A 72,089-nucleotide genomic window follows, 5' to 3' on the forward strand; every position below is an offset into this window, starting at 1 on the left:
ATTTTTTTTTTAGGCAGTGAAAGTATTTTGTATGACACCACAATGGTAGATACAAGACATCATGCATTTGACAAAACTCATAGAACTTTATAGCAAGAAGAGTGAATCTTAAACCAGGCAAACTAAAAAAAAAAAAAAAAAAAAAAAAAAAAAGAAATTAGGTGAGTGGGACTTCAGATTGAAATGCAGACTATGACAAAAGAATCTAACTGTATTACAAATGCATGTCATAGGCTCACTGAAGGAGGTGGGAGTAAAGGAGCTATCCTAAATAACTAGAATTGAGTGGAGATTATTAAATTAAAGACAAAAGGAATTGTACAGAAGCACTGCACTGCAGGTGCTAAAGTTGTTTCCAATGGAGGTAGTGGCTCACAATTCTAAAACAAGTATATTGAAATTATAAATGGATGGGTGGTTAAAACCATTACTTGCTGATGGTAAGAAAAGTTACAGGCAAGCAAGGGAGGAGGGCTAGAATGAACCGTGTGTTACTAGACTAGAGTTGGAGACATCAGTATGAACTCATGTTTAGTTCAACATACATATAAATAAAAATATTTAGAAAAAATATAGATATATGTATATAGATGAGTTAATATACATTCATTTATTTTCATGTTTTTTAAGGAGTTGTAGAAGCATGGCACCTCAGTAACAACCAGTATACCCAATTTCAGATCTTGGTTTTTAATATTATTCTTCAATAAAAGAAATCAGGACTCCTTGGAGAGTGGCTGTTTCTAATATTGGGCTGGGGTATACAAAATGAGCCTAGACTATCTTGTAGTGCCAGCAAGTAAAGAAGTGCTTAGACGCACACACACACACACACACACACACACACTGCTGATGGCATGTATTTCCAAGGGACACAAAAGATAAAGCTAAATAAGAGTCCTCAATGGCCAAAATTAGAATGATTTGAGCAAGAAAGTAAATAATGTAGTATTGGATTATAACCCAAAGTATAAAATAAATAGCCACAAGTCCATATTTATATACAAATATTGACTAAATATATGGAGGAAAGCATAAATCTTCTGTACAAAAGAATTCCAAATAATTCAATAGTGGCTGCCTTTTAAAAGGTGCAGCATGGAAATGAAGGGAAAAAAGAGTAATTTTACAGTGAACAAAACGGACAAACATTACCTTTATCATGTGATTAAGCTTAGCATCATCAGTGATGTCATATTGACACCATGTACCCTTGATATGATGTGATGAAAATAACACTTTCTCTCTGTGGTTTTCCGACTGAGTCTAATCATGAGAAACAAATATCGTACAAATTCAAAATTGAAGAACAGTCTACAAAAAACTTGACTAGTACTCCTCAAAATTGTCAACGTCATCAGAAACAAGGAAAGTCAGAAATGTCACATAGAGATGAGTCTAAGGAGACATGACAACTAAAGTGTTGTGATATCCTGAAGGGGATACTGGGAAAGAAAAAGGGCATTAGGTCAAAAATAAGGGAACTTAAATGAAGTGTGGATTTTAGTTAATAATATTGATTCACTAGTTGTGACAAATGTACCACAGTAATGTACATATATTGATGTCCAATATAATGTACAATATACATTGTAATGTATAATGTTAATAATTAGAGACACAGGGTGTGGGGTATATAGGAACTATATGTGTGAAAATAATATATATTAGGAAACAATAAATATTAGTTACAGTTGAGATTTTGGGGGGGGTCAATACATAATACCTACTCTTTTCTTAATTTCTGTTGTTTAGAAGGAATTGAAAAATAGACACTCGTATCAGATAAAATATACACAAGTATCAGACCCAGACTTGCTAATATTTCATCCCAGAACTCAACCTTCTCTGTAATAGGTATAACTTATGACTCCTTGTGACCTGGTAGAAATCAGCCCAGAACGAAATTGCTCTGCAGGCAAGCACATAGGAAAAGAAAGTGGATAAGAGGTCAAACCACACACAACTGTTTCATTTCACCTGACACACTAATTAAATGAAGTGTGATCAAAAACTATGGTGAAAGTTTAAATAAAAAAATACAGTAATTTTTAATTGCCATTAATCCCTTTCAAAATGCCCCCTCACACACACACACTTACTTCCAACACACATATCCCATTATTCTTGCCACTTTCTGAAGCAGTTCTGGAAGTCCTCTTTTGTGAATATCTTTAGTTGTGCTGTTGTGGTTGCCTTGATGTCCTGAATCAAATCATAATGTTTACCTTTCACGGTCATTTTGACTTTGGGGAAGAGCCAGAAGTCGCATGATGCCAGATCCAGTGGATAAGGTGGATGATGACACACCGTGATATTTTTATTGGACAAAAATTGCTGTACCAGAAGTGATGTATGACACAGAGCCTTTTTGTTGTGATCAAGAAATATGGTGACTGCTGCTGCTGAGTGCCATACAACAGAAAGGCAGGGATCTTCAATATGAGAGGAGGCATGTTGAACCTTAGTAACAGTGTGTGACACGTTTCAACTTGTTCGGTGCAGTCAGTCAGGTATGAGTTACAGTTGAGTTGAGAGAACATGTGTTTTCAAGTGTGCTATAAATCATCCTCTATCATGACAATGCTCTGTGTAACACATCACTTCTGGTGAGGTAATTTCTGTCAAATAAAAACATTATGGTGTGTCCTCATCCCCCTTATTTCGAGATCTGGTACTATGTGACTTCTGGCTCTTCCCAAAGTCAAAATGATTCAGGACATCAAGGCAACCACAACACTGCAACTAAAGACACTCATGAAAGAGGACTTCCAGAACTGCTACAGAAAGGGCAAGAACAATGGGATAAGTGTGTTCAAAGTGAGGGGGATTAATGGCAATGCGTCTTTTACTGTAATAATTTTTCAATTTAAATATTCACTGTATTGTTTGATCACACCTCATACGTCACAGCCCTTCTTGTGAGGTTGAATAAGTGAGAAATGCAGAAACACCAAGAGTTTTACTCTGTCTAACGTCCTTCTAAGTGGACACATGGAGACTGGGAAATGGATGGTTCTTCCTTACAGTTACAACTAACACCCAAGAGAGCCAAGTTGGTTAAAATAAATCAGATCTACATTGGCATCTCCTAGATCCTTGCTCATACTTGTTCATATACATCACGTCTTATTAACTAAATAGTTAATTCTGAAGGCCAAGGCTTCTTTCTCCAACTCGTGAATAAGTTGCCAAATCATTTTGAGTTTGTGTGATTATTTTAATTCTTTCACACTGACTTTGAAAAAAGATCTAATCAGACTCTTGGAAAGTCACTGAAAATATACTGTGCTCTAATCCCTCTACCTGAGATATGGGGGTTTAATGTTCACCAAGAACAGCTGAATGGAGTTAATGGGTTAAGGAAGAGAAAGCAAAAGATATTGGAAGGAAAATAAGAAAATGTGGTTCTGCATACAATTATAAGAAATAAGTTAATAGTCAATTCAAATCTTCTTAAGAGAAAAAATTTAAGATTCTCTTTTTATTCTGAAAGAACTAGAGATAGTCTATGAACTAAATTTAAACATAAAAATATTTTATTCATCTTTACAAAGATTCTTTATGAGATTTACATTCTGTTCTGCTTCTAAAATTGTTACAATTTTAAACACCTGTAATTTGGATAAAGTAAAAATAATTCAAATGATAATTTTCTAAGAAAGTTAAAAGAAAATAAAACTAAATTTTCTACATAGATAAATAGCAGGTATAGGATATAGGTTATTCTAATACATGAAAATGTATATTTACAATAATTTAGAGGAACAAAAGTAGAACCCAAAACATTACGTATACAAAGAATTTTTTCAGTAGTTTAATACTAAATAACTTTAGTTTTTCAAATACATGGCAAAGATACAAAGAGAGTTCTAGTATACATTTCATTAACATTCCCTTAATTTTTTAACCAGCGTTATTGAGATATACTTGGCATATAACACTGTGTAAATAGAAAATGTACAAAGTGATGATTTGATACACATATGGATACAAAATGTTTGTCACAATTGGTTAGTTAACACATCCTTCATGTCACATAATTATCACTGTTTTTGCTTATGCTGAAAATACGAAAATACTACTTTCATAGCAATTTTCAAGTACACAATAAAATATTGTTAGCTATAGTTACCATGCTGTACATTAGATCCTTGGAACTTATTTTTCTGACAAATGAAACTTTGTACCTTTGACCAACATTTCCCCATTTCAGACCTTGGCAACCACCATTCTATTCTGTTTCAATTAGGTTGATGTTTTTAGATTCCACTTATGAGATTACACAATATTTATCTTTCTCTGTCTGACATATTTCACTTAGCATAATATCTTCTAGGTCCACCCATATTGTTGCAAATGGCAAGAATTCCTTCTTTTTAATGGTTGAATAATACTCCATTGTGTGATATTTGTCATATCCAAAAAATCATTGCCAAGACCACTGTCAAGGAGCTTTTTCCCTATTTTCTTATAGGAGTTTTATGGTTCAAGTCTTACTTTTATGTCCTTAATCTTTTTCAAGTTAATTTCTGTGACTGATGTAAGACAGAGTTCAGTTTTATTCTTCTACCTGTGTTTATCCAGTTTTTCCAGCACCATGTATTAAAGAGAATTTCCCCTTTGAATATTTTTGACTCCGTTGTCAAATATTAGTTAAACATATATGCTGGGTTTATTTCTAGATTCTGATTTCTGTTCCATTTATTTATGTGTCTTTTTATACCAATACTATACTGCTTGGATTACGAAAGCTTTATAATATAGTTAGAACCAGGAAGTGTGTTTCCTCCAGCTTTGTTCTTTCTCAAGATGGCTTTGGCTAGTCAGGGTCTTTTGTGGTTCCATATCAACTTTAGGATAGTTTTTTGTTTTGCTTTGTTTTGTTTTGTTTTCTATTTCTGAGGAAAACGTCATTGGAATTTTGAAAGATATTACATTCAATCTATAGATGGCTTTGGTTAGTATGGACATTTCAACAATATTAACTCCTGTGTTCTGTGAACAAAAGTTCTTTTTCTTGCCTAATTGCTTTGGCTAACATTTCAAAAATTATGTTAAAAAGTTGTGAAGAGTGAGCACTTTTCTTGTTCCTGATCTTAGGGAAAAACTTTCAAACTTTCATTGTTGCATTTGATGTTAGCTGTGGGCTTGTTATATATGAACTTTATTACGTTGAGGTATGCTCTCTTCACATTCTTTTTTGACAGTTTCATTATAAATAAAGTTAAATTTTGTTAAATGGTTTTTTTAAATATTGAGATTATCTTAATATTATCTTTCTTTTGACAATGTGATTACCATATGATTTTACTCTTTGATTAATGTGGTATATCACATTTATTGAATTGTATGTTTTGAACCATCTTTGCATCCTGGGGATAACTCTCACTTGATCATGTTGAGTGATCCTTTTAACATTTTGTTGAACTCAGGTTGTTAATATGGAGTTGATAATTTTGCATTTGTAATCACTAGGAATATTGGTCTATAGTTTTCTATTCTTGCAGTATCCTTATCTAGTTTTAATATTAAGGTAGTACTGGCCTCATAAAATGAGTTTGTGAATGTGCCGTCCTCCTCAATTTTTTGAAAGAGTTTGAGAAGAATTGGTGTTAATTCTGTAAATGTTTGGTAGAATTCACCCATGAAGCCATTTGGTCCTGGATTTTTCTGTGCTGAGTGAGTTATATTATTGATTCAATCTCCTTAATCATTATTAATCTGTTCAGATTTTCTGTTTGATCCACTGCTTATCTCTAGTGTAAAGTTAAAGGAACCTATCAAGTTTGAATCATGAAGAAACAGAAAATCTGAACCAATCAATAATGAATAAGGAGATTGACTCAATAATATAAAACACTCCCAGCATAGCAGTTAAAACACTACCATTTTATAGTATTAAATATTCTAATCCTGGTTGTATACTTACCTTTACCAGTATGTTGTACATTTTCATATGTTTTCAAGTTACTAGTTATGATCTTTCATTTCAGCTTGAAGAATTCCTTTTGAAATTTCTTGTAAGGCAGGTCTAGTGGGGAGGAAATGCCTCAGTTTTTATTTGTTAGTGAATATTTTATCTCATTTTCTCATGGAATGCAAGGTACTGAGAAATTTGCTGATAGCCTTTGGGGTAGTGGGTCCTTGTGTAAGAGTTTCTGTTTTCGTTTCTTGCTGATTTTACAATTCTGTCTTTGTCTTTAGACAGTTTTAATATAAAGTGTCTTGGAGAAAATCATTTTGAATTGAAATTTTGGAGTGACCTAATAGCTTCACAAACTTGAATGTCCAACTCTCCCCCCAGGTTTGGGAAGTTCTCAGTTCTTATTTCTTTAAATCAGCTTTCTACATTTTTCTCTACCTTGTCTCCTATGGGACTATGATAATACATAGTTTCTCTTAATGGTGTCCCATAAGTCCCATAGTCTTTCTTCATTCCTTTTCACTCTTTTTTCTTTTTGCTCCTCTGACTGGATAACTTTAAATGATCTGTCTTTGAACTCATTTATTCTCTCTTTGCTTTAGTACATTCTGCTGCTAAAACTCTGTTCAATTTTTCAGTTCGGTGACTACATTCTTCAGCTCCAAAATTTGTGTTTGGCTCTTTTGTATGTTTTCTATCTTTTAGATAATCTTCTTATTTTGTTTTCCTGTTGTTTTCTTGATTTTATTAAGTTATCTGTGTTGTTTTGTGGCTCTCTGAACATCTTTGGAAAAACTTGTTTGATTCTTTGACAGGCAATCCTGTATCTCCACTTCTTTGTCGTTAGTTACTAGAAGTTTACTGTGTTCATTTGGTGGAATCATTTCCCCCTGATTCTTCATGATCCCTATGGTCTTACATTTGAAGAAAGCTACACCTCTTCCAGATGATACGGACTAACTTCTGTAAGGACAATTCTTCACCTATGAGTGAAGCATGGTGGAAGATTTTATGATTCCAAGTCTAGGGGTGCAGGCACCAAGTGCTGGGGTGTATGGCTGCCATATGTTTGGTGGGGTATGGTGACTCGTTGGCTTGAGAGTTGTTGGGTTCCTCAGGTACCCCTCCAGGTCCATTGGTTGGATACCTGGGCAGTTGATGGTGGTGTGCACACACTTTGCTGCAGGATTCACCTGTAGGTGCCTGTGTAGTGGCAAGGGCTGGTTGCAAACACACACATAGTGGTGGTGACCAGAGCCAGAAGAAAGAGCCAGGGTCAACGGTGGTTGACAGTTGACATACTCTCCTGTGGCTGAAGAGTCTCACCAAGGGCATACTTCAGTGGAGCTGGTGATAGGGCTTGGGCAGAGTCATGTAGGTGTACAGATAGGGAGGCCAGTTACAGGCGAGCCCAGTGGTGCAGACCACTGACCTGAGGTAGTGCCAGACTCTAGCCCACAAACAGTTGTGGGGTCCTCTTGACATGCCTTCTGTGACAGATAGACACACTCCCTGCAGGCATGTATATATAGTGGAGGCCACGATGGCAGTCATGCTTGGGGCATCCAGGTACAAAGCTGGAGGGGCTAACTATAGGTGAACCCAGTGATTTGGAGACAGTGCTGAATCCAGACCCACAGCAGTTGTGGGACATTGGCTAATGGTGTATACTTCCACAACTGCAGGATCTTGCCACAGGTCTGTGCATGACAGTGGAGGCCCTTGGTAGGCATGAGGCCAGTATTATGCACATGCACAGCTGGAGGGACGAGCCCCTAGCTTGTGTACAGCAGTGCGGGTCAAGCACAATAGTCTAGGTTGTCATCTTTGCACTCACACAGCCACAGAGGACTGAGCTGGCTACCAGCACAGGAACTGGACTTGGATAGAGATTCAAGTGGCTGGCACCTGAGAATGCACTCGTACATACCTGTGGGGCAAAGATTAGTGAAATTTGCAAAGCTCCGTGACAGCTATGTTGGCCTTAGGTTTCCTCGGTGATGAATGCTCCCTGTGTTCTTTGCAGAGTTGATCGTTGGGAACTGTGGTCATTTCCACTGCATGGTTGATACTGGCAGTCACTTTTTTTCTTTTTTCTTTTATTTTTAAAATTTATTGGGGTGATAATTGTTAGTAAAATTACATAGATTTCAGGTGTACAATTCTGTATTACATCATCCATAAATCCCATTGTGTGTTCACCACCCAGAGTCAGTTCTCCTTCCATCACCATATGTTTGATCCCCCTTACCCTCATCTCCCACCCCCACCGTTTTCTAGCCATCTCTATTCATCTCAGCTTTACTAGACTTTGGGTGGAGTGAAACTGAAACAGGTCCTTCAAGGAGTCCTCAAAAAGCTGGGGAAGCTGCTCTCCCTTTCCTGATGTGGGGAACTCTTTCTAGTTGGGGAGTTCCCTTTTGCTGCTGAGCAGCACTGGCCTGGGGGATGGGATGATGCAGGAAATATGAAGTCATTTTTCCTGTTTTTTCATGAAGTAATTCTTAATGTTTTGTTCCACTATGTTGCTTAATTTTCTTAAACTGACTCTAGGATGCTCTCAGAGATGTTTTGTTCATAGATAGGCATCTAATTGTTGATCTTTTTTTGGAGGGATAGTAGCTGGGATCTCTTCCTTCACCATTTTGGTGACATCACTCTATCTTAGTGTTAACATCTTACATAATCATGACTCTCTATCAAAACTAAGAAATTAGCATCAGTACATTACTATTAAGCAAACTCCAAAACTTATTTGGATATCCTCAGCTTTCTCACTAATGTCATTTGCAAAATGTTATTAACATGGGTCATTTCTAGCTTCTCCTCTTTCTTGCTCCTCTAATGTTTACATTATGCTTTGCCTACAGCCTTTGTTTCCTCTCCTACTTCTTTCCACGCTCCTGTCACATCATCCCCAGGAGAGTCTTACCAGAGCTAGTCTGGTTCCTAGATTTTGCTGGTGAATTAGAGAATTAACAAGGAAAGACCCAAATATATTTTCAGGGAAGAGGTAAAAGGATAAGATACAGTTCTGGAGACCAAAGGTATTTAAATGGAAAGGGAGAAAAAAGAAAGAAAAAAAGGAAGGAAGAAAGGAAGGAGGGAAGAAAGTAAGTAAGTAAGGAAGGATGGAAGGAAGGAAGGAAATAAGGAAAGAAAGAAGGAAAAAAGGAAGGAAGAAAGAAAGAAAGAGGAAGAAGAGTCAAATAAAATTTATTTCGGGGGGGTATAAAAAATGTCATAGTCCATTGGTTAAGTAAATCAGTCCTGTACTACAATGACAAAGGCTAGATACTTGTGTTGAAAGGTATGTGTTTATTTAACCATTAAATTGTCCATGACCGGCTACTTAGAAGATGTCAAACTTCCATTCAATCCTTTCAGAGATCTATGGGATCAAACGCTAACTTTCTGTTGGCTGCATTTTTACCTTCATCTCCCTTTTTTTTTTTTTACTAAATGCTCACTCCACCTTTTATTAGGCACAACTTTTCTTCAACTGAAACAATTGTCCCTTTGCTCTTGCTTCAGAGGTTTTGGCTAAAGGGAGTTGTATCTTGACAATATTAGCTCCATACCTCTGCATGGTTCTGTTACTTTGTCCTTTACAGATCCACTCCTAATGAAAATCCTTCATCTTATTTAAAACACTTGATTATCATGTTACCATTTAACAGCTGAAAACACACAATGGGAGCAATACGGAGATGTCTGAAAAAGAGGTTGAATTTACATTCCTTAAATTCTCGTACTTCCAAACGAAAGCTGAGGGTCGGGAGCCCTCACAGTCAATGTAGGTGGCTGCTGATAATTAGCGTAGCTCCTAATCGTCAGTGCAGCCAACCTTTCTTGAAGTCAATATCCTTTACAATTTCGAATTTGATATGTGGGTTATTCTGTTCTGCCTCTGGTTAAATTGCCAACAGCAAGTTCTCACCCAAAGCATTTGGCATGATAAATTAAGGAGACTCGAGAACATGGTGGTGGTTCTCTTATGTTTTCTGCTGCTCTCATCATCTCCGACAAAGTAATAACCAATAATGTAGTGTGAATATTAGACATTCTTCTGTAAGGACCTAGGCTATATTGATCCCATTCTAATTTCACAGATGTCTGACTTCACTCCTCTGTGAAACTCAATTACATGTGAACTGGTGAACTGCTGAGCCAAGTCCCTGGTAGGTGTGACCTTATTTTACAACATTTATTTGCATTCTTAGACGGGTTTCATAATAGCTCTGAGTATCTGGTTCATGTTTGTGGAATGGGGGTAATTATTATCTCACAGAGCTATTGTGAGGATTAACTTAGATGGCATGTGTAAGGCACCTGGCACAGTGCATGGGAAACGGCTGCAGTCTCTGTAGACATGGACTGTCATGTGGTGGGAAGATCCACGTCTGGGCCTCTGCTCCCTGATAAAGTTTTGTTCCTTGAGTAGTATGCTTCTTACCTTGTTTATCTCTGTGTCACCCACAATGCCTGACATGAGACATTTATTTGCTTGTAAAAGCTGCTCAATTTAAATGATACCATTTACTATATAATAGAGAAACATCAAATATCTAGAAATTAATATAATAAAATACACACCACAGAAACCTAAAAAAACATTTTGCCAAAATTAAAGAAACCCTATATAAATGGAAGTTATACCATGCAAATAGATTGGAAGACTCAGTGTTCTAAAGGTGTTAATTCTCTGTAAGATGTCAATTCCTCCCATCAGTAATTTGTGGTGGGAAATTGACAAGATCATTCTAAATTTCATATAGAGGACTAAGATGAACAGATATCTAGATTTACTAAAGCTACAGCAATTAAGACAGTGCAAAATTAGTTCAAGGACAAATAGACAATTTGGACAATATAGAAAGTCTACAAACATATATGCAAATTCTCTTGATTTATGACTAAGGTTCTACTGCAGAGCAGTGATGAAAGGATGGTCTTTTAAATAAATAATACTTGTGAATTGATTAAATATTCACATAGGAAAAAATAAATTTTGACCTTTACCTCACACCATGTAAACTGTATACCTAAACATGAAGGGTAAAAACAATGAAATTTCTAGAAGATAATAAAGAATAACCACATCTTTATTGTATCTTGAAGACCTTGGATTGGCAAAGATTTCTTAAATAATATTTTAAAACAAGCATGAACATAATGAAGAGGCTTAAGAAATAAGACATTTATAAAAATCATAAACTTCTTTTTACCAAAAGATACCATTAAGAACATGAAAAAGTAAATCAGAGAGTTCGGGGCAGTATTTACTCTCCATATATAATATAAAAAGCTTATATAGAATATATAAATAAACCTCGAAAATCAATAAGAAAAAGAAACTATACCTAATTTTTTAAATGGGTACAAACTTGAACAGACACTTCTTAAAAGGGGATATCAAAGTGCCAATAAACATGAAAATGTGCTCACCCACATTAGCCATCATTTAAATGCATATTAAAAACCACAATGAGATATTATTCCATATCCATGCAATTAGGTGAATATTAAAACAAACAAACAAACAAAAAACTGATGATGCCAAACTGTGGTGAGGATGTAAATCAACTAGAATACATATCTGCTATTGCTGGGAGTGAAAATTGGTACAACCACTTTGGATGTTTGTGTGGCAGTATCTATTCCAATATAGGTAATTGATGAACCCACAATTCCATTCGTAGGAATACATCCAGCAAAGACACGTACATATGCTCATCAGTAAACCTATTCAAGAATTTTCACAGCTTCATTATTCATAAAGTGATAAACTGGAAATTATACACATACCCATCCATAGTAGAAAAATACATAAATAAGTGATAAATTCTTATGATGAAATGCTGTACCACTGTGAAAAAGAATAAATTACCACAATACCCACATGGACAAATCTCACAAAAAATGTCATGTGTAAGAAAGTTGACAAAAAAGAATACATGATGTATTTTTCCCTTTATAAAAACAGGCCAACCTGACCTTTATATGAGTGAAGACAGGTATGTACTGAATAGTTGGGGAGCAAGAACAGCCTCTCTGGTGCTAGAAATTTTCTATTTTTTTTTTTTAATTTGAGCAGGCTTAAGTGGGTATTTTTATTTTATAAAAATGCATGAAACTGTCCTTAGGATTTTCTGCATGTATCATCCCTTAGTAAATAAAAGATAGATAGATAGATAGATAGATAGATAGATAGATAGATAGATAGATAGATAGATAGATAGCAGAGACCTGATGTCTGTGTTGAGACTATATGTTAGAAAGATTTAGCGTAAGATGCAATAAAATATAATAGATCAATGGATAGACAAGGGCATTATCTTCTTTCAGAATCTGCAATACTTTATGAAAATAGTCACCTTACTTTGGTCACTGACATTAGTACTTACTACTACTGGAAGTAGGCAGTTAGGAGCATTCTAAAAAGACATTTTTCTTCCTGACAGGGTCCTTCCTTATGCTCTTGGACTACTTCTCAAGGCCATCAGTACACACCTATCTGTCCATAATGATTTTTCTGGACACCCCACGTACCATGAGCTCTTTGGCATGGCTACAGAGCAGCCCATCTGGCTGGGGAAATGTTAGAAGACACCTGGGAGTCTGATTAATGGACATGTAGATCAAGTGTCTTTCTCTAAGAGAGATTTTCTCTTAATTAGACTTGTCTTTTAGTTTCCGTAAGAATTTAATTTTCATGTGAATTTTCATGAGACTTTTTTCACCTCTTCATCTGGCATCATTTGGTATTGTACATTACAAGGGTGAATAAACTGAAAGACCCGTGAGGGAGGGGGTGGGTCTGTATCTTTAGCGTCTTTCATCAGGCCTACTGTGTGTGTTTATCATTGACTAAATGTGTGAAGTATTGCATACTAGGTTTCTTAACTAATTCAGGGAAGTGGGGCCCGTGGAAATGGAGATTCAAAAGTTGGTTTTAGTGGATCTGTTAGTTAACAGAAACTATATGTCAGTTTTGTGTATATGTATGCATACAAGTTTCTGGTATGAGATTTATAACTTGTATTTGATTGTCAAAAGAATTTTCAACTTAAAAAACAGTAACAACTGGGCCATCTAGTGAATTTTGAATGCAACAATTATCAAGAGAGTGGAAAGTGACAAAGTACGTTTGGATAATTAGATTAATAGAATCATAAAGTAGCTCTGGGATATTTACCTGCACCTTGACTCACTTTGAAGTCAAGTAACAACTGTTGTTGCTGTATACATTTCCAGGCAATTTGAATTAATTGTGAGCTTGACCCCTGGAGGATGATGTTCATATGTTGGCTCTTCAGTCATCACTGCTGGAATGCCAGAGTTGGTGGCCTAGAGCCCTCGTTTGCTCTCTCCCTTCCCCCCACTTTGGTGTCTTTCCCTGAATCAGGATTTAGACACATTCCTAGAACAAGGCTGGGAGACTCAATCTCTGGAGCTGTTTGCTTTTTTAAAGCAGCTTTAGCTCCAACTCAAGCAGGGGTTCCGGCAGAGGGTGGTGTGGGGGGTAAGGTTATTAAATGTCCAATCTGTGCCACTGGGCTTGGCACCAATGATACAGAGATGAACCCAGTGGACTTAATTCTTGTCTCCTGAATTTATATTAAGAAAGCAATGCAAGAACAAAACAGGAAGATTATCTAAGAGATAGAAAACAAAAAAAAGAACCAAACATAAATTTTGGGACTGAAGGATACAGTCACTGAACTGAAGAGATGAACGGAGTTTCAATAGCAGAATGTACCACACAGAAAAGAGAATCAGTGAGTTCAAAGACAGATCATTTGAAATTATGCAGTCAGAGGAGCAAAAAGAGAAAAAGGATGAAAAGGAATAAAGAAAACCCATGGGACTTATGGGAGGACACCATTCAGAGAATCTATTTATGCATCACTTTATCCCAGATGGAAAAGAGATGGAGGAAAATGTAGAAAGCTGTTTTAAAGAAATAGCAGCTGAGAACTTTCCAAACTTGGGGAGAGAGTTAGTGTTTTTGCAGAGAATGTCTGACTGTCAAAAATGGATTAATAATGTAAAATGAGAGATGTCTGTATTTTAAATGGTCTCTTTACTATGCTTAAATGAAAATCACAGATAATATAATGAATGTACACCTCCAGTTTTAATACTTCAATAAAATTCCCCAATTGTAATATATTGGGGACCAAAGATGCAGAAGAAAATATTGACGTTCACAATCCAGTTTAAATGAAAATAATTTGTGATACAATAATATGTGTAATAATATACGCAAGTCCTTGGATATGATTATGCTAGAAGTAAGAATGTTGCCAATACAGACCACCTCAATACCACAAGTGGTGTTGCATTGAGTAACATGATTTTTCAGAATGGAGAACAACTTTTAGAAAGTTCAGAATAAAACAAAATACAAAGTTTCTTCAATAGATACTACATTGCATTTACAGAAAATTCGGTGTAAACTGAAAACATGCAAATGTTTTATGATTTTTATAAAACACAGAATTAGTTTCTAGATCATATAAGTTTAAATTGTTTTTCTTTTCACTTACATGAATTTTCCTTGGGACATTTTAAAGTTGCTCAGGGTGCAGGATAATTCTTTCGTTTATGGGACTGTTCTGTATTTTGCAAGAAGTCTAGCATAACTGGACCTCAATCACTAGATTCTATATTGTCTCTTGATTATTCTGACTATCAGAAATCACCCCTACAAATTTTGAAAACACCTAGTTAAGAATCACACTCAGAATGGACTATCAAATAGAAAATTGTTGACCGTCTAATTTATTGTTACATAGAGTTTAACTTAAGAATTAAATATCAAATGAGTGAGTGTTTGCAATCATAGATGATAAAGGGCTACAGGTGGTACTAATTTTTAGAGGTTTAAAGACAACATCAGAGTCCACTTTAACTTGCAGAGTTTCTAGGACCAAGGATGCTGAAGAAAGTATTGGAGTTTACAGTCCAGTTAAAAATTCTACTGGAAGTTGTCCCTTCAGAGGCCGAAAGCTATAGAATTGAAAGTAGGCTTTTCATCAGCGTGAATTTGTTAAAATGGTCAACATAGAAGTAAATTTGTGAGTTTATAATCTATTTGTCTGAAATATTTCATATTTTTCATTGTTTTGCTACTAGAATAAGATCACACAGATGGAAGTTTATGTCTTAAAAAGGTTTTTATGTCAGTCTCCACCTGGCAAATCAACATTCTATCTGTTGTTAGCCAGGAGATGAGTGGACCTGGTGTCTCTGACCATTGGGAAAGATTGTAACCATCCCACCGGCTTGGTCTCTTCTATGTGATCTGCCTTGCTGGTCAGGTATTCCCCAGGAGGAGGGGGTGTCTGCCTGGAGTGTATTTGCATTTGGTATTGCATCTCCTCTTGTGAGAATTAGCCATCATCTGAATTTTAATGATAAATTAACTAAATATGATTTATACTCTATTTTTCTGCATTTTCAGGAATTTTAATCTGATGCTGCTGTCAGTTCCAATCACTCTATTTTAAACAAACCATTTCACCTGTAACTACACATTTTTGGTATCACCAGCAGGAAGCTCCTAGGAGCATGTAGCACTCATGGACTGGAAGAGTCCCACATATCGGTTTGAAAGGATGGTGCATCTTTAAAGGGAAGGCCTGCCTCATGTGTTCTAACTAGAGGGTACATAGTGGTTCATCTCAAGCCCAACGTGGTTGAGGGGAATGAACAGGAAAATTGGTATTACAGATTGCTAGGTCATCAGCAAAAAAGCAGGCGTAGGAGGGAAAGTTTACTACAGTGGCAAGGCCAGAACCACAGACATCTTATGAACAATTTAGAAAAGTCTTAAATTTTCTTCAAACCGTTGAAAAATTCAAAGACTGAATGACAGAGACTCAGGAGAAGGTCACAACAGTCTTTTCATAGAAGAATATGTAATAGAAAATGCTATTCAAATTGTATCATCATCCCGAATTTGTGAGTTGTGATCAGTTGGGAAGATAAAGTTATTAATGTTCTGTATTAAACCACAATGCCGAGGCAACTAAAGAGGTGTTGACCTGTAGGTAGGTAGGTAGGTGGCAACTTGCACAGCACAGATTATGGCATCCATATACATGTAACTTTTTCTGTTGCTGCTATGTGGCTACAAATGATTTGTTCTATTAATTTATCTTATGAGCATTTACTGAATACCAACTAGGTAAGGATATAATGAAGATGGCTAAATGGATCCAGGAGATCATCAGCTATAAAAACATATAGGAACCATAAGCATACATAATGTTTTACTTTGATAATCTGCCGGTTTACCTGCTTTTTCTCACAATGCTATGAGGTCGAATGGGAACATCATAGCTACTTACAGGTTATGTGTTGACTAACAAACTGATTTCTGTAGTGAGAGATGTGAATGGATGAAACTCAGTCTGAGAGCAGTAAGTGGTTTAGGAAACGTCATCTAGCCACTATGTGGCAGACCTACAAACGTAACTCAGATCTTCTAATTCCAAATTCCAAACACTACACTACGTCTTATTTCCATAAGAGAACTTCAGACAAAGTAATACACAAAAAACAAGAAATAAGAAATTATCTGCATGCACCACAAAAAAGAAAACAACTACATGAATCATAATATTGTTCAGTGTTGGAAAACTATGCAGCCATTAAATACAATATTACAAAGAGTGATCATTTGATACTGTTCTTATGCCACCATACTGTGTGTTTGGGGGCAGAGGTAGATGTGGGTGTGGTAGAGAGTGGAGGTGTCTGTGGAAGAGGATAACAGTATACAAAAGTATACATTTAGCACATTAGAACTGTATTCCAATATACATCAAACAAGCAAAGAAAAAAATATATATCTATATATACATATATATGTATATGTGTGTGTATATATGTGTGTGTGTGTATATATATATATATATATGTATCCCCCAAAGATGGCTTATTTTTATTGGGAGTAGAAATTCTAACTGGCCATAGCTTTAGAGTACAGGATCAATTATGTAAATTCACAAGTAGCCCAAAAGAATGTGTGTTTATAAAACTCCGATCCCTAATTCCAACCATATGACATTCTGAAAAAACCAAAAATATATTTTATAAAGGCATTTTTCTTTTTTCTTCTTCTTTTCTATTTTCTCCTTATATTTTTCTTCTATTCCTATTCCTCCTATTTGCTTTCCTCTTTCTCTTTCTTTTTTTTTTGTTTTACCTTGTAAGTTTCTGATTTTTGGGTAATATGCAAGTGTGACATTTATAAGGAGGAAAAAAGAAATTCTAAGAAGAGAAATTACTTCCAAATGAAATGATCAAGTGAGGAAACCCTTCACAGGAGCTAAAAGGCATTTGAAAATGGGTAATGAGATTTAGAACAAGAAGATATGTAGAGAAAACGGAAAATGTTCCAGGAGCCCTACTGCTAGCAATTCATGGATTTTGTATGGAGTCCCAGCCAGGGTAGTTCAGCTTGTTGAAACAAAGGATACAAGAGTGGAATAGTACAAAATATGGTTGGTGAGATAGGTTGGGGCCCAGCTAAGCGTTTGGGAAGGGGTGTGATCTTCAGTTCTCAGTGTGAGACTTGGTCTTATGTAATTGAAAAGGAGCCTCATATTTTTAGCACAATGCTTAAGAACAAGCAGGCTAGGTCTGTTCTGTTTGAATGCACAGAAGGCAGAAATCTCTTAGTTTTTTTCAAAACCAATAAAATAATGAGAAATCATTATGTTCACAAGTACGCATTAAACCTAAAGCACACGCTTGCCAAAAACCATAGGGCACTTGGCAATCTCAAGCTAGAGCTATTAAACATTAAGGCCTATTAGTGAATATTTATGGTCTGCACCATTCTTGAGATGATATCATTTGAGTGTCCTCCAATGGTTTATGGCAGGTATTTCTATGCCAATCATGAACACACTAGCGAGTTTCGGCAGCATGGAGCTCAGAGCTATTTTTGCACTGATCCGTTTTCATGTTCCACCAACACCATATGCATACATTTCAAGCAAGCATAGTATGAAGTACATATCGTGAATATACTATTTTTTCAACTTAAAAGTTTTACCTGGAATCTTTATTTCTTTTTAGAGGAATGTTCTACTTCTATTTTTATTAGTTAAGGTGATAAAACAATTCATTCTAAATATTGCACAGATGAATTTCCATCACGCATTCTGCCTAGGCCTTTTCTTTGTCGTTTGCAGGTCCCATTACTTAGTGTTGGCTCTGTTCATTGCTCTCTCTTAACCAGGGGCCAGTAATATCAGGGTGTGTTTTGGACTTATTCAAACGTATTCCTTTCTTATTTCAAAAGATAAATCCTCCCAGTGTATTCTGCGGCTTAGGTGAGGCTATTCTTACTTCAGTGTGCCAACTGTTTAGTTTTGGGCCTCTTTCCAGCTCTAGTTTTGTTCAACCACTGGAATCTGTCCAGTAGCAAAAATTGTTTGGACTTAGATGGTAGATTTGAATTCTCACAATTTACTAACTACTTGACCTTGGGCAAGTTACTTAAAGCTTTATGCTTCTGTGTCCTCCTATAAGAATACTTTGCTCCTAAGATCAACAGGATATTACTTGAGATAACAGGAATAACCACACCTAGCATGGCACCCTGGGCCCATGTGGGTAGCTCAGCCTAATGATTTCTTGACTTGCACTATAGTTCTGTACTCTCTTGCTCTGAAATAACCCTTCAAGTCCTGCCATGGAAAGCCAAGTGAAATTTCATAACGATTTTTGAGCTTTCAATTCTGCTAAGGTAGTTGAAATACCTGTCTAAAAATGACCTTTTTGAAACAGTTGGAATTTTCATTATCCCAGTCATTTTGTCCAAGGATAATCAACAACTAATTTCATGTCGGAAAACATCCCCTAAAGTATAGATGGGGAAACGGGACTGATGGAAAATGCACAGCATAGAGAAGTATCTGTTCTATTCTCTAACATCAGGCTCCTTCTCGGCGTTAGAACTATCACAGGGCCATCATTGGACATCCAAGCCAGAACATCGCCTCCTTCACTTTCAGTCCATTCTTCAGACTTACTTATCTCTGATGCCAGGACATCCTCCCCTTTTTCTTAACTGTGGCTCTGATAGCTGTTTAAACCTGAAAATTAGGTAGAAAGCACAAAGTATTTCAAGTTCTTTGCTAAAATTTAAGCAAAATCTGCCCACATCTTGGTGCAGATTCAGGAATGATTAACTTGGCTTCTTAGAGATCTTATATCTTAAAAATGAATGGTCAGGTATTATATAATCTGGCAGAAATTATTATATTGGATAATAGAAATACATGTGATACTTGTTGATAACACAGTTTAGTATTCATTTCTCAAAAATTTTCATATATGTGTAAAATATGCTTCTGAACCAGTTTCAAGAGATGGGGTTGATATGAAATGGTTGATGATGGGATTAATTTTCTCCTTTCTTTAAAAGACTGAAATAAGGACAGGCTGTCACATAACTTCAGTAGTAGAGCTTTTGATGCCTCAATCATTCCATAACCTCCTTCATAGTAGGTCAGGTGTGGCTCCCAAGTGCAAGAGGATGTGAGAGATGGTCTCAGGGGCACAAACATAGCTGCTGACAGGGATGCATATAGGGCCTTCTCAGTAAATTGTAATGTATAAAAAAGGAGAAAAGTGTGGCTATACCCTCCCCTTACCACAAATCAATTTTGTTACTTCTTGCCTTACTTAATTTCACATCCATGTTCTTCTACGTACACACATCCAGCACCCTATAGGGTGTAATAATAATTTATAAGGGCTTGTCCAGGACCCCAGTAAGCTGGATTTGCAGAGAAGAGGAATTCACTAAGAGATCTAATGGCTAGTGGACTGCTCTTCTGCTGTGGGCTGGGAGTGGGAGTAAAATGCAAACGGACACAGAAACTTTTTCTTCGGTTGGGTTTATGTTAATATTCAGTTGGATCATATCTGAAGATTAGAGCAGAGCAATAGTCTTTTCACATTCAATAGTCACGATTCTGGATGGTCCATTCTATTTGAAACAGGGCCTCTGCCAACCCATGTGTTATCAGAGGAGAAGGTTGACCTCCAAAGACTTGGCAAGAACTCAGCACCATATATTGGAACATCAATATATTTTAAATGTGCACCCTTACCTAAAAAGAAAAAAACAACACACACACCTTCCTCAATATGTGCGCATTTATTTTTATATAAATTATATAAATATTCTATACTACATCTTCAAACAAAATATCATATGTACATCATTTTAGAAAAGCACAAAGACAAAACATTTTTAAAAGGATCAAATTGAAAAATAAATGTAAACGGAAGTTGTTGCGCTTTCTTTCTGTGCTTTGAAGGATCACTTTGAGGAATCTGCTTCAGACAAGTGTTCTAGGCTCACGGAGGGACTTGGTCTGCATGGGAGGATGAGGTTGTTATTTGGAAGCTGAAGTTCAAGCCAAGCATAACAATGGGGAGAGCACAGCAGAAGTGAGAGGACACTCCAGTGAAGGAGTGCCAAGGGAGCCCTGGGATCACCACCGCAGCATGTGTGACAGCAAAACCAATCTACTTGCTCCAAATCATCAGAACTACAACCTGAATATACTTTTGTTCTCAGTAAAGATTGCTTTAAATGCTGGGTCAAGCTAAAAGTGTAGACCAAAGACAACCATAATGCAATGTGAGCAATAGTTATAGTCATACTATAAAACAATAGGATACACTCACCTTTTTATGGTAGACTCTGAGAATGAACAGGTCTCTTAGAGAAAAAAAGAGATATTTTTGTCCTTTTTTTCCTCACCAATTTAGGCTATAGGAGGTAAGTAAAACTTGGGAAGTCGTAAGAAAGCAATGATCAACCCCTGAATTTAGGAGTTTGGGGGATTTCAGATGAGGTACATATGGAGTGGGCTGGAATTCAATAGGAAGATTGGCTCAAAGGCAGACTAGGTACTAAGAGGAAGATATTTGTCTCAGCCAGGAAAGCAAAGGGATTTCTTAGAAAACATACTTTTGTGTGTCATACCCAAACAAGATAGCCCTAGTGAGGAGGGTGTTAAGCATGTTTCTCCAGAGAAATAAAACCAGTAGATTTATTATGAGGAGTTGGCTGACCTGGTTATGGAGGCTGAGCAGTCCCTCCATCTGCAAGCTGGAGACCCAAGAAAGACAGTGATGTAATTCAGTCTGAGTCTGAAGGCCAGAGAACGAGAGGAACCAATGGTGTAAATTCCAGTCTGAGGGCTGGAGAAGATGAAATGAGATATCCTAGCTCAAGCACTGAGGCAGGGAAAAGAAGAAGGGATAAATTTGTCTTTTATCTACCTTTAGTTCTATTCAGGCCCTCAATGGATTAGATATTGCCCCCTCACATTAGGGAGGGCCGTCTATAGATTTCATTGATTCAAATAACATAATCAGGAAACACCCTCACACACATACACACATAGAGATAATGTTTAATCTGTGGTCAGTCAAGTTGACACATAAAATTAATCATCACAGGAGGTAAATGGTTCTATAATAGAGAATTGAGGAGATTGGGCTGTGTACTCATTTCTCATTTATTCTTCACAGAGCTGGCTTCATGGCTGTGCAACCTATGAAGTCCCACAGGAGTTGGAGCCTAGAAGGGCCTAGATTTGGCTTAACACTCTGCCACCTTGAAAGTTTTAATTTTTGAACAAGGGGGCCTCCACTTTTATTATGCACTGGGCCCCACAGATTATGTAGCCAGTCCTATTTGCCCACCATCTTGCCTTCATGCTCTACATTTTTACTGTCCTCTGCTGCCCGTGGCAATTCCTTTGCTGATCTCCACGATGCCCTTTATTACCTGCTAACCTTTGACTTTTTTTCTGTTTTATATTTGGGCAAAGCTGTATTGTATATGATACCAATTTGAGCACAGTAATCAAATCAGTTAAAACGTTAGTTAAGTTGCTTTGACTTAACTTTGAGTTAACATGGCGATTATATTTCAAAATGTGAGAATAACAACATAGATAATTACAAATTAATCCAGCCGAAAAAGTCGAGAAGACTTTGTAAATTGAAAGACTGCTTCTAACATCTGGCTATATTTCGTTTGACTTATACGTATTTTTGAGAGTATGTATTATCTTGAGTCTTTAAAAAATATTAAATACAGCAGCTTATCCAGCATCAATCTACTAAGACTGCCTCGATATAGCATTCACTATTAAATGAACTGTCAAGATAGTTTTGTTAGGAAACTAAATCTTTTGTTTACGGAACACAGGTAAGATAAATGAGGCGAAAGCAAGAAGGATTGCCAAAGGGACGACGAAAACTGGATTTTTATACTGCTTGCCTTTAATGCTAAATTTCCCTAACTGTGGTATTACCAAGCCTCTGGAGGAAAAGAGACACAGAATATGTCAAGCTGTGCAACATTTCTCAAATAAATCGCAGTGTTATCTGTCTCTCCATTCGAGACGGACTGCCAGCGAATATTAATGGCCGTGAGGTCCACACATTGATCTTCTTCAGGCCAGGGCACTCTGCTTAGTAAAGAGCTCTCCCTTGGCCCAGACACAGCCTTCCCCCCGCAACCTGCCACTTCCTATTGCTCTTGTCTGCAACTTTCCTTTTCACCTTTGAGTCATTCATCAAGGCAGTGACCTTGACAACAAAAGTCTAAATGTGGTGGGTAAATGGAATGGAAATCTGAAGATGTACAGCTTCCAGAAACTGGAGTCTGTACACCATTTTTTGACAATCATCTGTTTGGGAGAGCTAAGGGAAGGATACGCTGTACTGCAAACTTCTTACACTTGCCCTAGTATTTCAGCTTCCCATCCATTGTCCTCGAAAGATGGCACTTACAGAATTAGTGTTAGATGTGAGTGCCTTTTATTATCCCAATTTTAAGAAGAGGGATTATAAAATGTGCAGATGAATATAGAAAAATGTGAAATGACTCTCTCTTTTTTGGGGGGGTGGTTCTAGTAACAGATATCTTCTGTAGAAAATTAATGAACTTTGGAATCAGGCAGGTTCAGATTTTTATCCTGGCAAGGCTCTGTAAATTTGGTGCAGGGGCAGGGCCCAGGGGTCCATGGGAGAGATTTCACCTTTCTTCCTCAGCCCCAGTCCTCCAGCAGCTCTCCCAAATGAGCTGATGTTCTACCTAAGGGCCTGTTTGCTGTGTAAACATGACATTCTGAAAGTCCTTAGGTTCATCTGCAACTAGCTAGCTGCCCTAAGGCTGTCTTATAGGGAAATTCTGGAGCTACCATAAGGTAGGCTCAATTTTTAACTAATCTAAGTTTCAGTTTAACTTTGTAAATCTGAAATTCAAAATTCCTATCTCATAAGATTTTCTGTGAGGATACATAAGGAACATTTATGGAAGTGCCTAGTACAATGAGTGACACAGGTAGAATGCTATCTTTTTCTATGCAATAAAATTGTACTTATAAAACCAGGCACCCCAAATCTATAAAACTAGATCTGGAAGGCTCTGAAATGTATCATTCTGGATGGATAAATTTCCTGTATAATCTACAATTATCCCTTCATGATTCTAAAAGCGTTACCAAATTTTATGAGAATATTTATTGAATTTAGTATACAGTTCCTTCTCCAGACGAAATACACCGTATATAATCGTGTGTGTGTGTGTGTGTGTGTGATATTCTGAAATCCCAATTATTATAAACAGTAGCATGGAACAACATTTCTTCTTCAACTACAAGTGCTATGTCCCTGAAAATCCTCTAGTAGAAGAATCCAAGGTTCCAGATCTTATATATTTTATGGGGAAAATAATATTTGGGCTACTCTGTCTATGTTAAAGTATTTTAAAGTATGAGAGGAACTACAAAAGACCTTTAGAAACGGTTTGATGTTCATTAATATAATTGTACAACACTAAATAAGGAGGCTAATTGTTAACATTTACCTGAAAATTACAATGCTGGATGCATAAAATTAAATGGATTATCTCTTATTCACTAAATCTTCTGTCACAAAATTTAATTGAGGTTATTATTTATGTTTATTTTACTTAACATACGAATGGAATGTTTCCTTGTTTGCCCCAACCCTTTCAAGGGCTTGCTGACTTTTCTCTCCAAACTGTTGACATTTCTTTTATTGGGTCCACCATCTTCCCCGCGGAAGTCTAGGGCTCAGCTTCTTACCATTATGTCCAAAGCAGCACTGAAAAGCCCCCAACTCTTCTGTGCCTTATCCTATATGGCCTCTCTCCCTTCCCAAATCCTACAGCTCTTTTTGCTACTACTTCCATCAGGAGTTATTTTCATACAATTGAATACGCATTCTCATTGTTCTGGGAAAAGTGTATGGAAGTGAGTCCATATTTTTTAGTTTATGCATATAAAGGGAACACACAGTGGGAGGGATATGCAATGTCCCCAAGTAAGGGACAGCTGTCCATGCCCAGCTGCCTGACTACGTGCTGCTCTGTCACTGCCTTTCTGTCACGTCCATTGTCAGTTGTTTCTCATGCTGCTCCTCTGCCTTCTAACAATCACAGAGGAGTTTCTTCCAGCGTTAATCTACCTCATTTTCTTTTTCTTCTTCTTCCACTTCTGGATTTAAAGTTTGTTAAATTCACATAGATGGCATAGAACATCATTAGAAATTGCGCTCCGAATGTTTCCTTGTGTGATTTTACAGGCTGCGGTTCAAGCTCAATTTGGTTTTAATGATTGAACTGAAAAATCTTGCGAAAATTATGTTCCAAACTTTCTAGCTGTGTTTAGTATTTAGAGCAGTTAAAATTCGTTTTCATTTTTTTGTGGGACAGTCAAAGAGCCATTAAAATACTTTGGATCTGATATAACTTCTCTGCTCTAGATTGCAACATTGATTAACAATGTGTAGATTCTGATAAAATTGTGACTCCTGATTTTGTTTTTTATCACATTTCAGGCTCATATGGGTTTTATTTATTTGTTTATTATTTGTGTTCTCGTAGCCCACTCCCCACCCACCCACACAACAAACTATTCTAAGATGTTTGATTTATGTTGTTTTGTATCATTCTTACAAATTATGTATAATTGTTTTATGCATATAAATCTTAAATTTATGTGAATGGTAAATTTATATGAAATAGTTCTGGTTCTCACTCATCCCCTCAGCAATCTTTTTCTTTTTTGTTCTTTAAATTAAAGTTTATTGGGGTGACAATTGTTAGTAAAGTTACATAGATTTCAGGTGTACAATTCTGTAATACATTATCTATATTTCACATTGTGTGTTTTTCAGATCCAGCTATACTGAAATGCACAGCTAACCTGTTCTTCTAGGTGTAATACAGCGCTCGGTGACACACGACCAAATTTCACCTCCGGAAATCCTGTACTTGGTCACACAGTCTGCCTCCACCTTCCACCACAGCTGCAGTGAGCATCCTTATAAACAAAAATTCGAACAAACTCATAGATACAGCGAACAAATTGATGATTGCCAGATAGGAAGAGGCTTGGGGGAACAGGGTGAAGAAGGTGAAGGGGTTAAGAAGTACAGATTGGTCTAATATAATATTGTGTGTCAACTGTAAATTAAAACATAATTGATAAATTAAAAAAAATATTTGTTTATCCTAATTCTGGTTTTGTAACATCTTAGACTCTCTTGACCTGCCCTGTTTCACAGATTTTTGTAAAACTCTCCAAATATTTTCAAAGCAAAGTTTATTTTAGTTCACGTAAGATTTTATTGCCCTCAAAAATCAGAATAGTAAATACAACATCAGAATTTTAAAGATTGGTGGACACAACCAAATCAGAATATATCAACACAACCCTGGAGATTACTTAATATAACGTTCAGTCATAACAACAAATTCACCAGTCTTTAAATTTGTCTTGATCCTGTGCAGTCTCATCCAATAAGAGCTGTAAGGCTTAAAAGGGTTAGTTATCAGCTTATTCATCTTTTTGTTTGTTTTTTTTTCCCACCAAATTCCTTTTGGTAGGGTCTACGTCAGCATGAGTGACCTTCCCTTTCAACAGATATTTAGCTTATCCTCCTCACCGTTGCTAGCATGTTCTTGTCTTACTCCTGTTCTATCAGCTCTGTTCTAGGCACTTAGAAACTAGACTGGCCATGCAAAGTATCTCCCCAGTTGAGATTCTCTTGAGAGCAAAAGGGGGCACTATTCCAAACAGGCTGGGACAATAAGTAAAATCTTGGGCTGTCCTAAACAAATACGGACACGTGCTCACTCTGTTAAAAGCTGAAAGGCTGATTTGAGCCCAGGGTTTATAGTTAATAACTTGGCTTGCAATGCCTCCCAGACCAAAATGCATAAAGGAGAAAGTTCAGATGCTGTGACAAGTTGGTTGGAGGATGATTTTTGGCAGGGACAGGGCACCCTTCCAGTCATGTCACACAACCAACGGCCAATTCCCCTGTCTTATCTAGGCTTGTCACTGCCATCTGCTTCCCTTCCTGTGTCCTCCAGCTCTGGGGACACTGAACTCTGCTCACACTCTCCACTCCCCACTCCCCAGGGATAGCGAGAAAAGGTGTTTCCGGGACATGCTCAGCTGTTGTGTCCCCATAGATGTGGGCCCAGCAATAAGTGGCGTTGTGCTTGTTTCTATGTCTCCACACATACTGTCTTTTGTCTGATAGCCCTGATTAGAATTGAGGGGAGATTAACTGAAATGTTAGAGAGGGAGGATTAGTCTGGGATAAACCTGGCTTCTAGACTCGTGGGACAGTCAGAGTAGTTTAATCTCTCTCCAGCTAGATGGTGAATTTCAAAAGAGTCACACATCTCTTTTTATTTATTAGAATCATATTCTCAAAACCCTATTCTTTTCTCATTCTCTCATAAAAACAACTCAAAGTTCCTCAAAAAAAATAGATACCTAATAAGTTATTCCTATCTGATTAATTAAACTTTTGGTTTATCTAGAATTGTCGAAAGGCCAATAAATCCCCTCTGTAGGAATTTACTAAATCTTTGTCTTCCCAGAGAAAGATGGCTTTCCTGTCAAGTTCAAGAAAAAATGTTTGCTTATTTAGTGTTGAGAAAAGACTTCGGACCGCATCATTTTTCTTAGTTTCCATGTTAATTTAGAGACCCAAATCTTTATCAACTTCATCTAACCTTATGACTAAAGACTTACTTGTGTGTTTGCAGCCTCGAACAATTTCCTTGGTCCCCTTGAAAAGGCACAGGGGACCACACAGTGGATACAAGGTCTTGAGGACAGTGTAACAATATTGGTTAAAGTATATGTAACAACTGCTCCCTTTTTTCCATTCTGGCAGCAGCTATTGTGTGAGTTTCACTCTCCCAAGCCTTACCAAATATATTTGGAACTTCCCAGGAAAAGTCCATACACGTGTCCACTGGCAACATGCAATGTCCACTGTTCCTGGTCCTGTCCCTTTGGTGCTGCCATCAGCAAGCTTGGCGGATGCTCCCCAAGGCCTGCAGGGGATGCTTACTCCCCTCTCCTCCTGCCTCTTCTGAGGGGCCTCTGACCTTGGTCTATGCCAGATGCTCAGTGGTCAGTGGCCATGGGAGGAGGCCTCCCCTCTAACACGGAAACACACATTTGTGTCATCCTATCACCAGGAACAAGAGAAAGGCTGTGTACAGTCTCAAAGTTTCATAGAGATTTAGTGTGAACATAGCATTTCCATTTCTCTTCAGAGCTCTTTTTTTTAGAGCGCTCAGATGCAAGTCTGAAGAGAGTTGTTCAAGAGCCAAAGTTCCTGGCAGACATCACATTGTTTTTCTCAAGTTTTCTGCCTTCAAACACACACACGTTTATACGTGGCTTCTCTCAGAGGCCTTTTCTCCTTCCTGTGGGCTGTAATGCATGGACAGTTTTTATCCTGGAGAACTAACTGACTTCAATCTTAGGTCTGCCACTTACTCCTGCAGGGCCTTGGGTGAATTTCTCAGCTATTCTGGATCTTGGCTTCCCCATCTGTGAAGTGTGGATCACAACAGTACTTACCTTATAAGGTTGTCACCAGGTTTAGATTGCTATCATATATAATCAGAATTTAGTGTCTGATATATAGCGAGCCCTCAGCAAATGTTACCCATTATCATCATCCATGCAGTCACTTTCTCCTGCAGTTCAAAAATGAACCCATCTATGACATAAAATCACCATAAGAGAACTTGGGTTGACAATACAAATCCTGGAGGGCTTGACTAGGGGAGATTTGGATAAAAGCTAAATTAATCAAAATAAATACTTTGTAAAGGCCTCAGTTAATTCAGAATTGCAGAAATTGAAGACAGGGAGGATTTCATCTATGGGTTCAACAAATAATACAGAATACTGTATAATAAGAATGATATTGCCATGATGATGGTTTTTTAAATTTCAGTGCAATGAAAATATTACTAACGAACTATCAAATACTTGAGAAATCTTGAACTCCACCTCTGTAATCTTTTCTGTGTTCTATGATGCACTGATGAATTATACAAAATGGGACATCGAAAGCCATGGTTTAGGTGACGTAATAGTTTTGCCATAAGAGCAAGGCACATATTCCTCTGAGCCTTCATTTTTCTTGCAAAAGTTGGTGAAAATAACCACTTGCAGACCTCAAGGGAGGTTGTACAGATCCCTGAGAACACATATTATGATTATGCTTCTAAACATCTAAGCTCTGCTAGAAGAATTGTCCTAAAACCAAGCTTTTACCTTGTTAGTTATTCATTAGAGACATTCTATAATAAACTTGTCAAACAACAACAGCAATAATAAAAAACAAAAACAACAATTTGACTTCTAAGACTTTCAATAATGTGGTCCCTACTTCTTTCTGACTCTGTAGCCCTCATCAATCTATTTATCCTATTCCTCCATTTTACTTCATTAAAAAATACTTATTAAGTGCCTACAATATAGCACCTTGGTCTTTAGTGATTATTTCCTTTCTTTAGAATGTCCTCTTTCCTATTCAGTTATCACAACTCTATTGTTAACTGTTAGCCATTCTCAGTGATTTCATTACTGCCTCACAAGAAAAATGTAGTTTTATTCCCTACACTTTGTACATGGGGAAACTGAGGTTCAAAGGAGCCCAAGCTGGCCCAGCTGATTGTAGACACAGTGGAGGGAAATCCTTGAACTCTTGGGGTCTGGAAAAGACACTCAGAAACAACACCTTTTGCTGTCTATGCAGATTTTTCTGAACAAAACTGGGTTTGGTCTTTATGTTTGCTGAGCGTCTATCCTCTGCCTGGTGAATGGGATCTCAGAGGTCAAGAACAAATGCCTTTGTGTGTTGGAGCCTCTTCTGATGTGAGTTCTACTGAATCATTGGGCTGCTGGAATCACAGAAAAGAGTTTCCTCCTGTAGAATACACCCCTTTCTTGGTTAAAAGGCCCTAGATCCGTCTTCCTAAAGAATAATGAATCCTGCCCACCATTACTTTCTATATCTAAGCTTTTTAAGTAGCCGAAGGGTCTCATACATTTTCTCATTAGATATGCTCTTATATCTTGAATGCCTATTTTGAACCAGACTCTCTATTAAATAACAACAGCAACAAGAAAGATAATAGCTAACATTTGTTGAGTGAGTACTGTGTGCCAGGCATCTGCTAATGATCTTCTTCATATGAGCGTATCGAATCCTCGGCACACCCCTGTCTAAGCTTGTGACCACCAGATGTGCTTGTCATCAACGTCTCTCACTTGTCAACGGGCCTAACCGTGCACATAATACCCAGATAGGAGGAGGAGAGAATCAGTAAAGAATGGGACTCAAATTCCTTGAGTGCTGGACTCTATATGGCTATTCCCACCAATTAAGGTTTTGTTGGGTTTCCTGCAGGGCATACACATAAATCTCAGCCCCACACTGCTCTCCACTTTCAGGCACAGTGCTGGTGTGTTTACCGTGCATTTCTCAGTGCTTGCATTTTACAAATAAAAAAAAAAGAGATGCGGTAAAATTAAGGTCAGGGTCCGAGGTGATGTAGAGCTGCCAATCCAAGGTTAGAAGGCTGCTGAGCTCCCAGCTTCTCTGAGGAGTCCGGCATGGCTCAGCTATCCAGCCTGATAACGATGAATCCGGTGTAACCTGTCTGCTGATTTCTAATTGCTTACTGGATATAAGCATTCCCATGTCACTGCAAAGACAGGTTTCAGCTCCTTGAAGATATCTTCTGTGATTATCCACAATAAGGTAGTCAGGAAACGGGGACACAGTAAATGTCTGTTGATTGGAATTAAGGATATAGCACCCTTCCCTCTATTCCTTTGTTTTATATGCTGTGAAAGACACTCTCAATCTCTAGCTCAATAATCTGTGTTCAGAAAGACAAAGTAAAATTTCTAAACTAATTTATGAATATGGGTCAGTTTCTCCAGAACATGAGTGGCCTCTTTTTTGCTACATTAATAATTTGCTAGCATTTTAGAAGAAACAGAGGTGCTAATGAGGCGCTAATAATCCCCCCCCACACACACACACACTTTTAAGCAGCTAATTATGACAACCAGCTATGAATCTATATCAGCTTTAAAGCCTAATGAATTCAACCTTATGAAGAAAAATGATTAATGATTTCGGTCTGTACATAACTTATTAAGAAAAGGTCATGATGGCTATTGAGAGTCAGATGTTGAAAATGCAGCAAATTGTGGAATGGTTTTACCCAATCTGTTATTTGAAGTAAAAATGATGTTTTCATATCTCATTTTTATAAGCAGTCTGGAGGTTTAGTCAGCACTCAACTCCCAGGGCCAAGGGAAACTTTGGAAATGTGAGCATTTCTCTCCTGGGAAGGAGTTCTTTCTCTCTCTTGGGATGGTACTTGATTTGCAAGTTTTAAGAGAGCTTTGCAAGATTGAAGGAATTGGGAATCCGGGGCAGGGATGAGCCAGGAGTCACATTTGTCCCTGTTGGTACTGCCATCTATATTCCGCATCTGTTTAATGTCCTTTTCAATTGACTGACTGCAAACTGCCCTTTGGCTACATATTTACTATTTTTCAACTTCACAATTTCTCCTGGTTTTAGCTGCATACTTGTTGTTAAGTTTTCACAGTGTTCTTGAATGATAACATAGAAGCACGTACAAAAATTAATAGGAATTATATATTTTTAAAAAATTGAATGAATGAGGGTTTTTAACATTTTAATTTTTTATTTTAGGCTTTGGATTTTAGAATAGCTTTCCCATCACACTGGTCTTGGAAGATAACACACAGCTGTTGTACATGCATACCCAAGGCTTAGGACGCACCCAGAGCACACTTCACTCCAATTTGTCGCCATCCAAATTCCACTCAGTCTCACCAGCAACGCTAGTGCGCACCTCCATTCCCCGATGTGTGGGTGTCGTGCTGGGAGACCCGCGGGGTCTCTGGTCCCGCTCCCCACACAAGAACACAGGATATGGTGAGGCCAAAAAGGAACACCCACGGAGCCATAGGTAGGGGAGTCATACCACTATATTCTCTCTGGCGGCACTATACTCTCAATGGAGGCTGAATCCACACTGTCCGCAACTGCCATCCGCGCTTGCCAGCCCAGCCACCATCTTCTTGCTAGGCCCCATTTTTTTTCTCTCCTCTCCTTCTCTCTCTGCTAGCCTAGCCACAGCAGTTATATTAGTCGCCAATGGCTCACTGGTTACAGCTGACGGCCAACTAGCCACAGCTGATGGCCATGCAATCACAGTTGGCCATTTACTACCTGAGCCAACACCTTTCTATGTGAGGCCGAGAGCCTGGAAACTTCTTTCTGGGGCTCTGCCCCCACAGTGGGGCACCACAGAAGAGTGTCGTGTGAGTTCACGCACAGGCTGTTTGTCCCTCTGCCCCCCAGCGCTGTCACTGCCTTGTCAGGCACCCCGCCTACAGCAGGAGGCACCTCAGTGTTGGAGCTGTGCAGTTAGGTGGCGCCAGTTCCAATAGTTTCTCTGCCTTTGAGCTGCATTTCTTTGAATGACAGCAAAGCCATGAATTTTTTGACATAAAAATGATCTTTTTCCATTTTGACTTACATCCTTCTCTTTTCTGAGGTTCTAAAAATATAATCATAGAGCTGGACTGGGGAGAACACAAGTGGTAGCCAATGCGCGTATGCCTCCCTCCTAATAGTAATAACACTGCTTTACATGCCTGGATCTTCCTGAGTTATAAGAATTGTGATGGTTCCCTTCTACTGGAACTCAACAGAGACGCTCAGGGAACAAATTATGTGATATCCAAGCCAATAAATTTTCACCAAAAGACATTTCCTCCATAACCTTGAAATTCATTAATTAGTATTCTCAGGTCCAATATGTGCCATATTTGGAAGTATCTGGGTTAGAGTCAAATGTCCTCAGTCTGGAGCCTGGTTCTGCCCTGTGTTAATGGTGTGACCTTGAGCAAGTTACAGTACCTTTTTTGCCTGTTTTCTTATTTATAAAATTGGAGTCATAATACTGCATACATCATAGAGCTGTGAAGATTAATACTTGCATAGCACTTAGTACATTGCCTGTACAAAACAAGAGCTTAAAATGTTAGCTCTTGGGTTATTAATTCTCACGTCATTATACTGATGGTTTTAACATGACTGTTTTGTTGTTTGTTTGTTTGTGGAAATTAGAGCTAAGCACCCCACAAAAGAAATATATTTATTTTTAACAGATAATTAAATAAATAATATTAAATTAAGGAAAAGGAAGACAGGAGACATTGAACAGAGGTGTGTGGAATAAAGCAAGAATTAGAAACCAGGATCAGCATCACAAATTGAGTACTGTGGTCAGAAAATACAACGTCAGGTAAAGAATGGGCCTTTCCGAGATAGTACTGATTTCAAATAGTTTTTCTAATAATTCCTATAATAAACATATTTGAAACAATGTTCCCTGAGGCCACATCCATATGAAACTTCAAACGCAAAGGACAACTATGGTCACGACCAAGAAACGACGTTCAAAGAAACTATAATGAGGATTTTGAGCCTGATCCACAAATCTGAAAGGAATTTAACCTCCCAAGTCAATAGGGCAGCACAGGCAGCTGGGGTCAATCCCAGAGAAAGTTCTCCTTTCTCTTTTGCTTTTCTGTGGGGATAATTAATCACTGGCTAGGGAGGAAGGCTGCAAGTCAACACTCACTTTATTAGTCAGAAACTGGCCGTGCATGAGCCAGACAGACCTTGACAGGCAGACCCCGGACTGTGTCTTCAGCTCCTAGTCCTACTACAAATTATCTGACCACTTCTCCAGCAGTCTTGCTGTTAACAAATGTCATGAGGGAAACAAACAGTTTAAAAATGAAAATGTGGGGCTTTTTCTATCTTACACTTTATCAGACAAGGAATGGCTGCTTTTTTCATCATATAATGTATTTTCTGCATCAAAGCCACTAATCCACAATCCTGAACGTCAAAAATATCCTGACATAAGAAGCCTAAAATAATAAACTTCTTTTGGAGTAAAATCACTGGAGTGCATTTAATGCATATTTTATATCTTAGTTTAATCCATCTGCTAGTGTAAACCTTTAATCCTCAATCGCCTCTCTTTTAGGCAGCGCTTGTAGAAAGTCTCCAAAATCAGGATTATATCGCCTAACGCTAAAAGTGGTTGATGCTCTCAAAATGTGTAGCTATTTGCACTGCAAAAGAGTTGGGTTGCTTAAGTACTCAGTAAGTGAAAGACCCTGGTGATGCAGGCTACATTTTATGGGGCAGTTAAATGGGAGCTTGGTTCCCACATTCCTGGAGGCTTTACCTGCAGTTGTTTTTAAAAAGCGTTCCTTTCTGAGAATTAATGTAGCCATTTATATAATAATTCAGTGTCTAGCATTTCATTCTTCCAGATTAAAGTACGTGATGTATCAAATGAGAGACTGATGTATCTAGAGAGGCTCCAACTCAACACCTTCTTGCTTCCCGTCAAGAAAGAAAGCTAATTTTCCAGTACTAACTTGAAATGTGTTGGGATCCTTTGCTTGGAATAATTCATCATGGAACATCTGGCTAACTCATAAAAGCTTTGAAGCTTCAAATTACTTTCTAGCTTAAATTGCTCTAAATGTATCAGCATTTCTTTTGATTATTAATATGATGGACAGGTTTCGTCTTATTTGGTGCCAATAGGAAGGAACTGTGACAAACAAAACTTGTTCCTAAAGTGTCTAATGTTGCATGAGTGAGGAACCCTCTCTTCCTGAGAACTTTATCTCCCCTTTTGGTGAACTTGGCAACATAAATATTTTGATCTTTTTGATTATAGCATCTGGGTGAAATTACTAATTGCTGCACTGAGCTATTGGAGCGTTTCCTTGAGAGGCTTTCTTATTTGGATATTTATTCTTATATATATATATTTTATTGTTATTATTATTGTGCAACCATAAAAATGAGTTTGTGGTTGAATTCAGTTCCATCAAAAAGCGATAGATACTAAATGCACCAATTTTGATACAATTCAATAAGCAAATCAATCTTCTGTGAAAAAAATGAGCTATGTAATTTTGGAACTAGTGTCTATCAGAAAATAATCCATATAGTTTATAAAAACATGCCTGATATAGAATTTCAAATTGTTAAAAAATATTTTGTATATTACATATTTGCCAAAACCCCTCAAACTTCAGGTTTGTTTAAAAGAACATAAAATAAGGACATTAAAATTGGAGCATAATGCGGGGAAATGAAGTAGAATAACCAGGAAAACAATGCATTTCAATTGTAGTTATTAAATAGTAGTTATAGTTGAGGGAAAAAAATGGGAGCTAAGCTTTCTTTCAGCCAGGCAAATAGGAAATATGGCAAATTATGTAACTCTAAAGAACAGAAGGGTGGGAACATGGTTTCTTTGAGAGAGACAAATATCTTTCTCACTTGGTTCCACGTAGCCATTGCAAATTTAAGTTTTGATAAATACATGCACTCATATGAATATACACATTTAGCTCATAGATTTATTCCTCAAATGACAATTGCCTCAATTGCAAATAATGATCGAGAGCCCAAGGTAATTCAGAGGAGCTAATTAAAACAAATTGGCAGAGCTTGTAGGCATGCACTTGAGAGTAAATACATATGATATTTTGTTGCTAATCTTCTTTATGAATTAAGTGGTATGGGTTGTCAGTTACAATATCATCATCTAATTATGGCACACTTATTGCATAGTCATTATAATAAATATGTAAATATAATGGCAATTGCAGTTGTAACCTCATATCATAAACATATTTATGATTTGTAGAGAGTGCCTAGAATAATACATGGTAAAGTATCTAGTTCAGATTTAAAGATGGGGATAACCACTAAGAATGCAAGGAACCTAGGCTATCCAGACTTCTAGTAAGCCATTGAATTGCTCACAGAAATACTATGAATCACAACTGAGCCTGTATAACATGACCACTGGTGGATTTAGACTGGGAGCTCTAGCCACATGTAAAAGAGTCATCACAAAATCACTGTTTCTGCCCCTCTAGAGCCATTTTCCAGTTTCTCATCTGCTGTATAGCCCATGAAACTGACGTCTATGTTGGATTTGGCCAATAGGGAGCATTGTGAAGGTGGCAGGGGGGAGAGAGTTTGGAGAACTTAGTCCTTGGAGTCTTCCTTCCAGTTATGTGATGTGACCTTGAACTTATAGCCATGGCTCCTACTTGCAGCCCTCTTCATGTACTAGCTACCTACCTTTTCCACCTTCTCCCTCCCCTGGCTCATTCGGTGTCTTGGGTGATGGCTCGCTGATGTTGCTATCTCCAGGGTAATGTATTACCTCTTGGGTCACTATACCCTGATCATTCTTATAAATAATCCTTAATTAAATTCTCCTCAAAATTTCAAATTTGAGGTAGCTATATGTTTCTATATGAATCCTGGATATATATATATATATATATATATATATATATATATATATATATATGTATATATATGACATAATAGGGGCTTTGAACTCAATATTGAAACTGATCTCTGAAATTTATTTTTAAATTTAAGTTTCCTCAATCTTATTTGTTTTCTAATGACTGAGATAATAAAAATAAAGGAAATAAGAATAAAATAGCAGCCAATTATTACACACATGTTAGACACTCTGCTGTGCACTTTATATTCTTTGTTTCATTTAAGTCTCACCCAAGTCCTCTGCAGGTATACTATTATATCAGATCCTTATTTTACACATGAAGAAAATGAGTTTAAGAGAATGTACATAGACTGCTGGTGAAAGGACCAGGTTAACATCCTACACTTGAATTCACTGTCTCATGCGCTTAAAGAGGAAAGGTCAATTCAGACACAGAGAGGAGCTAGAAAGGAGGGTCGACTGAAGTGAAACGTGGAGTCAGTGAGAAGCAATAGTACTAGGAAAGGTTTCGTGAAAAGAAAGATGAAAATAGTGATGCATATGAGAGTAATCAGAGAAAAGAAGTAAAACTGAGCTGGTTGGAAGAAAGAAGTGAAGGAAAAGCAAATGGGAAAGAGAGGGAAGGCATGAGTGTGGGAGAATGAAGGAAATTAAGACGGTTCTGGAAATGACATCTTCATGTAACCTGGCCTTGCGGTTCTTACCTCCTTGCACTCACACTGAAGAAAGGGAGAAAGGGGAGAGGGAGCGGGAGAAGGAAAAAGACAAATTATCAATCAGGGCCATTTTTGTACTGAAGAATGCCAAGGTTTTACTTTTATTATTACCATCTAGTCAAACATACGATAAAGACCTAGACTTACTGGAATTTTAAATGAGAGAAATTTCCAGAGGCAGGAAGCATTTTTTAAATGGAATAATACCCTCTCAAGCAATTTAACATTCACTTCCAAACTGCACATATTGCTGCTCAGCAAGTCCTGGTGAAAACAGTTACCGTCAGTGTTGCACATTGTCCAGGTTTGAACAATGGTCTGGTATTTGAGCTCCTACTGAGAAAACAGTATTTAAAATACTCGACATTTGAGGCTTGACATTTTCAAATTAAGAAAGTTTTTATTGTTATATTTTAACATGACTTGAACATTAATTTTATTGCTCACTCTCTTGACTTTCACCATTTGCTGTTATGACAATTTGCTTATTAAGTAAAACTGGCACATAATGAATCTTTACACTACGTGCCAGGTATTTTTGTAAAACCATCTGGCAAACCTCGTGTATTTGGACTTGGCCCACTTATTAATGATGGCAGGAGGCATAGCCCACTTCCACTAATCTCCGGGTTTTTTCCCTCCTTGATCATTTCCATTTCTCTGTTTCCTTTCATAGCAGAAATCTTCTGGGTTGTTTTGCTGTACTTCACCAATTCTTCTGCCTTGTCATTAGACATACCATGTTTCCCCGAAAATAAGACGTAGCTGGACAATCAGCTCTAATGCATCTTTTGGAGCAAAAATTAATATAAGATCCGGTCTTATTTTACTATAAGACTGGGTATAATATAATATAATATAATATAATATAATATAATATAATATATAATACCAGGTCTTATATTAATTTTTGTTCCAAAAGACACATTAGAGCTGATTTTCTGGCTAGGTCTTATTTTCAGGGAAACAGGGTACTCTACCCAAGCCTTTCTCCCCACCACCCTGCAAACACTTACCTGGTCAATGTTGCCAGTAATTGACATTCTGCCTCATCAGTAGTTACTTCCCAGGCTTCATATTACTAGACCTATCATCCATTTGACACATGGGGCCACTCCTTGCTTGAAATAACTTCCCATTTAGCTCGTAGAACACCACACTTTCTTTATTCCCCCCTCCCCACTTTGTGGGCCATTTCTCTGCATCTCCTTTAGTGGATATTCCTCCTTGCCCTAGCCTCAAAACAGTGCAGTGACTCCAAGCTCAGTGCTTGAGTTTATCCTCACTGCCCAGCCCTGAATCTTGAAATGTCATCTGTAGCCTGAGGGCTCCCAAATTTGTATCTCCAATTTCAACTTGTGTCTTGAACACCAACCTCACGCATACTGCGCACTCCACACTGCCCCTTGGACGTCTAATGGACATCTCAGATTTAGCATGCTCCACATCAAAGCTCTTGGTCTACCCTACAAATCACTCCTTCCCCAGGCTTTCCCTTCTCAGCAAATGGTACCCCAAACCTAAAAATCATTCCTTATTCCTTTCTTGCATATTTTCATCTAATCCATTAGCAAAATCTGACAGCTCCACCTCCTCAATGCATCCTGGATCTAGTCACTTCCCTTCTGAGCCACTGTTACCATTGCTGTTAGCTGAGTACCCCTGCGAGTTTCCTCCTTTGACCACAGTCTCTTCTCCAGTTAGTATCCAGAGTGGTCTCCTTACAGAAAATTAGGTTATGTCCCATCTTTGCTCAAAATCACCCAATGGCTTCTGTCACTCCAGGAGAAATTGTCAGTCTTTATGATGGCTTAGAGTATCCTTCCCTACTCTGATCCTGCCTACTTTCCCTGCCTCATTTTTGGTCACTGCCCCTATTCCATTCCAATAACATTGGCCTTTTCACAAACACTTAAATGTGCTAAGCTTGTTTCTTCCTCTGGGTCTTTTCCCTTCCTGCTCTTTCTGCCTGAAAATCTCCTTGTCTTGATATTTTCATGGCTGCCTCTCACATTATTCAAGTTTCTCCTCAAAGTTCAACTTCTCTGAATACCTTAATTAAAATACAGTTTTTTCTTTTCATAAACCTACACGTTGCATTCCATTCACTTACTTTATTATGTTTTCATAAAACTTTAATGATCTGACATTATATTTTACATGTGTTAGTTTGTTGTCTCTCTCTCATACTAATACAGAGCTTCATGAAGGCAAGGGCTTCACTGTTTTCATTGTTAGGGTCTCTAATGCTGATACCCATTCCTGGTAAATGCTCAATAAATATTTGTTGAATTAATGACTCTCTATTGCCAACTCTCACCACTCCTGAATAATCATGTATAGGAAAAAAATCTCAAAGAGGCGTAGGAGTTCTGACAATTAAGTTCACGAACTTGTAGCAACGATGTTGCTAAACTTTTTTGACATTAGAGGGATTATTAATTATAAATTTATACCAGCTGGACAAACAGTGAACCAAGCTTACTATTTGGAAGTGCTGAAAAGGCTGTGTGAAAAAGTGAGACGACCTGAACTTTTTGCCATCAGGACAATGCACCAGCTCACACGGCACTCTCTGTGAGGGAGTTTTTAGCCAGTAAACAAATAACTGTACTGGAACACCCTCCCTACTCACCTGATCTGGCCCCCAATGACTTCTTTCTTTACCCGAAAATAAAGGAAATATTGAAAGGAAGGCATTTTGATGACATTCAAGACATCAACGGTAATATGACGGTAATCTGGAATATGGCCATTCCAGAAAGAGTTCCAAAATTGCTTTGAAGGATGGACTAGGCGCTGGTGTCAGTGCATAGCTTCCCAAGGGGAGTACTTTGAAAGTGACCATAGTGATATTCAGCAATGAGACATGTAGCACTTTTTCTAGGATTAGTTCACGAACTTAATTGCTTGACCTTGTGTGTGTGTGTGTGTGTGTGTGTGTGTGTACCTAAAGAAAAAAAGTAAAATTACACTCTAACAGCTTTGGGCACACCTAGTGCAATTACATTGGTTTCTAAATACCTTTCTCCATTTACAGGAACAAGATATCTTTGAACAAATGGCTGATTTGAGATACGGAGAAGAAAAAAAAAGTAACATAAATATGGAACATCTTGATATGCCAAAAAGCAAGAAGTGCTCCAAAACTAACATGGGTGCTTCATAAAATACAGATACTATATTGGAGAGGCTCTCACTGGCTAAATTTTGAGAAATGAAAGCATTACAAAGAAGAAATACTGTTATTTATGGAAAGGCATGTTTAAGATGTCAAGGTGGTTTGAAAGATGGAAACAGAGAATATCTTTTATAACTGATTATTTTTTGCACCAGAATCTAATCAAGTTTCATGCATTGCATTTGATTGTTAGTTAAAATAATCAAATCAGCTGAAAAGCAGACATTGTTTTCTAAATAAGGATTCAATGATATAATTCTAGGACTGGCGGGAGAGGGGCCTTTCCCCATTTTTCAACAAGATATTTGAAACTTGGGGCTTATATCAGCGGCAAACCTGAGTGAGTCTCTGTGAAGGGTGGCTGGCACCATTGTGATAAGCAGCTTGGGTGGAGAAGCCAAGCTGGCTGTGAAGCAGCACATCTGCAGGCTGCAGAAAGCCCTTCGTCTATCATAAGGTGAAAGTTGCTCTGGGAACCAGCCAAAGGTGATTTACCATCACCACCATTATTGGGGCCCATGTCTCCCTTCACTAACCCTGCCAAGCCAATGATGCTGAAAATGGGGAATTCCAGGAGTTTCCAAACGCCGTTTTGTAATGGTGTGGCATTAACACATAAGACTAGTACATACTAGGCGTGCCAAAAAAAAAAAAATGTATACACATGGACACTTTGGGCAACGTTGCTCAAGCAGTAGTTCGCTGTCATCAGAAGTGTCTGGACGATGGCTACCACTTTGAGCACCTCTTGTAATTGCAGAAGTCAAACGTGACCTGTATTCACCTTTTGTTATTGGTATATATTGAGTCTTACCATTTTAACAGCTTTTTCCTTTCTTAAAACATGTATACATTTTTTGGCACCCTCTGTATTTGCCTAATGCCTTTGGGAAAAATGCATTTCTCCAGATGCTACCCCTCATAATCTCAAATTACAAGCAGAGAAGGAAGAAGCTCATGCTGGTGGTTAAGGGACTGTATGAGTTACAGCTCCAGGCAACAGTGGATCCCCATAGCGTGCCAGCATCATCTGGGTGAATTTAAAGTGATGGTAATTTGTTCCTTTCTTCCTTCTGTAACTCAGAGAACACACTCCTCAAGCCTTTATGCATCTTTTTAAAATGAGGGACTGAAAATGACTCAAGGAGTAATCAAACAAAGTAAAGATTATTGAGACTTCTTTTTTTTCTACACCAGTGCAATTTTTAAAAAAGAGGGGCAAAATGGCAGCTTTTTCACTGCTAATTAAAAGCAGTTATTTTAATGGCATGGAATAATAGGTAAGAAAAGTTAGAGGACTATGGAACATGACAGAATTAAATGAACACCCACACATCTTTCTAATAATCCAAGCCTCACATGAATGTCATAAAAGGTATGTATTGAGTGGGCAAAACTTTAAGGTGCTCTTATCTGTACTTAACCGTGCATTAAAATCATAAGGAAGTGGAATTCTCAAATACAGGTGGGTCTCATTACTGAATCCTTTGATAAACACAAACTTTTATTATTTCTTTTATTTATCTTTTTATTTCCCTTTATAGTGTGATAATCATTTTAAAAAGCATTAGTGTGTTTAGAGTAAATGTGATATAGTGCCCGTGAACCAGTTGTATGATATTCAGAATCTTGTAATGCCTTAGGGTTACTATCGCTGCTAATCTCTGGGCAGTAATTATGCATCCACATGTGCTTGTGGAAGGTATAGAACATAAAATCAAATGACTGTTAAACTCAAGACAAATCATGGACTTCAGCTCCTCATATGAACTGGTTTGCCTGTCATTTGTCTGTTTCTTCCAATGAGTCAGATAATTAAACCATTTTGCTGAAACATTGCTTTCCACTCCTGCAGATTTTTATTCGCTGGTCCTGCTCACCCTATGTTGTCCTAAAGTATTGCAATATCTGCATGTCACAGACGTCTTCACAGCCCCGCGTATTTCTCCTTATTTACCCTTCACACGGAGACTCAGGTGAATATATAGGACCTCCACTTCCGTCAAACCCGGAATCCCTAGCAACACTTTCTCTCACTAACTAGAAACAGAGAACAATTAAGAAAAACTTTCCACTATTTGGAAGTCAATTCAATTTGATTACAAGAAAAATTCCTATTTAATACCATTTGCTATATAATATGTCAAACATTACCAGAAAAATGAATACATTGTTTGTTGAGCTCCTGTTTACTACGGGTTATGAATAGAGTCATTAGTGATCTTCAGCCATGGTGCAGATTTATAAATAGAACCACAATGCTGATTTGTTGTTGTTGTTGTTGGTTTAGGTCCGAGTCCCTCTTAAGAGAAGGCTGTGCTGCCTGTACATTTCCAAGGATGGTCATTGCCGAGGCAAGCAGAGCGCAGACTACTCTGTATCTATATTAGCAACTCTGCAATGATTGGCTTTGGTTTTGCTGTACAGTTTTATGAAGCTGCTGGAACCTCCTGGTGAAATGAGAGCTTCTACATATTAACATTATTATGGCTTTTGCCACCACTGCCGAGAGTGCCAAAACAAAAAACAAAACAAAAAAAAACCCTATACACATTTTAAGAAAGGAAAAAACTGTCTTAAAATTATAATACTCAATATATACTAATAACAAAAGATGGATATAAGTCACGTTCGACTTCTATAATTACAAGAGGTGCTCAAAGTGGTTACCATCAGTGTAATTTTAATACATTTTTTTTCTTTCTTAAAATATGTATACATTTTTTTGGTGCCCTCTGTCTTGAGAGATAATTTGCCCCTGGTCTGCAATAATCCCCCAAACAGTGGTTACCATAGTGATAGTGGCCAGTGCTAGAATGCTCCTCCATGCTCAGGATCTCGATCCTCAGGGTCATATCCAAACAATCATTGCCAGGACCCATGTCAAGGAGCTTTTTCTTTATGTTTTCACCTAGGAGGTTTATGGTTTCAGATCTTACATGAAGTCTTTCATCCATTTTGAGTTAATTTTTGTGAGGGGCATTAGGTAGTGGTCTGGTGTCATTCTTGTGCATGTGACTATCCAATTTTTCCAGCACCATTTACTGAACAGACTGTCTTTTCTCCATTGAGTATTCTTGGTTGCCTTGTCAGATATTAGTTGACCATATATGCATGGGGTTATTTCTAGGCACTTGATTTTATTCCATTGTTCTATGTGTCAGTCTTTATGCCAGGACCATACTGTTTTGACTCCCACAGCTTTTTAATATAGTTTGGAATCAAGAAGTGTGATACTTCCTACTTTGTTCTTCTTTCTCAGGGCTGGTTTGACTTTTCACAGTCTTTTGTGGTTCCAAACGAATTCTAGTATTCTTTTGTTTCTATTTCTGTAAAAAAAAATGTCATTGGAATCTTGATAGGGATTGCATTAAATGTGTAGATGGCTTTGGCTACTATAGACATTGTAACAATATTAATTTTTCTAGTCCATGAATGTGTGATATCTTTCCATTTCTTTGTGTCATTGTCAATTTCTTTCATCAATGTCTCACAATTTTCAGTGCAGAGATCTTTCACCTCCTTGGTTAAATTTATTTCTAAGCATTTTATTGTTTTCAATGCAATTGTAATGGGATAGTTTTCTTTTTTAGATAATTTATTTTTAGTATATAGAAACACAACTAATTTTTGAATGTTGATGTGATATCTCACAAATTTACTGAATTTACTCATTAGATGTAACAGTTTTAGGGTTTTTTTCTGTGTGGAGTCTTTAGAATTTTCAATAAATAAAATTATGCCCCTGCAAACAGAGGTTTTACTTCTTTTCTGACTTGGATAATTCTTGTTAACTTTTTTTCTTCTTCTTCTTCTTCTTATTTTTCTTCTCCTTTTTTTTTTTTTTTTTTTTGCCTAATTGCTCTGGCTAGTAATCTTAGTAACATGTTGAATAGGAGTAGTGAGGGTGAATACCTTTGTCTTATTCCTAGTCTCAGAGGAAAAGCTTTCAACCTTTCACCATTGAGTATTATGTTAGCTGTGGATTTGTCATACATGATCTTTATCATATTGAGATATGTCTTTCCTTACCCAGATTTTTAAGAGTTTTTATCATGAATGGATGTTGAATTTTGTCAAATGCTTTTTTTGCATGTATTGAGATCATATGATGTTTATCTTTCATTCTATTAATGTGATGTATCACATTTACTAATTTGCATATGTTGAACCATCTTTGCATCCCAGTGATGAATCCCAGTTGATCATGGTGTACTATTGAATTCATTTTGCTAGTATTTTGTTGATAATCTTTGTATCTATATTCATTTGGGGTGTTGATCTATAGTTTTCTTGTAGTGTCTTAACCTGGCTTTGGTATCAGGGTAATTCTGGCCTCATAAAACGAATTTGGGAGTGTTCCCCCTCTTTATTTTTTTGGAAACTTTTGAGAAGGATTGATAATAATTCTTATTTAGAAATTTAGTAGAATTCACCAGTGAAAACCATCTGGTCCTGGACTGGGATTTATTAAGATGAATAAAACTAATGAGGAATATTTTAATGGTAATACCTCATTTTAATATTAGAAATGTATAATTTATAACAGTTGTTAATGTGCTTAGTCTGTAAATACAAACAATGCAGCTGACTGTAGTATTTCTATTTATAAGTGCATTTCTTCAGTTTGCCTGCTCTAACACTAGAATCACTCAGTAGAGAGTCAGAATTTAGCTTTGGAAAATGCCTTGCACATAACAAAACCAGCTACCATTTAATGAGAGTTTACCTTGTCCCAGGCCCTGTGCTTTAACAGTTTCTGTGCCTTATTTTATTTTATCCTTACAACAACCCTATGAGCTGGGTACTATAAACGTAAGCTCCACTGAGTAAGAATTTCTGTTTATTTTAATTGCATGTAATCCCCATGCCAAGGTGACTGCCTAGCTCATGTAGGGTATCTGCTATATTTCTGTTGAATAAAGGAATCATCCTAATGAAAGCGAGGCTTAGAAAGTTTAAGTAACTTACTGAAAGCCAATCGACTTGTAAGTGATAGAAATAAATCCAAATCCAGGTGCAAGCCCTGAACCACTAGGCAATACTTCCTCTCACTAACTAGAAACGGAGAACAATGACCTCACCTTTCACATCTGTAGGGCTTTAATTCCCTGGGCCTTTCGTGTTTCCTATGTCTTTAGATCATCACTTCTATTAGATCAGATGTTGTCACATGAGGTGACAAAGCTACATGTAGGAAAGTTAAGTAATAATTGATAGCTGAAGTGATACACACAAATGGAACCAAGGGAGGGAGGGTGACTGCAGCTTCCTGAGAAGACGAGGCTCTAAGAGTGGAGTTCAGTGTATTGTAGCTCTGACATAACAATATATGTGATAACAGTGGCCAAAAATTAATGTTCACTTGCTTTGCATAGCCTATACATCTTGGTGGTCATCAATCTTTTGATTTTTACACTATCATGCTCTTCCTGTGTGACCACACCCACTGTCTTGCCTTCAAACCTCTCCTACATGCTAATGACTCCCAAATCCAAGTCCCCAGATCTCTCCCTTGAGATAGTCTTATGGTTCTAAATGTGTAAGAGGTTTATTAGGAATATTTCTAATTTGAACAACCTGTAGTCATTGCAACGCATCCTGTCCCCTATTAAGCTTATTTTATCTGGTCTCTTTACACGCTATCCCTAAGTTCAGCCCCATCCTACATTTACAAATTTGACTTATGCCAAACACATCCATCCCTACTTGCTAGATAAAACCTCACAATTACCCTTTGCCAAGTCTACATTTATTTAAACTGTCACCAAGTCCTGCTTATACCACCTTCTAATGTTGTTCACGATTCTGCATCTCTAGGACTACTGATTAATTCAGACTGTCTTCATCTCCTACAGATTTACTGAAAGACTCCTAATGGTGCATCTGTCACTAAAGCACCCTCTTCTTGCTCTATCCCCATGTACCATTTTCCTAAAAACAGCTGACCATGCTATAGACTCTCTAAATGACCTCTTCTATGTTCCAGGTTTCTTGAAAGAGAGAGTTCAGGTTATTAGTCTCAGTTTCAGAATTCCTCACGACAGGCCCCAATATACTTCATTTTTAATCCTACACACTCATGCCAGGGTCCTTAACCTGAGATTGCTCTGGACTTGTGGATGTCACAGGCTCACTTGTCTTCCATATCTCTGTGTTTTAGCCTTTGCCATTTTTCTCCTTCCCTCTTCAAGGTTCAGATCAAATGGCATCTTTTCAGTGGAAATATTTTCAACTTTTCTACATAGACTTAAACATCGTTTCTACTATTTCCCAAAGACTTTTTAACATGTATTTGTAAATTACTCATTTTATTGGAACTATCTATGGGTTAGGTTATTTATTTATTTTTAATGGAATGCTGGCTATTTTGTAAAGTTATAGGCTCAGGGTAATGTTATTTTACACCAGAGATGATTCCTTTGTCATCTGGAAGGCAGATAGATTAGGGTAGATTATCTTAATCCAAATAGGAATTGAGCTGACTGAGACTGGGTTATTGTTTTATGAGGTTACATCTACCACTAGTGATTCCAAATCCTCTCCAGAGGTTCCAACCATGATGCTGAGGGGGCCACTAAGGCTTCTTTTCTTTGGTGGGGTTCTCTTTAATACATTGAGACTGAAAAATCTTCATCCTGTCCATCAGCACTTTCTGCCTGTGTTTTTTTCTTTTTTGAACATTCGCTTGGCCTTTGCAATTCCAGATTTCAGCAAATGTCTCAAAAGGGAATGAATCTAAGTGAGGGGCACTTCCCTGTACCTCCTTTATCACATAGATTTGGCTTTCCAAGTTTTGCTTGTCTTGGCAATCTCAAATTCTCATATCTCAAATTTTGTTCCATCCTGTATCATAAGATTACCAAAAGTTCTACTGGTTTCTTTTCCTCCTAGCAGTGGCCATGGGCCCAGGCACTCTGCCTGCACTCTTAGCTTCCCAACCTCACACCAAGGGTTGGCAATGCTCTCAGAGAAACAAGAGCAGATGCAAATTTTAGGTTCACCTTTCTGCAGTCCCTTATCATAGGGACCTTGACCACCTAACCCCTTGTCACTTTGGCAAGTCATCAATACCTTCAAACAGATTTTTTTTCCTTTTTGGTATTTTACCCAGTTTTCCTAGTATTTTTCTTAGTGGAAGTATTGGTCTGCTGCTGGAACTACTTCATTACATCCAGAAATGGAATCTGAAATCAATTTTTAAAGCTTTCATATTTCAAATCAGAATGAGATATATATTGTAAGTTACTTTTGAAAAAGTCTACCACGTGGTTTTACTGACTAAAGTTCTCTCTTCATAAACCTATCATGAGCGACTGCTAAGACACTAGTTGAATTGTCAAAACCATGTAGTTCTTTATGTTGTATTATATTTTATATTAAGTGGGAAGTTTCTTACGTTTGTACACCATGCTAAATTCCCTAGAAGTCACAGGGACAAGCCAAGCAAATAAACCTATTGAAATTCTGTTTGTATTCTTAAATCTATTGTATCACACAGCCATAAGCATAGTCATGTGCAGCAAAATTTTATAGCAAGCACACATACATTCATAGCAGCATATATGTAGCATTGGCAATATAATTCAAATAGTACAAAATTGGGGTATGTATATATTAATAACTATTGGGAATTCAATGTTAAAATTCATAAATCAAATGAGACAAGAGTCTAATTATTGAGTCTACAGTTCTGCTCATTACACTAGCTTAAAGGAATCAATATCTGGGATAAAATTCTGAAGACCTGGATTTCTGCCATTGTTATTTGCCCTTTAGCAAGTAGAATTGTCCCTAATCTAATTTCTCCTTTGTAAACTGCGACATTGTTATTTATATTACTCTTGTCACATGGCTGCTTGGAGAATAAAATTAGGATATATATATATATATATATATACACACATATATATACGCATATGTATTATAAATATATATGTATATGCATTTATGAATATATATACATAAAATAAATATTTGGCACTCTCTGTGTGTATGTATAGATATACGTAATATAGAGATAATATATGTATAAATTCATCTATATTATATGTGTAGTTGTGTATATATATATATATATCTATATATATCTATATATGTATATAGATACACACACACACACACTCACACACACACAGAGGGTGCCAAAAAATGTATACACATTTTAAGAAAGGAAAACTGTATTAAAACTGTAATACTCAATATGTATCGATAACAAAAGATACAAAGAATACAAGTCACGTTTGACTTCTGCAATTACAAGCAGTGCTCAAAGTGGTTACCATCAGCATCCACACACTTCTGATTATATATATATATATATATATATTATATATATATATATATAATATATGTGTGTGTGTGTAATATATATATATATAAAATGAAAAGTTAAATGAATCTATGATTGTGTTATCATTAGTTTTTAAAAATTGTGAAGGATTAGCAATACATGAATGGAGAAATTCAGCAGTCTCTCGCTTGGGCATATGACTCAGGAAATGTTTTTTTAGAAAAAGCAAGTGGGGCTTCGAAGAAAAATGAGGTTCCACGAGCTTAGTCTAAATGCAATGCAGGCAACCATATACCTGTTCTGATTTCAGAGTAGCCAGGATGATTTCTGTTCTTCCACCCATGGTTCTCTTCCCTCTCGTCTTGTTCCCAACCTCCTACAAATTCTCTCTCTCTCTCTCTCTCTCTCTCTCTCTCTCTCTCTCTCTCTCTCTCTCTCTCATCATTTGCCCTACCCTAGAATTAAGCTTAAAATTGCATCTTTTGATCACTATTGTATGGGACAAGCGTACGTGGGAAGAATAACAATTTAAATTGTTGTGGTTGTTTAGTCCCTTCATATAGTCAAGACTTATTCTTTCCCAAGAATAGAAGAAAAAGGGGATTAACAGGAGACTATGGAAATAACATCTGCTTAGCTTGACACATTAGGCCTTAGAGCCAACCTCAGGTGTGTGGAAATGAGAAAAGGCCAGAAGCATCTGAATAGGATTGCTTGAGCCCTGTCTGCAAGTTCATTGAGAAGTAAATATCAACCACTCCTCGTTGAATACTAACTTTGTGTCAGGTTCTCTGTTCTTTTGATCTTCGTAATAACCCATGATCTTTCTTCATACACAGATTATGGACTGAATCATGTCCGCTCAAAATTCATCTATTGAAGCTCTACACCCGTTTCATAGAATGTGACTGTATTTGGATATAGTGTCTTTAAAGAGGTAATTAAGTTGAAATTGAAGTAATTAGGGTGGGTCCTAATCCAATGTGACTGGTGCCCTTATAAAGAGAGGAGATGAGGACACAGAAGGAAGACCACTGGGAAAAGATGATCATCCACAAGCCAAGCACAGAGGCCTCAGAAGAGATCAACCCTGCCAGCACCTTGATCTTGGACTTCTAGCATCCAGAACTGTGAGAAAATGCATTTCTTGTTATTTAAGCCCCCGATTCTGTGGTATTACGTTATGGTAGCCTTTGCAAACCTAACACATCATAGCGTGTAGAAGAAAATGTAGCTCAGTTCTGGAGCAGGAGAGAGACTTGCCATTGTTCTTTTAGATCTTTTCTGACACAACATATAATTGTTAGGGAAATAATTCTTTATTTTATTGTCAATTTTGAATAAACAATTCTTTAAGCTTTATAACTAAAAAAAAGCAACTAGGTTTTTTCATCTCATTATTTTATGCAAGCTTTGCAAACTAAGGTTGGGTTTTATTGGTAATTCTTTTTTTTCTTTTAATTTAATCCTCTGACTTTGAAATCAATAGAGAAAATTCACAGGGAAATCTTGTTTCACCTCTAATCATTACTATAAAAAAATTGGGCTTGGTTTAAGACTGTTTATTTTGATCTACCTAATATTCTGTTGGTTTTCCTCTAATAAAATTTAACCAACAATAATAATAGTGACAGTGATAGAAAACATAAAATTATTGAGTAGCCACTCACTGTATAAAGAACTTAAAATACAGAGAGTGACAAAAAATATATACACATTTTAAGAAAGAAAAAATCTGTATTAAAATTGTAATACAATGAATGACGCTAACATTCATTTAATGCCATCTTTTGAGTGAACATCATACTACACATTGCTACTGTAATTCAATTCAACTTCGAAAAGTAACACATAGATAACGTTTCTTAAAATGTGTACATTATTGGCACACCTGGTATATGACTTCATTTTTAAATGCTTTTTAGAACACTTTTGGATTTACAGAAAAATTTTAAAAATAGTGTAGAAAGTTTCCTTATATACATACTCAGTTTCCCCTATTATTAAATTTTGCACTGGGATGGACATTTTTTACAATTAATGCACCAATGTTGACATATTACTATCAGCTAAAGTCCATACTTATTTTGAATAACCTTAATTGTTACCTAATGTCCTTTTTCTGCCCCCAAATCCCATCCAGGATTACATTTAGTCATTGTGTCTTCTTAGGCTCCTCCTAGCTATGACAGCTTCTCAGGCTATCCATGTATTTTGATAACTTGACAGTTCTGAGGAGTGTTGGTCAGGAATTTTATAGAATGCCCCTCAATTGGAATTTCATCTCATGTTTTTCTCATGATTACACTAGGGTTATATGGTTTTAAGAGGAAGACCACAGGAGTAAAGTGCCATTTTCATCATAGTATATGAAGGATACATGCCATCAACATGACATCAATGTTGATGTTGACTTTGATCACCTGGCTGAGGTAATGTCTGTCAGGTTTCTTCACTGTACAGTTATTGCTCTTTCCCCCATTTCCATACTGTCCTTTTTAGAAGGAAGTCACCATGTACAATTCACACTTAAGGAGTGTTGTTTTTTGTTTTTATTTTTGAGTATGTCCTTACTTTCTGGCATACCAAGATGCTCCAGGCTCACCTTGCATGTTTTATGATACAACCTAGTCTAGCATTTTCCCAAGGAGCCCTGGCTCTTCTTCTTGGAGAATGATGCTAAAAACCAAGATGTGAGCTCTAGATATGCTGATGCTACTGGAGGCTCATTGCTCCAAGCTCTCTCAACTGACACAACAAGGAAAGAGATTTGTGTGTACTAATGCCTGTGTATACACTTACCTATAATTTTCTGTAGGTAACAGTCTATATCTATATTAAGCTATACATGAGTTCATGTTGTTATCTCCAACCCCAATCTGGTACCACATGGATCATTCTAACCTCCTCACCTGCTATTTATAAATAACATCAGACATCCAGAATACATATATAGCATTATCAGAATTGGTGACTTGTACCTGTGGGGGAAAAAACAAAACAAAACAAAACAAAACAAAACAAAACAAAACAAAAAAAAAACCTTTTTCACCCAGAGTACAGTGCTTATGTTCAGTTTCTTTTGCCTTTAGTCCTATTTACAGATTTCTCTCCTCTCCAAAGTTACTTAGGTCAGCACCTTTCCCCTTCAGTGAAATGTTCATAAATAGTAATGCAATTAGAATGTTTAATCACATTCTACATTCCATCCTGTGAATCCCCTTTAATTTTATTTCCATGTTCTCTATTAATCTCTGAAGTAGAAAATTTAATTACTTTAATTTTACAGGTGAGGAAACTGAGGCACAGAGAGTTTAACTTATACAACGTTACACAACCAGTAATTAGTGAAGGTTAAATTTCAGGTCAGATTTATACTTCTAATTTGAAAATTAATATTCTAAAAAAAAAGTAAATGCAATACTTAAAAAATAAACCCAGAATGATTGAAGATGGCAGAGTAGATAGACACCATGCTTGCTTCCTCCCATGAACAAACTGGAATTACAACTAAATTATAGAATGATCAACCAGCAGAACCATCTGAATTCTGGCTGAACAGAAGTTTTATAACTAAAGTCAGAAAGAAAAATCCACATTGAGATTGGTAGGAGGGGCAGAGATGCAAAATGAGTTGGCCCCATACCTGCATGTAACAGTTGAGAATTAGGAGGGACATCTTGGCCATGGAGCTATCCCCCAGAGAAACAAGGGACCTCAACCCCACACTAGGTTCCCCAGCTTCATTAGCTGTACCAGGAAGAGAAGTTCCCACAACATCTGGCTGTGCAAAACAGTAGAGATTCTGACAATCCCGGTGAGACAGAAGACTATGGAAAACACAGAGGCCCTCCTAAAGCACTTGTACACACTCACTTGCATGCAGGCACTCACCCTAGGCTCCAACAGAGGGACTGCAACTCAGGAGGCATCAGAGACAGATAGGGAAAGACTGAGTTTTGTGGCTTCAGGGATAGAACTGGAGAGACAGTTGTCATTTTCCCTGTGTAGAATCCTCTTCCTGTGCAGCCAGCAAGCAGACAGGAGCCATTTTTCCTGTGTTGAGCTTTCCCTCACATAGACAAATCATTGGCCTGGTGAACTTCACTTGCTCCATGCTGGTGATTCCCTGGGGCTCCATCCCACCCAACTCATGCAATCCTGGAGGCACTTTCATGGCCAGCAACAAGCTCAGCCCATGTTGCACTCTTTATTGGAAAATTTCAGGGAATCCGCAGGCCCCAGGCAGGTGGTGGCTGGCCTTGGTGTGCTCTGAGAATTTTTCTGAGTAGCTCCAGGATCAGCACTGGAAACAAACAAGAATCTAACCTAGTACATGTCACTCATCTCAGTCTGATAACTCCCTGAGACCCTGCCTCACCAATTTACATACTGCATGAGACTTTATTAGCAGCTGAGCCTTAGTAGAACCAGCAGGCAACAGCAGGACTAAAGGCATCCTGGGATTTTGGCAGGGCTACCCCAGGCCTGGTACTTGTGGCAACCATCATTGGTTCACAGCATGGCCTCTCCAACATGCCTCCTTGTCTAGCACAGGCAGCTAACAACTGTGGATCACTTTGTAGCTCCTACTAAGTAGTCCCCAGCTGGTTACAGGCAGTGGCTACCCCTCCACAGGAGCCCCAGAACCAACATATCTGGAGGTCGGCTTCAGACCACAGCAGAGCACCATCCAATTAGCCCCACATTGACACACCCAAAGGGTGGTTCAACAGGCACCAGAACCCACTGGGGTGAATTCCACTGTATGGGGTAAGTCCCCCAAAAAGAAGCTCCTAAGCTGTACATATGGCCAAGCCCCATAGCCAGTCAACCTGAGGGTCAGTCCCACCTACTGATGTGCCAATAGCAATGAGGGGTCAACTATAACAGGAGAGCACACACAACCCACACAGGGGATAGGTGACCAGGGAGATTGTGTCACTAGGTCCCATAGGGCATCTATTACATAAGGCCACTGGCCAAGTTGGCAGACATAGCAGATCTACCTAATATATAGAAACAAACACAGAGAGGCAGCCAAAATGAGGAAGAAAAAGAGAGTCCCAAATGAAAGAACAGGAGAAAACTTCAGAAAAAGAACAAAACAAAATAGAGGCCAACAATCTACCAAATACAGAGTTTAAAAAAAATAAATGGTTATAAGGATGCTCAAGGAAATTAGTGAGAACTTCAACAGAAATAGTAAACATAGAAAGGACACAGAAACCGTAAAAAGGATCCAGTCAGAATGAAGAATGCAATGAGTGAAATGAAGAGTGCACTGGAAGAAATCACCAGCAGACTAGATGAAGCAGAGAACTGAATCAGTGATTTGGAAGACAACGTAGTAGAAAACACCTAACCAGAGCAGCAAAAAGAAAAAGGAATACAAAAAAGGAGGACAGTTTTAGAGACCTCTGAGACAACATCAAATGTAATAACATTCATATTATAGGGGTACGAGAAGGAGAAGAACGAAAGGGATTGAGAACCTATTTGAAGAAATCATGACTGAATCTTTCCTAACCTGGTTAAGAAAACAGACTGACAAGCACAGGAAGAATAGAGAGTCCCAAACAAAATGAACCCAGAGAGGCCTATACCAAGACATCAACATACCAACACCATAATTAAAATGGCAAAGGTTAGAGAAGGAGAGAATCCTAAAAGTAGCAAGAGGAAGGCAACTAGTTACTTACAAGGTAGCTCCCATAAGATTGTCAGCTGATTTCTCAAGAGAAACCTTGCCAACAATAAGAAATTGGCATGAAATATTCAAAGTAATGATTAACAACCAAGACTACTCTACCCAGCAGGACTATCATTTAAAATAGAAGGAGAGATAAAGAGCTTCCCAGACAAGAAAAAGCTAAAGGAGTTTATTATTACCAGACAAGTATTACAAGAAATGTTAAAGGGATTTCTTTAATAAGAAGGAGGGTGGGGAGAACATAAAGATGATGAATAAAATGGTAATAACAATGTATCTATCAATAATAACTTTAATGTCACTGGATTAAATGCTCCAATCACAACACATAGGGTAGATGAATGGATAAGGAAACAAGACCCATGCATATGCTGTCTACAAGAAACCCACTTCTGATTAAAAGACACACACACAGACTGAAAGTAAATGGATGGAAGAAGATACTTCATACACATGGAAACAAACCAACAAACAAAAATAGCTATGGTAGCAATACTTATATCAGACAAAACAGACTTTAAAACGCTATAAATAATAGACAAAGAAGGACATTTCATAATGATAAAGAAATCAATTCAACAAGATAATATAACCCTTGTAAATATTTATGCACCCAACGTAGGAGCACCTAGATATATAAAGCAAATATTGACTGACATAAAGGGAGAGATCAACAGTATTACAATCAGTAGGGGACTTTAACACTCCGTTGATAACAATGGACAGATCTTCCAGACAGAAAATCAACAAGGAAACAGTGGCCTTAAATGACACAAAGACCAGATAGAATTAATTGATATTTTTAGAGCATTTCACTCCAAAGGAACAGAATATACGTTCTTTTCAAGTGCACATGGAACATTTTCCAAGATAGATAACATGTTAGGCCACAAAGTAAGTTTCAACAAATTTAAGAATAATGAAATCATATAAAGTGTCTTTTTTGACCACAACTATAAAACTAGAAGTCAAGTATTAGAAAAAAACTGAAGAACACACAAACACATGGAGACTAAATAACATGCTACTAAATAATAAATAGGTCACCAGTGAGATCAAGGTAGAAATCAAAAGATACCTTGACACAAATGAAAATTAAAATGAAATAACCCAAAATCGATGGGACACAGTGAAAGCAGTCCTAAGGGTTAAATTCATAGCAACACAGTTCTACCTCAAAAAGTAAGAAAAATCTCAAATAAATAAACAATATAACCTTACACTTAAAGGAACTAGAAAAAGAATAGCAAACAAAACCCAAAATGAGTAGAAGGAAGGAAATAATAAAGATCAGAGCAGAAATAAATGCAATAGGGTTTAAAAGATCAAATACAAAACACTAATGAAACCAAGAGTGGGTTCTTTGAAAAGATAAATAATATTGAAAAACGTGTAAAAATGTCCAGAGTCATCAAGAAAAAGAGGTCCCAAATAAATAAAATCAGAAATGAAAGAGAAATGACAACTGGCACAACAGAAATACAAAGGATTATAAGAAAAATATTGCAAACAATTAAATGCCAAAAAAACCCGGACAATCTGGAAGAAATGGATACAGTTCTAGAAACATACAGTCTTCTAAGACTGAATCAGAGAAAAACAGAAAACCTGAATCAACCAATTATTACTATTGAAATTGAATCAGTAATCATAAAACTCCCAACAAACAAAACTCCTGGACCAGATGGCTTCACAGGTGAATTTTTCCAAACATTCAAAGCAGAATTAACACCTATCCTTATTAAATTATTACAAAATATTCAAGAGGAGGGGAAATTCTCAAGCTCATTTTACAAGGCCACCATTATGCTGATTCAAAAACCAGACAAAGCAATAAAAAATTTAAAAAAAAATTACAAAACTAGCAAACTGAATTCAGCAATACATTAATAAGATCATACACCAATGATCAATTGGGATTTATTTCTGAGATGCAAAGTTGGTTCAATACCTGCAATTCAATTAATGTGATACATCACATAAACAAAATTAAATATACAAATCATATGATCATATCAAGAGATGCAGAAAAAAATGTTTGACAAAATTCAGCATCCATTTATGATAAGAACTGTCAGCAAAGTGAGAATAGAAGGAACTTACCTAAACATAATAAAGACCACATATGACAAACCCACAGCTAACCTCATACTCAATGGAGAGAAACTAAAAGTGTTTTCCTTAAGATTAGGAGCAAGACAAGGATGCTCAGTTTCACCACTTCTATTCAACATAGTGCTGGAAGTCCTAGCCACAGCAACCAGACAAGAAAAAGAAACAAAACGCACCCAAGTGGAAAAGGAAGAAGTAAAACTGTCATTACTTGCAGATAACATGATACTATGTAGAGAGGACCCAAAAGATTCCACCAAACATACTATTAGAACTGATAAATGAATTTAGTAAAGTAGCAGGGTACAAAATTAATATTCAGAAGTCAGTTGCATTTTTATACACCAATAATGAACTGTCAGAAACAGAAATTGAGAAAACAATCCCATTTACAATTGCATCAAAACAGTAAAATACCTAGGAATAAATTTAACCCAGGAGGTAAAAGACATATACTCAGAAAACTATGAAACATGGAAGAAAGAAATTGAAGCAGATACAAATAAATGGAAGCATATAACATGCTCATGGGTAGAAATAATTAACACTGTTAAATGTCCATACTACCCAAAGCAATGCATAGATTCAATGCAATCCCTATCAAAGTACCAATGGCATTTTTCACAGAACTAGAACAAATAATCTTGAAATTTATATGAAACCACAAAAGTCCCTGAATAGCCACAGGAATCTTGAGAAAGAACAAAGTTGGAGGTATGACGCTGCCTGATATCAAACTATGCTACAAGGCTATAGTAATGAAAACAGCATGGAACTGGCATAACAACAGACATATTGATCAATGGAATAGAATAGAGAGCTCAGAAACAAACCCATGTCTATATGGTCATTTAATCTATGACAAAAGAGGCAGGATCATACAGTGGGGTAAAACAGTCTATTCAATAAATGGTGTTGGGAAACCTGGACAGATACATGCAAAAAAATGAAACTACACCACCTTCTTATGCCATATACAATAATAAAACTTAAAATGAATTAAAGACTTAAATGTAAAACCTGAAACCATAAAACTCTTAGAAGAAAACATAGGCAGTAATTGTTCTTAGTAATACTTTTTCTGTTATTGTCTCCTTTGGCAAGGGAAACAAAAGAAAAAAATAAATAAGTGGGGCTATATTATGCTAAAAAGTTTTGCCCAGCAAAGGAAACCACCACCAAAAAAAAAAAAAAAAAAAGAAACAGCCTATTGAATGATACATCCAATAAGGGGTTAATGTCAAAAACTTATAAGGAACTCATACAACAAAACAAAACAAAACAACAAACAACAAACAATCCAATTGAAAAATGAGTAGAGGACATGAATAGACATTTTATTCAAAAAGGACATATACATAGCCAGTAGACATATTCAACAGTGTTCAATGTTACTAATCATCAAAGAAATGGAAATTAAAACCACAATGAGCTATCACCTCACACCTGTCAGGATGGTTATCATCAATAAATCAACAAACTGCAAGTGTTGGTGAGGATTCAGAGAAAAGGGAACCCTTATACACTGTTGGTGGGATTGCAAATTGGTGCAGCCACTATGGAAAACAGCATGCAGGTTCCTCAAATATTAAAAACAGAACTACTTTATGACCCGGGAATTCCACTCCTGGGTATTTAGCCAAAGAAATCTAAAACACTAAATTTAAGGTATATATACCCCTATGTTCATTGAAGCACTATTTACAGTAGCCGCGATATGAAAGCAATCCAAGTGCCCATCAATAGATGACTGGATAAAGAAGAGGTTGTACATACTCATATATACAATGGAATATTACTCGGCCATTACAAAGAATGGAATCTTATCATTTGCAACAACATGGATGGACCCAGAGGGTATTATCTTAAATGAAGTAAGTCAGACAGAGAAAGACAAATACCATACTTTCTCACTTATAGGTGGAATCTAAAGAATAAAATAAATGAACAAAACAGAAATAGACTCATAGATAAAAAGAACAAACTGGTGGTTGCCAGAAGGAAAAAGAGTTGGGAGGCAGCGTGAAAAAGGTGAAGGGATTAAAAAGTACAAATTGATAGTTACAAAATTGTCATGAGAATGTAAAGAACAACATAGAGAACATAGTCAATAACGTGCAACAACTATGTACAGTGCCAGGTGGGTACAACACTAATCAGGAGGGTCACTGCATAAATTATGTAAATATATAACCATCACTCTGTACACCTGAAACTAATATAAAATAATATTGAATGCCAACTGTAACTAAAAATAATAATAATTAAAAAAATAAATAAATATTGCAAAAAGAAACAAATAACATTCTTATTAATGAAGGGAAGACTAGAGATGAAAATATACTGTTGAAGGAGAAGGGCCACACTTAAAACCCGTACCAGTAATGCCACACTGTGTCATTTGTGTCAAGTCTCAGAGCTCAGTCCCTCATACACAACTGAAAGCTGGAAGAATTTATCTCAGGAGAGTGTATAATTTCCTGATATTTCTATATCAAGTGAGGCTCTGAGGTGGTGAAGTAGGGAACATGAGTTTCAAGGCAGATGTATATAAAACAAATGAGATTTACCTATCATAAGGAACGGAGTCATTCATGCACCAATGGCATCTAGGAAGTTGAAAATCTGCAGTGTGTAACGGCAGGCTGGAGACCAAGGAGAGCCTATGGTAATGGTTGAAGCCCAAAGCCAGAGAATTCCCTGGGGCTTGGAGAGGCAGGAGTTTTTTTCTATTCAGGCCTTCAGCTGATTGAATGAGGCCCACTCAGATTATGGAGGGCACTCAACTTTACCCAAAGTTCACCAATTTAAATTTAATCTCATCCACAAACACCCTCCCAGCTAACACATAAAATTAACCATCATACTTGAGATGCCTGCACAAAGACTGTACTCTCTCCTAGGAGTAATAAAAATAAAACAGGAGAAAGGATGCTCTTTCTGATCTGTGGACTAATAGATTGTAGTAGCATTATTATACCTTTACTCACAGCCACTAAGATTTAGGCCAGCATCTGCCAGACTTAGAACTGTATGAGAAGGAAGAAGGCGCTTTTCAAAGAAATGAGCACCTTTCCTGTCATGCCTAAGCAGCTGTGTTTTCCATTCTTAGCAGACAAAGGAATCATTTACTGAACCAAATATATGGAGGCATCAAGGCATCCACGCTTCACGAGGTGAAGCATTTTTGCAATGACAACATTATTGCTTTCTCCCCATCACCTTGAAATGAGTTCCCTAGGGATGAGGATGGTGCCTTCAATTCACCAGCTGCCATGTGCTCTATCACACTAGTGACAATTCAGATTTGCTAAAGAACTGTGGATGACACATCTGAATATGACCTATTCATCCTGGGCATTGGTGAAAATATTCAAATTTCCCCACGACTTGGGTTGAAGCTGACAACCTGCTTTGGCTCAGAGGCACTATAGGTAGGTAGATCATGGATTCTGAAGGTGTGGCGTTATCAGAGACACGTAAAACCAAATATCTTTCCTGGGTGGAGACAGAAGCAGCCTCCATGAAGTAAGTCAGACAGAAAAAGTCAATAACCATATGATTTCACTGATATGTGGTTTATAAAACTGAAAACAACAAAAGAACAAGACAAACAAAAGAAGAAACAAAAACCCATAGACACAGACAATATTTTAGTGGTTACCAGAGGGTAAGGGAGGAGGAGGTGGTAGATGAGGGTAAAGGGGTATCAAACACATGGTGATGGAAGGAGAACTGACTCTGGGTGGTGAACACACAATGTGATATATAGATGATGTGTTACAGAATTGTACACCTGAAATCTATGTAACTTTACTAACAATTGTCACCCCAATAAACTTGAATTAAAAAAAAAGAAAATAAGACCTAGCCGGACCATCAACTCTAATGCGTCTTTTGAAGCAAAAATTAACGTAAGACCTGGTCTTATTTTAATATAAGACTGGGTCTTAATAGTATAATATAATATAATACCAGGTCTTATATTAATTTTTGCTCCAAAGACGCATTAGAGCTGATGGTCCGGTTATGTCTTTTTATCAGGGAAACACGGTGTATATATATGTATATATATGTATATATAAAATGTTGGGGGAGTATTGCTTATATTTAAAAAAAGAAGCAGCCTTCTCTAAAAGACTGTGATACAATTCAGAATGTCCTGGGCCTTTTTCTGCTTCTAGGAAAGAAGCATGGCTGAGAATTGGCAATTGGCTTTATTTAATTATTTTTATTTTCTATTAATAACATTTTCAAATATGTACAAAGGTAGAAGGTCATTTAATTTACATACCCATCACTCACTTCAACAATTCATTTTACTAATCTTGTTTCATTTATAACCCCTCTCACACACTCCACCTTCCCCACATTCCCCCTGAAGTGTTTTAAAGTAAAGCTCAGACATAATACTTTATAAATCCTGCCGTATATTTCTTTAACAGATGATATTTTAAAGCATAATCATAATAACATTTTCACACCCAACAAACTTAAAATAATTTCTTACTATTATCACATACCCAGTCTGTGTACATTATCTCCAATCTTCTCAAAAATGTGTTTTTAGTGTTGGTTTGTTTGAGTTAGGGCCCCCAAAGGCTTCTACCTGGAATCGGCTGGTGTGTATCTTCTCTCTCTCTCTCTCTCTGTTAGTTCCTTCTCCATCTTCCTCCTCACACCGCATCCCCCAGGCCACATATTAGCTGATGGAAGCAGATGATTTAAATAAAGTAGAACTGACTTGGTTCTGCATTGGTGAGGGCATCTTCAAGACACTGTAACTTGTGCTTAGTGATTAGATTTAGACACTTGATTAGAACAAAGCACTTTCTTATTTGTTCTGGGTAAGAATACCTCTCAGGTGGCATTGTGTACTTCCTACTGCATTGGAGTGGGGGGGAGGCATGGTACTTCATCGTCCTTCCTTCACAGATGTGTGTTTGAGCAGTGGGACAAATGTTGTCAGCCTAATCAAACATCCTAATGTTGCCTTTTAACTTCTCATTTAATGCTTTTCACAGCCATTGTGTCTCATTAGACACTGTAAAGTGGTGATTTTCTAATTCTAATTTATTTAATAATTAGAAATTTTCTGTAAAGAATTTCCTACTGTCAACTGTAGGAATGCTTGAAGTGTGTTTGTATGGAAAATATATGATATATGCTTGATTCTTTCCCTTTATTTACCAGTTTTCAAAATATTAAGCTGACACCCTAGCAAGTTCCAAGAATGACAAATACCAATGTTTTTCTTTTTAGATCATTAAGAAAACATGCACGCATTTTTATGAATTTGCTATGTTTTAATCCATTGGAAACTTTTTTATTTATTTATGTATTTTTTTAATGCTTTGAACTCATCTTGATTGTTGGGAACTTGCTCAGGCTGGGTCCTTGACACAATCCCCAAGGTATTGATATCCCTCTTGCTTTCAGGCCACACCAGATGTTCTGGGATTATGCTAAATATTTACTTCTTCAGAGTTGGGAGAATAATTCCTTTTAGTTGCAAATGGTACTTATATGCCACATTTGTGAGGAAGATTTGCTAAATGCTACTAGATTGTCATTACACCTACTTTGCCTTTACAGTGAAGAGAGCTAGGAAATGTGTCTTTGTTTTATAAGAATAAGAAAAATAGATCAAGAGCCCATAGTAATATTTCAAATTCAAATTTAAGATGATAGAGTTTTTACCTATGTCATTGATTTTGCATTTGCATCTCTTTTCTCTTACACTAATAATCTTTGTTCTTAACTTTATTAATATAATTCCTTATTTGTTTAATATTTTTAAATTACTTGCATAATTATGTATAAATTTAAAAATAACATCAGCATTATTAATAACTATAATTATTCGATATGGTTGAAATTTCTCTGTGTTTTGTCCTTAGAATTCATAACAGTAAAATTACTGTATTATAGAGTCACTGACAATATTTCTTTTCTTTACGGTTAGCTCACTAACTTGATATACAGTTAAGGTCATTTGCTTCTTTTAATTTTCAAATGTTAACTTAATTTAAATTTTGGACAGTGGTGGAGCTGGGAGAAGGCAGGCACATCCCAGGCAATGTCTCTGTCGCCTGGCAGTTCTCTCTCTGGGGGTGTTGCCTGGGCACAGGCAGTGTCCTGGGCTTCCTCTAGGAACCGTACTGCGACTCACTTCCTCCTGGGATGCATGAGGACAGGCTGGGGACAGGCCCCTCAGTGCAGATTCACTCCTCTTACCTTAGATTGCTCTCACGCAGCCCATCTGTAAACCTGCTACACATTGTATTTCAACTTGGATACCAAGGTTGTTTCCAAGTTTACCTCCAAATCCAGATCAGGTAGAAATCTCAAGGTTTTACATAGTTAAGTTCAATGCCTTGGAATCCACCAACACTCCATCATTCTCCCAAATGTTCTCTGTTTTAGTACCTGAACAACTTGAACAGAATTTGTAACCCTGCCTAGACACACACCTGTAGGCCTACGTACCAGTTCATAACCCACAGCCCCTCAGTCTTCTCCTGGTTTTACCTTCTCCTACCCGTTTGATAAGGCCAAGTTCATAACACGGTCAGCCCTGCCTTTGGGGCTCCTTTTCCTCAGTCTGGTGAGCATTGCTGGCCTAGGTGGAGATTTGCTGGCCGGTCTCTGGAAGAGTGTGTGAAAGAACAGACATCTGTCTTCCTCTTTCTCATTTATTTATTTCCTCCTAACTTTCTGTATAAAAAGCTGAGGTTGCTCTGTTTTGTCTCCCCAACATAAAGCTATAAATGTAACCAAGTCCCAGGGCTACAGGTGTTTCTTTCAGAGGCCCAGTGGCATCCTTCCTCATACACACCCGACATTTCTGTTCAGGTTTCCTCTGGCTACTGTACTTCACAGAGGCCCAAAGCCACTTCTGCCTCCGTCTGCAGTTGAGTGAACACTCTCTGGGCATCTGAATCGGCCTTGAAAGTACCCTACAAGGATGCACAGAAATAGAGAACAGGCAAGTAGCTGGATGCTGCTCAGAGGTTTCTGTAAAAGCCATTTTATTCCCAAAAGTTTAGAATCCCTTAGGTGCATTTGCCAAACATAGAAACCTGGGGTGATAAATAGTTCTTTAAGTGTTCAAACTTTGCATGATTCATCTAACAGGAGAGTGACTTTGCCAGCTGAGTAGTCACCAGTTTACACTAAGAATTGCTTCAGTTGGCCGTAAGTAAGAAGCATTTATCATTTGTTATCTTTAGACTCCCTCCTAGCCCAGGTCTAGAATTATATTTCAGCAGAGAGATGTCCAGGTAAATGGATGATGTTTCTCTGTGTTAAATTTATGGCTGAATTACAATCAATCTTATGCTATCAGATTTCGGTGTCTGTATACAATTAAAATAAACAAAATAGGGAACCATCATTTCTTATGCCACCTTGTTTCATTCTGGAAAAAGTAAAATCAACTCCTGCATTATAATTAGCTCCAGCATATGAGATTCTATTGTCCAGATAGGCATAATGGGAAACAGAGTTATTCTTTTGGGTATAATTTATTCCAATTTTGTAAGTTTATAAGTGACATTCACCTTGCTTAAATAAGCAGCTCAGATTATTGTTTTTTCTCCACCCCCACCATTCCTGCAGCAGTCAGCTTTTAAAGCTTCCATGAGCAATATGCAAAGTGTAGTGCCAGGTGAGCTGCCTGACTTAACAGTGTCCAGCCGGAAGTGACTCTCTGATTGTGTCACTCCTGAACCATTTTGAATTAGCATCTATGTCTTGCTACACATCTATCATTTAAATCATTAAAGCCAACCCTTATAAATGATTTGCCTTTTAAACCATAAGAATGCTATGCATTAAACCAATTGCACACATTTCTCTTGTTATAAAAGACCATTACATTAAAATAAATTGGCTCACATAGAGCGATTTCCTGGCACTTAGACGTTTAGCATTCTATATCTATATGTACAGTTGTTTACCATTTATAGTCTATGGAATTTTAGGGTTTGCTAAAAATATTGAACCCTAATTTCTTCACTGGAAACATAATTAAGCATTTTTTTGTTTGGCCAGATAGACATCTGTGTTTCCAGATTAATTTAGTAAGCCTGTTAAAATCCTAGAGACACATTTAGCTGCTTTGCAGAAATTTCAGTACGTGCCCAAAGGATTGTCACAGATCTATAGAAGGTATTATTATGTATATTCATTTGCTTGCCCTGCAAAAGACTGAGCCTTACAGCAAATCTTCATAAAAAACAGCAGAGTTAGTGTATTTTGACAATGCTGTGGATTATTTGATAATAGGTGTCACCTTGGCACTTCACTCTGAGACTTCTCAAAATGTATTTCCTCCTGAATTTAAATTGCTTGCGCAGTGTGACTATAGTTATGCTGCTTTAAAGAATAAAAAAATATTTAGTGGCATAAAATTAAACTATTTAGGGTTAACTCAAATACATAAAAATGAAAGTCATGTGAAAAACCAGCAACAAATTGTAACATATCAAGTAATGTGTTAACTTCCTAATATATGAAACATAGATGCGAATTAAGAAAGTAATACTGAACATAATTAGGAAAGTTTGGGTGAAAGCATGAATAAGTAGTTTACAGAATAAATGCAGGTAGGCAATAAACATAGCAAAACAGGTTAGCCTTGTTAGAAACCAGGAAAAGGCATGAGAATCAATTATTTCCTTGTAAGATCCCAAAGATGAAACGGAAGGAAAGGCCACATGGGGAGAGTGTGGAAATGCATATTCGCTTCAATTACTGATGGGGTGCTGTAGGGAGCCTCTGAGAGAGCAACATGTCAGCACATTTAAAGCTCAGAATTAGTGAATGCTCCCTTGATCCATCAATTAACCAAGATCACAAAGTGTATATATGTATGTATATATATAAAGTGTTTTAAATTACAGTGTTTTTGAGAGGAGGAGAAAATAAAAAGAAACAACCTAAATCTCTAATGATAGGATATTGGTTAGAAAAATTATGGTATAGTCATATAATAGGGTAAGAGGCAGCTACTAAAATTAACTCATAGGAATCTATTTATTGTCATGAAAAAATGTTGATTACACATTTTACTGGAAAAATTAAGTTATAAAACAGCTCTGTAGCACAAAGCTATTTTTAAATAAATTGTAACATCAAGAAAATTTAAAAATCTAAAAAAGTATACACCATGTTAGCTGCATGCTCAAGGATGGACTTTTTTTCTTAATTTGGCCTGTCTGTATCCTTTTTTTCCCCTCTCTCTCTACTAAACAAATATAACTTTGCAATATAAAAATAAAGGTTGCATGTTTTTAAAACAGAATGCATGCATCTAAATAATCAGTATCCCTTATCACCTTGGGAGTTTATAAAAATTTAATGATTTGGTATAAAACTACTATTGTGCCTCTTTACTAGAATCATATTCTATACTGAAAAAGGATCAGTTTTCATTATTCTTGCTAAGATGGCATTTTAGGATTTTTTATTTCCTGTATTTTCTTGTAAGAAATCCTCAACCACTGGAATAACTCATGTAAGTACCTGTTCCTAAGACTGAAAGAACATTTTTGGAACCTGATTAAGAATGAGAAGCTGCAATAATGAAACCATCACTAAGATCTGTTGGTAAGATCTACATATATTTTCAAGGTCATATATTGTTTTTCTCATAAATGTAAGTGTACAACTATAGTGACTTCTTTATTTTAACGTTTGTGAGATAGAGCCCCAGGAGGTTGAATGGGAGCCACAGTTCAAGAAAAGAGCACAAGGGGATTGAAATACAAACGTTTATTACTCATAGATCTTAGTACAAAGCATGCCTCATACCTTGAGGGGCTATATGAAAAGTTCAAGGAAGGTTGCAAGCAGAGATAGAAAGGACCTGGGGCACATATTAACCATCATGGGTAGAGTGCATTGGGATTCTCAGGCTAAGATCAGATTGGTCAGTTAAACCCCAAAGAATAGGGTTTTGGTAAGCTCTGTGGGGGTATTTCTTAGGGGTACACAGGGCAGACTATTGATCACAGGCTGTTTGGGAAGTCGTGTCAGGAACTTACTTACATTTGCTTACAGTGCTCTGTGGCTGCTATCTAGGGCATGTTCTTGCATGAGGGGGCTGGTGTCAGTTTAAGGTCCCTGTAGGTCCTTTGGCCAAACAAAATGGATGCCGTGGCAGCAATACCATGCAGTAGCTGAGCTAAGGTCTTGACCATAACTATTTAGATATGTTCTGAAATATGCTTTACATTGTTCAAATTTAAAGAATGAATGCCAAGGGATTGTGAAAAATGTGGTAATATAGGAGAACCTAGCTGCCTTGTCCCCCCGCCAAAAATCAAAGCTAGACAGTTGTCTCCTAACAAACACAGCTGTGGGAGACCCCTAGCGTCCCCCCTTGGGAAGTTTTAGTGATGCCATGGAACAGAAAACGGAGATAATTGCACAAGAACAGAAGGAAGACAACTTTATTTTGCTTACATTCCCCCCCCCCCCCCGCCCCCAAGTGGCATTGCTTATCCCCAAGAAGGAACTTCTCAACTAGAAATAATTCCTCTCTCCAAGAAAGGAAGAGTGGGATGAGCGACCTGCTTCTCCAGCTTCTCAGGGTATTTCGCAAAGACTCCACTTAGGTTACACCCCACCCAGACTGGCAAAGTTGAGACATATTGAGCTGGCTAGGGACATGGAAGAAAAGCAGAGGCTATTATTAGCAGAAATGTAGTGAGAGCAATTGTGGTTCAGAGACCTCCTCTGCAGACCAACTCAGCAGATTTTGTCACTGACAAAACCAATGGCCAGCACAGCCGCTGTGAACTCTACAGATCTCACCACCTCAGTCCTTCCCCACTTCTTGTACTCCTACCCGCTCTGGAGCCCAGGACCCTGACCCACAGCCACCCAAGGTCTCTGAGGCTGTGCAAGTATAAGCTGTCAGCTACCTGTGTCCCTCCCCACCCCCATCAGAGCCCTGGAGCCACACTAGCAGCCAGATCAGGCTTCTGCAACTGAAAGAATGCAAGACACCAGCCAAGAAGCCCACGCTGACCTCCACTCTCAGGCCCATGCACAGGACTAGCCCTTCCAGCTGTACATCTGTACACAGCAGCCTGGTGCCCCTCATTGGTCTCCACTGCAGCACTCAAGCCAGAATGGGGGAGGGGGCAGGAGTGTGTGCAAACACGGCAGAACACTCTGATAGCCAGGGCCCCCACAGTTGCTGGTGAGCCCAGATCAGGCCCTGCCTTCTGTCTCTGGCTGGCACCACCACTACCTCCTGCACTTAGTCTTTCTTGCTGTTTATCTGCATGTGCCAAGCTCAATCCCTGTCACTGGCTTCCATTGTGGTGTGTATGCCTGGGGGAAAATGTGGAGCCACAGGAAAGCACACCAATAGCCAGGGCCTCTGATCTGCCAGTGAACCCATAGTTGGTTTTGACGCTCGCTACCTGACCTGGAACCCATCACTATGAGTGTGTCTGCAACTGGCTCCTGCTACTACATAGACACATGGAGCAGGACCCTGTAGCCAAGTGTGTGCACACCACTGGCTACGGCCACCACCACTGCCTTCCCTTGTCCCTAGCTACTGGCCTGGACCCCAGCAGCCCTTGCAGCAACTGTGGAGTCCCCATAGTGCTCACCAAGGATCATATAGTTGATGCTCTGGACTCTAGTGACCTGAGTGGAAGAGACATCATGACACCCAGATCTTGTGGCACCATGTGCCCCAACACTTGGCACCCTGAAGTAGGCCTAGGTTCACAGCATAATCCAGCATGTCCTCACCCACTGGTGAAAGGTTTCCCTTATTTAAATCACCCATAAAGTCTGGAAGAAGTGACTACTTCTTCAAATGTGCAGAAACATGTATAAGGCTACAGAGATCATGAAGAATCAGGAAACGTGTTTCCACCAAAAGAATGCAGAAGGCCTCCAGTAACTGTCCCTAAAGAAGTAGAGTTCCAGGAATCCAAAAATTTCTGACAGAATTCAAAATAATTGTTCTACAAATGCTTAGGGACCTATTAGGGGACATAGATAAACAATTTTATAATATCAGGAAAACAATACAAGAACAAAATGAGTTCAACCAAGAGATAGAAAACATAAACAAAAACCAAATAGAAATTTTGGAACTCAATAATGCAGTCTGAACTGAAGAATTCAATAGAGTTGCAACAGCAGATGAGAGCAAGCAGAAGAGCCAATCACTAAGCTAAAGGACAGATCAACTGAAATTATCCAATCAGAGAAAAAAAAAAAGAGAAAATAATTAAAGGGGATAAAGAAAGCCTATGGGACACCATCAAATAAAATCATGCATGCATTTTTGCAGTTCCAGAAGAAGAGAGGAAGAAATGGGTAGAAAGCTTATTTAAAGTAATAGTAGCTAAAAACTCCCCAAACCTGGGAGGAAATGTGCACATTCAATTTCATGAAGCTAATGAGTCACTGAAAATTTCAATCCAAAATGATCATCTCCAAGACATATTATAATAAAATTGTCTAAAGACAAAGAAAGAATTTTAAAAGCAGCAAGATAAAAAAAATGCTTCTCTCATAAAACGGACTGTCCAAAATGCTGTAAATGGATTTCTCAGCAGAGACTTTGCAGACCAGGAGAGAATGAAATGATATGTTCAAAGTGCAAAGTAGAAAAACCGGCCAACCCAGAATACCCAGCAAAGTTGCTCTTTGGATGTAAATGCGACATAAACATTTTTTCTAACAAAAGCTGAGGAAATTCATCACAACCTAAACTGCCTTACAAGAAATACTGAAAGCAGTTCTTCAAACTGAAACAAAAAGATGATAATTACTCACATGAAATCATATGAAAGCATACAATACATTGATAAAGGAGAGCACATAGTAATAATTGGAATACCCTAATACTGTAATTTGGTGATGTGAGAACTATTTCACTCTAGTACAATTGTTAAAGACAAAGTATTACAAATACCTATAGCTTCAACAATATGTTAATGAATATACAATATAAAAGATATAAATGTTGACATAAAAAACATAAAAGGGGGCAATGAAAGGATAGAGTTTTGTATGAGATTGAAGTTACATCTATCAGTGTAAGACTATATATATACATAGATACATAGATATATAGATATATATCTTTATATAAGCTTCATGGAAACCACAAGTCAAAAATTTACCATACATACACAAAAGATAAAGAGAAGGGAAATCAAAGCATACCACTACAGAAAATCATCAATTTTTATAAGAAGGGAGCGGGAAAGAAAGAAAAGAAAAAATGGAATGGCAAAAGAGTCAGAAAACAATACGATGGCATTAGTAAGTTTTACCTATCGATAATTACTCTAAATGATAATCAATTGAAATCATTAATTAAAAGCCATACAATGGCTTATTATTAAAAAAAAAAATAAGACGCAACTACATGCTATCCACCAGAGACTCACTTCAGTTTTTAGGATACACATAGCTTCAAAGTGAAGGGATGGCAGAAGATCTTCCATGAAAATGGAAACCAAAAGTGAGCAGACAAAATAGTCTTTAAGCCAAAAATGGTACAAGAGACAAAGATGGTCATCATATAAAAATGAAAGGATCAATTCATCAAGGAGATAATAACAATTATAAATATATATGCACCTAACATCAAAGCATCTAAAATATTAGGCGAATACTAACAAACCTGAAGGGACAAATAGACAATACAAAAAATAGTAGGGGACTTCAATATCCAACTTTCACCAATTGATAGATCATCCAGGCAGAAAATCATCAAGGAAACATTAGATTTAAGTCATACTTTAGACAAAATGTAACTAACAGATACATACAGAATATTCCATCCAACAGCAGTAGAATATACATTCTCCTCAAGTGTTCATAGAACATTCTCCAAGATAGATCACGTAGTAGGTCACAAAACAAACCTTCACAAATTTATGAAGATTGAACTCACATTAGATAACTTTTCTGACCACAATGGTATGTAACTAGAAATCAATAACAGGAGAAAAGCTGAAAAATTCACAGCTATTTGGAGTTGAAACAGCATGCTCCTGAACAATGAATCAAATAAGAAATCAAGAAATACCTTGAAACAGTTGAAAATGGAAACCCAACATATCAAAACCTATCATATGCTGCAAAAGCGGTTCTCAGAGGGAATTTTATAGCTATAAATCCTACATTAAGAAACAAGAAAGACCTTAAGTAAACAACCTAAATTTACACCTCAGGTACCTAAAAATAAACAAGAACTAAGACCAAAGTTAGCAGAAGCAAGGAAATAACAAAGATCAGAGAAGAAACCCCACTCTGAACAATAATACCTCAACAAATTGAAAAACCTAGAAAAAGAAAAAAGATAAATTATTATAAACATACAATCTATCAAATTTGAATTAGTAAGAAAAAAAATCTGAATGACATATAACAAATAAGGAGATTAAATCAGTCATCAAAAACCTCCCAACAAAGAAACCCCCAGGATGAGATGGTTTTACTGATGAATTCTACCAGACGTAACGAAAAATTAACACTGATTCTTCTCAAACTCTTCCAAAAAATTAAAGAGGAAAGAACACTTCAAAGTCATTTTACAAGGCCAGAATTACCATGATACAAAAGCTTGATTAGGATGCTACACGTAAAGATAATTACAGATTAATATCCCTGATAAATATAGAGGCAGAAAATTCTCCATAAAATTATTAGCCACTAGAACTGACCAGCACATTAAAAGGATGACAAACCATGATCAAGTGGGATTTAACTCTGGGATGCAAGGATGGTTCAACATATACAAGTCAATAAATGTGATATAGCACATGAATAGAGTGAAAAATAAAAATTATATGATCATCTCAATAGATGCAGAGAAAACTGACATCTGAAGGCTTGACAAAATTCAGTGTTCTTTCAGGATAAAAGTGTTCAACAAAGTGGGTATAGAAGGAACATACCTCAATACAGTGAAGGCCAGCTATGACTAGCCCACTGCTAATATCATACTCAATGGTGAAATCTTGAAATCTTCCCTTGTAAGATCAGGGACAAAACAAATGGGCCCATTCTTGCTACTATTATTCATCCTAGTACTGGAGGTCCTAACCAAAGCAATCAGGCAAGAAAAAGAAATAAAAGACATTCAAATAAGAAAGGAAGAAGTAAAACTGTCATTGTTTTCAGATGGTATGATTCTATATATACAAAATCCTAAAGAATCCACCCCCCAAAATGTGCTAGAGCTAATAAACAAATTCAGTGATGTTGCAGGACTCAAAACAGACATACAAAAACCAGTTGCATTTCTATACTTAAATAACAAAACATCTGAAAATGAAGTAAATACTCCCATTCACAATAGTATCAGAAACAATAAAATACTTGGGAATAAATTTAACCAAGGAGTCCAAAGATCTGTATACTAGAAACTATAAGACTTTGATGAAATTAAGGAAGACAATAAATAAATAAATAAATAAATAAATAAATAAATAAATAAATAAAAAGATATTCCATGTTTGTGGATTGGAAGAGTTAATATTGTTTAAAATATCCACATTACATAAAGCAATCTATGTGCTCGCTTTGGCAGCACATATACTAAAATTGGAACCATAAAGCAATCTATATCAATCTATATAGCACTCACTATCAAAACTATAAATGCCATTTTCATAGAAATAGAAAAAAAAATCCTAAAATTTTTGTGAAGCCACAAAAAGAACCTCACAGCCAAAGCAATCCTGAGAAAGTAAAACAAAGCCAGAAGCATCATGTTTCTTGATTTCAAACTATACTACAAAGCTGTAGTAATCAAAACAGTATGGTGCTGGCATAAAAATAGACACATATGCCAGTGGAACAGAATTGAGAGCCCAGAAATAAACCCCTTCATACATGTTCAACTAACATTTGACAAGGGAGCCAAGAATATTTAATTAGGGAAAAAAGTCTATTTAACAAATGTTGTTGGGAACACTGTATAACTGCATGCAGATGAATGAAATTAGACCCCTGAGTCATATCACTCAAAAAAATTAACTCAAAGTGGATTGTAGACTTAAACATAAGACCCAAAACTATAAAATTACTGGAAGAAAACATAGCGGGGAATCTCTTTGACTGTGGTCTTGGCAGCTATTTTCTGGATTTGACACTAAAAGCACAAACAACAAAAGTAAAAATAAATGAGTGGGCCTACATCACAGTAAAAAACTTCTGTACAGCAAAGGAAACAGTAAACAAAATGAAAAAAACAACCTGTAGAAAAGGAGAACACATTTTCAATCATATGTCTGATAAGGGGTTAATATCCAAAATA

The sequence above is a fragment of the Rhinolophus sinicus genome, chromosome 2 (assembly GCF_057876585.1).
Source record: "Rhinolophus sinicus isolate RSI-liver-muscle chromosome 2, RSI-T2T, whole genome shotgun sequence".
NCBI lineage: Eukaryota > Metazoa > Chordata > Mammalia > Chiroptera > Rhinolophidae > Rhinolophus > Rhinolophus sinicus.